At 43.8% G+C, this 72089-nt stretch overlaps 1 protein-coding gene across 1 annotated transcript; it reads left to right on the top strand.

The window, feature by feature from the left end:
* The first annotated feature begins 25623 nt into the window (after positions 1 to 25623).
* LOC146808548 (vomeronasal type-2 receptor 26-like) lies at positions 25624 to 61535 on the top strand. The gene is made up of 3 exons (XM_085623996.1): positions 25624 to 25733; positions 51655 to 51659; positions 60571 to 61535. Exons 2-3 carry the CDS (start codon positions 51656 to 51658, stop codon positions 61533 to 61535), a joined length of 969 nt encoding a protein of 322 aa, XP_085480122.1. The 5' UTR covers positions 25624 to 25733; position 51655.
* Positions 61536 to 72089: the final 10554 nt, after the last annotated feature.

Genomic DNA, 72089 nt, shown 5'->3' with positions numbered 1-72089 from the left:
AAACAGCACACTCATCTAAACACACACCTAAATACAAAACAGCACCCACCAAACACAAACATACACACTAACCCAAGCAACATACACCTGCCAAGAAACACACACCTAAATGTACAGAAGATACACCAGGTCCACATGCAACTGCAAAACCAACAGACATGCGCACATCACCCACTTCAGCTCCTTCTACCTCCTAAACCCAGTCCTCTTCCACCCATCCTGTCTTTTCTCCTTGTTTTGATTATTTCTTTGCTGTGGCCTTGACCCCTTCTAAACCCAAACTCACCCCTCCCAAACATAAACCCACCTCTCCCAATAAAGATAATTGAGATGCCCGCTCAGTGCCACAAGATCCCCCTTTCTGAGAGGTCACCCTTGGCAGTTAGATAGGAGGCAAGCTATCAACAACAGTGCAATCTGCTTATTGAACTGATCATTGAACTTGAGCAATGAGAGAAGTAGCTCATAAGTTAAATAAATCAATATTTTAAATTTCACCAAGGTTGTCCTGACATTAATATATATTTGCAATTCTTAGATTCCTAGAAATGTTTATGACTAAAATGTAAAGTATATATTTTTTTTACCATCATGGCAGGAAATACAACAGATTTTTTAACATCTACTTTGATAAGTGCATACACACGTTAAAATATGTGATGATAATTTGAAATTAGGGGCATGCATTCATCATGAAAATGGCCACTTGCACCAACAAATAAATGCTTTAATGATTTTGTTTTAAAGTTGTAATACTTGTGTGTTTATTTCAACTTGACAAGAATAAACACATATTCATTACCCCTTAAAAATTCAGTGACAATTGAAGTTTTGTAAAATTCAGTAATTCCACTAGATAAGGGGATAACTATGTTACTGATTAAAGATTGGGACTGACATTGATTTCACAGGTATTTAAAAAGTCAACGGTACACCGTGTCTATTGTAATTTCTACATTATATTACATTTCACTTATCCAAATGATGTGTAACACATAATTATTTTTCTGACATTGTTTGCAATGTATTCAAAACACACCAGTATGGTCACTTTGATTTTTTGATTGATGTCTTTTTGTGTATGTGTCCATTTTTTGTGGAATATTTGGAAATATATTTTAATCATACAGGTGTGTTTCTTTAAATCCCTGTGGGTGGACAGTTCCTCTGTTATGGCATTTGTGTGGAAGGTGTCATTGTATGCCAGAAATGTTTGTCGCTGGGAGATCTGATTTTCAGATCATAATGCCCTCACACACCTGTTTAGGGTGTCATGCTTCATCATAGGGTGCTCCTCGTCGGACCGGCGCTCCAATGTCCAACTGGCCTGGTGGCTGCTTTGGCGGAGTTCTTTTGATCTGCAATCGCCGTATGTGAAGGGTGTTTTTGGGCAGTCAGTGCTATGTGTATAATAACGTGAGTGGGTGATTTTAAAATAGGCTCCAGGTCTAGGATTATGGAACACCGTAGTAATATACGATGTGGCAGATCAACAACCAAAATGAGCGCTCACTTCTTGTCCCACCCCCATGGGGCGAACGAGATGTCATGGACAGCAATTGAAAGCAATGTTAACTGGTCAACGCACAAACTGTTTGAGACAAAGATGGATTTTCTGCCTATCCACACAGAAGAAGGGTCTGAACGATGCCATTCCTTGGTCCGAAATTCAGACTGAACATTGAACCCACGAGGGTCAATCTGTCTGGCTCCGCTAACGCAAGAAACCATGTACATTATGGCATTATGATCTGAAAATCAGATCTCCCAGAGACAAACATTTCTGGCATACAGTGACACCTTCCACACAAATGCCATAACAGAGGAACTGTCCACCCACAGTGTCCTGCATATGTACATTGAGGAGCACGGGTACAGGACCTCTATAAATATTAGCTATTTAGTCCCCCCTATTGATTATGTTTTCTTTAAATCCCTTCAATGGCAACATTAGAAGCATGTGCATTGCACATTGGTATGCTATTACTTGTGAGAGAGATTTGAAAGTGCATGAATCCAGAGCAAATGTAAACAGACAGTCAACAGACAGTCAAAAGGTAACAGGTAAAAAGAGGAACTTACCTTCAATTTTGGCCAAGATGGGGTTAATTTTCTTCATCGTCAAGCAGCAGCAGCAGTAGAGGCAGTATTTAGAAGATTGGGTCAATGGTGGGAAAGAAAGTGTGAAAGTGAGAAAAGATGAGTTTATCCCTTCCAATCCACCAACTCAGGTGTGGAGGTTTTGCCGGCATAGTTGCGTGGACAGGAAGGCACAAAAAGTGCTTAATTTGGGCCGGTGATTAGCACCAGCACTTTTTTCTCAGAGTCTGGACTATGTCTCCAGGACACTGGTTGTGATTGCCAATGCTTGTTGGCCGCCACGTTAGACTGTTTTATGGTCCATTTTCTGTTCCTAACATCGCACTATATCGTCTCTGCCTCGGAAGCGGAAGTCGAGTTAACTTGCAGTTGAACTGAGGGGTGAAGAGAAGTGTTCCTGCTCAGACACTGATTGTTAGGGCTGAGCTTACTAGAGACAGAGAGAAGAAACCATTGCTCCACCTCCGTTTCATTGGTATGTGTAGAATGGTGGGAGAGGGGGAAGAGGAACAAAGTGATTGAGGGAGGTTTTTTGCTGCACGCTGAGTTCTCGGCAAACTGCGATATTTGTTTCAAAAGGTGGAATCTGCCACTCTGTTCTGTGACTCTTGAATGTAGTGCGTCATTAATGAATTTAGTAAATTTAAAAAAGCAACGAGGTATCATTTAACAGGCGTTATATGGCTACAGAGCATATTTTGGAGTTTAATGTCTCCTACAATACAGATATCATTTGGTATGCATTAAAGCCCCTGAATTGTTTTCTAGTTATGCATAGGTGTCCACTGTGCCGTCTCTTGGCCACAGCGTAGTTTCAGACCGAAATTCCCTGAAGTTTGTATGTGTGCTGTGCAGAAAGAATTATGAATCAGTCACCAGTGAGTTGAGCTGCACAGTAATGAGGAGTAAGAATTATATTTCTGGGAGGCACAGATTAACTCCGTTGAATCGGACCTAAGGGCGCTGTAGGAGGCTGCTTGCGATAATCGGGAGCCAGAGGTGCAACATCGGCTGCGACTAAAAACTGTGGAGTATAGGGAGCTGGTTACGCAGACTGCCCAAACGGTGGCTCGACACAAGGCGGGCAGGATCTACGATCAAGGCGACAAAGCAGGCAAACTTATAGCCTGGCTCGATAAAAAACAGCGGACCAATAAAGTGGTACCAGAAATACAAACAGCTTCAGGGGCCGTGGTTACGGAGCCCCGGGAGATCACCGCGGAATTTGCAAGGCACTTCCGGCAGGTATATAGTAGGGGGTCGGACCGTCCGGAGGAGGACTCTGTTGCCCTGCTGACAGATATTCGTATGGCATGCCTGTCGTATGTCGACCGGGATGCCCTGGAGGCTCCACTTGCCACAGCCGAACTGGAGCGTGCGATAATAGACCTTCGCCCGGGCAAAGCTCTTGGACCGAACGGTCTCCCAATTGAGCTTCACAAGCTAAAACCGGACGCCCTTAGTTTACACCTTAAACAAATGTTTGAAGAGAGCAAAGCGGCAGGAATTTTGCAGCGAGATCAACGCCTAGCCACTATCGTGGCTATACCAAAAGAAGGGAAACCGAGGGAGTCATGTTCCTCATACAGACCCATCTCCCTGCTTAATGCAGAACCGAAAATATTGGCGAAAACTCTCGCCAATAGGCTTCAATCCGTCCTACCCACTTTGGTCCACCCGGACCAGTCCGACTTCATGCCCCATCGCAACACGGCGCTCAACATTCGCCGCCTGAATGGCGTACTGGGAAGGTGCCACACAATGCAAGAAGATGCGGTGGTGGTTTCGCTTGAAGCCACCATGGCATTTGACACCCTAGAATGGCCCTACATGATAGCGGTGCTCCGTAAACTGGGCTTCGGGCCACACTTTACAGCATGGGTTCGTCTTCTCTACTCGGAGCCCCTGGCCCAGGTGGTAGTTAACAACAAGGTCTCCGAGGTTTTCGCCCTGGAGAGGGGAACCAGACAGGGCTGCCCGCTCTCACCCCTCTTATTTGCGCTCTCCCTTGAGCCACTTGCGGCGTGGATCAGGCAAGACGTCTACCTCACAGGGATACAATGGGCGGATGGATGGGAGGACAAAATCTCCCTATACGCTGATGATATCATCCTTTACTTATCTAAACCACGGAGGTCTATTGTGGCAGCAATGGATATATTCACTAGTTTCGGGAAGAATTTGGGCTTCCGCATCAATTGGAGCAAGTCTCTCCTCTATGTCCTCCATGGCAGCCCCCCCAGGCTTCCCAGCGACTGCCCACTCACCGTTGCGGAGGACGGATTCAAATACCTCGGAGTTTTTGTCTCCATAGACAAGACTATTCTGTATGAAAAGAATCTACTACCTCCCCTGCGACGGCTCCAACGTGACTCTAATACTTGGCAGAGACTTCCACTATCCCTGCTGGGCCGTGCGGCCCTCTTCAAAATGATGGCACTTCCTAGGTTTCTCTACGCCCTCCAAAACTATCCGGTAACTAATTCCTATTTTGTGGCAATAGAAGCGGCGCAGCGGATCCTCCTCTGGTCAGGTACACCTAGAATAGCGCTGCACAAACTCACACTGGGATGGTACGATGGAGGGATAGCCTTCCCGGATATCCGCAAGTACTACTGGGCCGCTCACCTGTCTGAGATCAACCAAGGGACGTATAGTGATGGTAACGACCCAGGTTACGGAATGGACAGATGGTTACTCCCAGGTGGGAATTATGAAGCCGCACTCTATTCTAAACCTGGTAAACATCAGCTCACAGGACCGACGAAACACTCGGTACAAATATGGCATGTGTCGCATCGTAAGCTGGGTTGGTCCAATACTCTGACCATGGCCACTCCACTGTGGGCATCGGAGAGGCTGGGCAACTTGGGTCACACTAAGGGGTTCCATAGCTGGGACCTTATTGGTATCTCACAGGTCAAAGACCTGTGGGGCCCCAAGGGGGTCAGATCCTTTACTTACTTACAGGACACAAACGACTTAGCACACACTGAATATTTCAGATATATGCAGATTAGACACTCCCTCCAATCAACCATACCACCGGGGACCACGCCCCCACAGGCCTCCCCACTTGAGGACAGGTTGCTCGACGGACATATGCCAGAACATGCCATCTCCCTCACATATAAAAAACTGATAAATAATCCTCCTGATCCACTCAGGTGCCTTAAAGAGAAGTGGGTGGCCGATGGACTTGAGATCGATGATGAGGAATGGGTGAGTGCGCTGGCATCCCCTAGGGAGGTGGCGATTTCGGCTAGACTTAGGCTCATACAACTTAAAATACTGCATAGAGTATACATCTCCTGCACTAGACTACAGGCGATGGGAAGAGGGGGGGAGGGGCTCTGCAGGCAGGGCTGCGGTGAGACGGGCTCTTTCTTCCATATACTGTGGGACTGCACGAGTGTGCGGAGATACTGGAGGCGTGTGATGTATTGCATGCAGGAAGTATGGGGGTAGACATACGCCCAGAGACTAAGAGATGCCTCTTGAACATCTGGGAACCCACAGACTTGCCTACAAAAGGGAAATCTGGGTCACACTTGGGCAAATGGTGGCAAAAAGAAACATCGCCCGCCTTTGGGGTGCATCCGCTCCACCGAAATTAGCCGAATGGCAAAAAGACATGGATTGGTGTATGCTGCAGGAGAAGACTGTGTATACGGCGCGAGGGTGCCCTCGGAAGTGGGGGGAGGTATAGTCAAATTGGAAAGAATATAGAGGTGACATCTGTGAGCCTCCACAGTCCCGCCGGTCCAGCTTGGAGACTATAGACTGAACATATTATACTTCGATAGCTAATTCAAATGACACTATGTCCCACACTGACAATGTATGTTACTGGTGTTATAATGACTCTAATGTGAACATTTACTGACCATCTTTGTTCCTTGTTTTTTTGCAAATAAAAAGAATAAAAAAAAAAAAGAATTATATTTCTTTGCTGCGGAGTGATAGTTTTAAAGGAAATATAGCAAGTTTTGTATGGGTGTGCGAGGTTTTGGACAATGAATAGGATTTTGTAATGTCAGTCATTGTGCAGTCGTCCTCACAGCTCCTGTGGAAATATACCCCCGTGAGGGCACACTGGTGCAGGGTCACCCTCTCATCCATGGGTCCGAAGACTAACAAAGAGAGATCGGCACTGGAGTTGAAGTAAAGCAAACCAAGTTTATTAAACACTCATGAGTGGGACAGCGTCCGAACAACACTCTGAAGTGTTGTGGGAGGAAGTACCTTGGATACAAAGACCATCACCCTTATATACAATTTGTTGCAGTGTAATCGCAGGGGAAGGAAAACTGGAGGGAACAGGTTTAAGGGCAGAAATATCTACAGGCAAACAAGAGGAGATGGGTGACCAGGTGGTCAGGAGATGAGGAGGGGGAGTAAGGAATGTTTATGGCGGCAATAAGCAATCAATTGATAACATCTGAGACGAGGTGCACCGACAGCTGCAGCCCCCCAGCACGTACATCAGATTGACCATGTCAGAGAGGTCAGCTAAAGTTGAGGACACAGGCTGGGTGGAGAGGCCAACACCAGAGAGTAAAGTGAGCACGACAGAAACGTCAAAATGGCTGCCGCTTATGCTAACATAGAATTTACACTTTTCCACACTCCAAGCAAAGTAACAAAGTAAGGAAAAGAGTTGGGCTGCAGTTTGAATAATGTTAAACGTGTATATAAATTCAGGGGAAAAGCAATAAAGTTAAATGCACGGTTTCACAGTAGCTCATAAATCTTGCTGCTAGGCTGTATGGAAAACAAGGGTACCTCTTAGACCTGCCCTGCAGGTGTGGGTGTGCACCGCAAACTAATTATGAGAGGCCTGTGGGCTCGAGTCAGGCAATTAATCGAAAATGTGTTTTTCATTTCAGTTTTAACGTCATTCTCGCTGGAGGCTTCCTTTGTGTGTGCGTTTGTTTTCTGGCTTGTTTTTGGCCTCAGTCTCTGTGTGTCGATCATACTCGATGTGCCCTGGTTACTTTCAGGGCAAAGACACCGAGCTAGTGTTAAAGAGTAAGGTGCAGCTGCAAAGAGATAAATTAATAGGTTCTTTCATTTTGTTTTGTGTAGCTTCCACCTTAGGCACTTTCAAGGTAATGAGATTATGCTGGGAAATTTTACCTTCACTGGTCCTCCCCCATCTCGTCTGAGCGAAGGGTTGGAATGGAGACCTGGGCTCTGATATGGGCCAGATTTTAGCATGGCGAGCTAGGCCCAAGACGCCAATCTTAAGACGAGTGCACGCAGCTGTCTCAGTTAAAGTCCGCAGGCAACAACGTCTCTCTTTATTACAATGATTCAATTCAGCTTTAAATCTGTTTTTTTACTTGCCGCAGGTGCCGTTTTACACCCCATTAAACCCCCTCCCATCTCCCTCTTACCCTCTGACCCTCACCAGCACTGGTCTGGTTAAAATCCTGTCTCATTCACAGCACATTCTGCAATTATAAGCAAATCACTTTATTCTCCATGATTGCGATACTACTCCGATTACAGCCTGATTCCTTTCCTACAGGTTCTACTGCCCTACATGCTTTTCTATTTTATACCTTGCGTTTCAAAAGCTAAAACTACAAAAGGTGTTCTCTGTAGAGCGTGTCACTGCTTTTTGAAATTAACCTTTCGTTAGTATCAAGCAAAACAATATAAGCACTAACAAAACCAATGCATTGGACTTTTGAATAGTGGAAGCGCAAGTACATGTAAACACACAATATTGATGGGCATATTAACAGAAATCATATGTTCAAGCAGACAGAGCAATGTCTCTACAGATATTCATGCATATAAAACCAACTAAAAGAAAAAGGGTACACTTTCTGCCCAGTCTGCAAGTGGTGTCCCCATGATGGCAGCAAAGTTCCTCTGAAGCGTAGTACCAGAGCAGGGTATGACCAGAAGGTGCCTATTTGAAGAGCCACGTCTTCAGCTCCTTGCGGAACTCAAGAAGTGAGGAGCTGGCTGTGATGTGTTGAGGCTTGTGGATTCACCCAATAAGAGGGTGGATCAAGTGGATGAAGTGGGTGGAGCCAGGGGAGTGGGTGTGGCCTCCTATAAAAAATGTGAGCACCTGCACTTAATATTTGACAAATTAAGCACTGATGAACCCCAATGTACCCAAATATAGGCCGAGGTAGCTGCATGACCTTTATCTACATTTGTCCTAGCTTGCTCAACATAACAGCTCTGGTGCTGACCTTTTGCCTATGTGCTGAGTAAAGGATTACCATATTCGGCATATTAACTCTGTACAAAAGTCACCGCTAGTGTCATCCTTGAACATACAGGCCCACAGTCTCATAACACTATCTAGGTAGAACCCCTGAGGGTACCTTATGTGTATATAAGCACAACATCTTCGCTGGGCAAACCATGCTGACACAAGATCCTGGAGTCCCTACACGCAGAAACTCCAGCATGCAGTGGTCTGACATCGTTTGTGGGGTGTCCAACTTGAAACCATGACGGGGTCCTTCATTCTTTCCCATCAAGTAATGGGGTTGGCTCTTTCCTAGGGGGATTCTTGGCTTCACACCTACATAGATGCTTAGGCACAATTAGCTTGGGTTTGCATCTTAGGAGTACGCCTGATTATTGCTCTGTATCAATATGCCTGCATATATTCACTGTTTTAGCACCACAGTAGAATTTTACCTTTTATTTACTCTCTCGGGACTTGCAATTGTATATATAAGTTTTTGTCAAATTGTTGTTGCAGTACACGTCTTTTATACTAAAATGACGCTGGTTCAATACATGTTTATTGAAAACGTCCCCATCGTTTATTCTGTATATGTCTCTGAGAAGAAGTGAGCACAAGTGACTGAACAAAAAGTACTGCACTGTTTCAACAATCCCTGAAGGATCCAGGGTTGTCATGTTCGATAGTTGCCGAAAATATTCGCTCCTTGGTACGGTTCGGGGGCTGATAGTGGCACTGTGAGCCGGCTGGTCTACAGGCTAACATGTCCTTTGGGAGTGTCTGGAATCAGTCTGGACACCAATCCTTTAGTTTATGTTGTCTAAATGCCTAATGCCGCTATGTATAATTAGGAACTACACAACCGCATTGTGATTGGCCTGGTTAACAAAGTGACTGCACTCCCTCCGACAGCCGCTTTTCCCTATGGTGCCACAAGTTAGGAATTCTGATGGAAACACTTGCAATCTGGTGCTCTTTCCTCCATGGGCACACCAGCGTCTCAATAGAGTGGGCGGACTGCCTCGTAGGCGGACGGGCAATCTGACTGAAAAGCGATGGCGGGACCATTACCACTAGGATCTAAATCAAGTATTGTCTCAAACTCAATCTCATCATTAGGTCGCACTGTCTACAAATGACTTAAAAAGGGGCCTCCTAAGGAAAATCCACACTGGTCCATCTCTAGTTTGACAGCTCACTATTGTGTGGGATCCTAACTAACCATTCATACAAACATCAAAAGGACCTCTTTCTTCCATTAGTAACTAAAATGTATAGGCACCCAAACAATATTGCAGACTGAACTGTTTTAAGTCATTTTTTCCACAGACTGTAAAATATCAGGGTCATCTCAGATCCTTTCTGTCAGGGGCCTGCCTTTAGCATGCCACAAATGCTTTCATGTTTGCTATAAAATGGAAGTAGTTTCCTCTGCAGCATATGGTCTGCCTTGTCCTTTCTTGCCGGGAGCCTGCAACGCACTTTACTGAGTGTTTTTTTCCTTCTTGTAAATATGTCTCTGCATAATGCCATTCCTGGAGGGTCACCATTTGACTTGCACTGCCTCGTGTTGCTGCATTTTTCCTATTGTTGTGCTTGACAGCAACTCCTTTCATGTGGAACCTTTGGCTTTTGGCTTTGCCTTTTGGCCTAGAATCTCGGCGGCCTTGTCCTCTTAGCTTGCCCTTGCCATTTGCTTTTTTCCCACCTGTCTATCTGCAATGAAAAGTTCCCTTTTCATTTAGAAAGCAGCACAGGTTATTCCAATTAAAAAAGGCTAATTTGTCATCTACGGACCTTTCGAATTATTGACCTATTTCTCTGCTTCCCTTATTGGGCAAGCTCCAGGAAGGACAAGTAAATACACAGCTCATGGAGTATCTTGAAACCAATAAGTTGTTGGATCCATCACAATCGGGCTTGAGACCCATAGAACAGTACCGAATCAACTTTAATTGCAGTTATTGAGTCGATAAGATGCTGTCTAGACATGAACACTCCATCACTGCTTGTGCTGTTGGACCTTTCAGCAGCATTCAATATGGTGCCCCATCCTAGATTGCTGCAAAGATTGGAGGAGATAGGAATCCATGGCACAGCATTAAAACGGTTCAAGGATCTTCTAACTGGTCGCGCCCAGACAGTTCATTTAGACCCTAATAAATCACAAACTTTACAATTAGATAAGATAAGGGGGTGTCAGAAGGCTCTTGTCTGAGCCCCACTCTCTTCAACATTTACATTTCCCTCTTGCCGAAAGTGCCGGAGCTTTTGGCTTTGAACCTTTATCATCTGCTGATGACACGCAGATAATTTTCACACTCAGTAAAGACTTGATGAATCAAATGTGAGCTTTTCTGCTGGTATGACAGCCATTGCCACTTGGATGATAGAAACCTGTCTACAGCTGAACGCCAGTAAGACCAAGAAAATGCTCTTTGGCAAGGCCCAACAGCTCGAGACACCAGGCTGTATCTCCATCAGCGCTGGAGAATTAGAGCTAATGTGATAAGGCAACATACCATAGACGCTAGAGAGCTGTCCTTGGATTAACACAAGACTTAAAATTCAAAGATGAAACTGCAAGTGGTTCATTTTTTGATGCTTACATTAAGGCACTTTCCTTTTCGAATCTAAGGGGGTTGATGCTGCTGAAGGCCATTTTTGGCTGTTTGTTTTAAAAATTAATATACAATTTATTGGATGGCATATAGAAATATCTTTGGAACTAGGAAGTGTTCTATCTTTCATATGGAATTGCATACAATGTATTGCTTTTATTTATGTATTTGTTGAACTGTTTTATATTTGATATTTTAAAACATTTTTATTATATTTTACAGTTTTTTTGGGTACCACGCTTAAAATATTCTCAACCACTTGTGAATGCTCAGGCTGCAATCCAGACTTGTTTTTCAACCACTGTGCCATTCTACATAGAGACCCACCTTATGCAAATCAGTCTTGGTTCTGCTCCAATAGGATTAGTCTACCCTGAACTGCCTGTCGAGGTCTCCTCCAGATGGGAACACAAGCAACCACAGAGCAGTTAGCAGTTACTTGGGTCTCGTCAGTGAGGTATAGCAAAGTCCTATGGCACAGCGAGAATGGACCCACGTCTGGGTATACCGATCCCAATTAAGACATATACTACAGAAAAAGGTGATGGAAGGAATGCTTGAATTATTCTCAGCCACTGGTGATGGCTCTCGGCTGTTTGCCAAACTATAATTTTCATCCACTGTGTCACTTTAGACTTTTGCAAATCTTTTATAGTTCTAGTCCAATAGGATCAGTCAAGTCTCACGATCAGTAGTTGGGTACACTATCCTTGTAATTGACAGGTACACACATGGATAGAAAGTAAAATGATGAAGTATGCTTTATGTTAAGGATGATCAAACAACAATTGAAAAATGTACTTAGGTGCAAGAAAACATTTAGATTGTGAGGGTAAATTAGAGAAGTGTTTGTTTTCATACAATCTGAGGATAACAAAGCTTTGGAAGTTGCTTGGACATTGGTGATTCAATATGACCTGTTGACTGGCAGGAAAATGCTATGCAAATGTTCAATATTCAAAACAGTGATGGATGGAATGCTTGAATTAATCTCAGCTACTCCTAATCACTCATGCCCCATCCCAATCCATCATTATTCTGTACACATTGTTAACTCAGTTTGGACCCAGCTATATGCAAATCAGTCTTGACCCTGATCTAATGGGAACAGTCCAGCCCGAACTGCGAAGCCAAGTCCTCCCTGAAACCAAACACAATGAACCCAGGACTGTTTTTTCCCTAGCTATGGGCTCATCTGCTGGGTACAGCTAGGTTCCAGTAAAACAGTGTGCATGAGACCCATGTCTGGGCATACCTGTCCTACTTAGGGTAGCACAATAAGTATAAAAAACAGCAATCCGCCATGTCCGAAATGCAGGAATGTGCTGTATTTACAAAAAATACGGCGCACTCCTGTATTTTCCCTAGCACTGGCGCTATATATTGCTGCCTAGCACCAATGCAGACATCCATGCACCATGTGTTGTAGAGATTACTGTGTATGTGCCATGAAGGTGTCCCATCCTGCACATAAACAATCAATAATGGTGATTTGCTACTTCCATGTGTGCTGCATTCTGCAACACACACAGAAGTAACAAATCCCTTCCTGCACAGAAACAATCATTAATCACATTTTGCTCTTGCTATGTGTGCTGCAGAATGCATCACGAATAGAAAAAGCAAAAACTAAGAGAAATAAAAGTGTTTGTCCTTGTTGTGCCAATCTAACGCCTGCAATTGCATGGGTATTGTGGTGGAATGCCAACAGCAACACCCATTGCGCGCTCCTTTCACACAGATACCTGCATGAAAGAGTATCACATAGAATGCCACTCTGTTAATATGGTGCAGGGCAATGCAAGGGCATTGCGCTACCAGAACGTTAAAGAAAGTGCCCTGGCACCAACTGGGGAGAGTCCATGAGCTTAAATAGGGTTCTGTGGTTGCCACCTTATGATAATGACTCTAAATTGATTCAGCTAAAATGTAGGACAGAAACAGCTGACATTATGCCATAGTGGAGTGGTGTGGCTCACTGGTTAGAGGCGGCAGACCCGGAAGCAGAGGTCGGCCCGGGACCAGGGTTCGATTCCCAACGTGACAGGGTCTTGGGCCAAGGTCAGCGGACTCGATTATTCTTGCCTCGGTGCCTACTCTAACCATGGATCCCACCCAGCAACTCTGGGCAACAGCTTGCTTAATCTCCACTTACGGCCCCATCAGCGCCGGGGATGCTTGTCTTCACCTTGGAGATGCCCAGTAGGGACCATCTCACAGGGAAAGCCAGGATGGGTTCCCCAGCAGTACACAGCACCGTGACACTCTGCTTGAGTAGCTGTGCGCTCAATAAAACACCAGATAACATAACATAACATTGACCCTATCTTAGTTGTACAAAACCTGTCTACTGTAACATGTTTCAAGAATGCATGTGCCAGGGGAATATGTAATCACTACTAGCATGGTGTAAAGCCACTTCTTGGCAAGGTAAAGGTGTCTTGTAGTGCTGTCCAGGATTGACTCATTGTTGCTATGCAGGTACAGCCTGGCAGTACTCTCTGCCCAGAAGAAAGAGGGTTTGTCTGTGCTGGAGTCATGCACTTGGCCACGGGTACCACAAGCTTTCAGAGGTCTTTGGGCCTCAGTCAATCTGAGACGTTTAGAGCAACTGATGTCTCTCAACTTCCGATGCTCAGATCTTTAGATTTCAACACAGGAAGTCAACAGGAGAGACAGCAACATGGGTAGTGACCATTATCTGACTTTTTCTAGGAATGTATGACTATGAAATAGCATTCCCACACAGTTCGCATCTCTGTGCTACCCTCCTGTTTCTCTATTGGTATTTCATTGCATTCCATTACTTCTTTAGCTACATCCTTCACAGCCTAACATCATGTATGAAGTCCAAATCCTCTACACAAAGTCAATAAACAATTCTTAACTCATATCGGCCCACCAACATCTCCAACTATGGGTCGAGATTTCTTACTTTCATGTCTACTGAGACAATATCTGAGGGGAGAAGGTCTGACAAACTGTCTCTTTTCATACTTTTGACCTTGCGTTCGTCTAACCTCCGGCTCTCCCCTGATCCCAAAGCTCCACATGCTCAGCCTGGTTAACGAGTGTTCTGTTTTGTCACCCAGATGCTCTGGAATGTCTTCCCCCTTCCCACCAGAGCCGTCCCTTCCCAACAAGCCTTCAAAAATTCTCCCCAATGCTGAGGTATTGTAAGTTGATCAACTCTGATTATCTGTCTTTATGCAAACACACCAAAGTAACGGATGGAGCGTTGAAACTTTTAAACAACTCACCTCCAGTCAAGAGATCTGGGTTTAATCCATCATTCTTTTGCTCACTACGCCACCCCAGTTGGGAACCAGCCATATACAAATCAGTCTTGACCCTGCTCCTCATGGAAACAGTTCAGCCCGAACTGCCAGGCCAGGTCCTCTCTGGACTGGAAACAGAATCCTGGGACCGGTTTTGGAGTAGCTTGAATCCAATGGCACAGCGAGCAAGGGGCCCACGTCCGGGCATTCCCTTGGCCACTGAGCGTAAACATAGAAAACACAACAAAGTGATGGACGGACTGCTGAAACTTTTCAGTCTCTTACCTCCAGTCAGAGATCTTGGTTTAATCCATCATTCTTTTTCTCACTATTCCACCACAGTTTGGACACATCCATTTGCAAATCATTCTGGACTCTGCTCTTGCAATAATGGTGCTTTGCTAGTTTTATGTGTGCTGTATGCTGCAGCAAACATAGAAGTAGCAAATCACCATTAATTAATAATTGTTTTTGGGCAACAAGGGACACCTTCCTGCACAATAACAATAATTGATGGCATTTTGTGCTACACAATGCAACACACATGGAAAGAGCTAACTACATGGAGAAATAAAAGTATTTCTCCTTGTTGTCCCACTCTAACGCCTGCTTTTCACTGGAGATGGTTATTGGCAGTGGCTCAGATTTACAGACTCTTGTAAATCTAGGGCAGCATCAAAATACAATGGTTGTTGCATGGAAATGCCAAAAGCAACACCCATTACACACCCGTTTCATGCAAAGTGATGCACAAAAAGGGTCTGAATTTACAAGGCGGTGTTAAGCCGCTCAAAGTGGCTTAACGCTGCTTTGTAAATATGGAGCAATGCATAGCTCCACCCTAGGGTCGGTAAAAGTGATGCTCCAGTGGCACCATGCCCTTGTAAATATGCCCCCAAATGTCCTGGTGCAACCACATTGCCATTCTAGTTGCTATGTACAGCATCTCTTGTTGGAACGCTTTTCTCCTCAATAAATCAGTAAGTCAATATATGCAACTATTATATTTTTTCTGATTCATTGACTGATTCTATGCTGCATATTCCTGGCAACACTTCATGCAAAAAGTAAAGTGTATCTGTGCTTTCATCTCATAGGTGCTTCACTATGTGAAAAGTATGAATTTATCATTGAAAATCGGAGCTCAAATATATTTTGATGAAAATGGTGATGCGCCAAGTGCATATGACATTGTGAATGTACAGATATTTAACTATGAGGACATTCGACTGGTCAACGTGGGAAGCTTTGACTCCCAACAAGAAGCACATATCTATATCAACACCAGTGCCATATTATGGGCTGAAAACACCCAGGTGAGTATGAGATATGACACAGAAATGTTCTGCTTTAGCAGCATGTGTGGAGATATAGATTGCCAACTGTGATGATGGACTGCTTGCAAGGGTTCAACAGGTAGAGCATGAGCCATCATAGTTCCCACACTCAGGCCTTTGCCACAGTCAACAAAATATGTTTCTATCCACATGCTCACATCTATTAAACCAATTTCATACCTGGATCAGTTTGAGTGATTGCTTATTAAAAGTAAAGAGCCTGGCACAGAGTAAATTTAAGTTATGTTTTATTACACATTTTTTAAGTAGAGTAACCTCCACCATTTAGAATAGCCCCTCAACTTTTTTTAGTTAAGGAGCCTGGTAATGTATTGGCTCACACACAGAATTCTCCTATGAGAGACTATGTGACTTCACCCTCAAAGTTTCCCCTTGTATGCATGTCCAAAGCTCTCTAAACCTTAGAGCGTTTCGCCGTAAAGGTCTAGTGAGTGTTTCTTGTTCTCTTTGTTTAAGACTTCATAGGAAGAGTGACTTCTGAACAGATGGGGCAAAAGGTGAGGACCTTAGAAAATATTGGTGCTCAAGGGTGATGCAACACTAAAGCCAGAATTACCTGCATGGCTTTATAAATCTGGAGTAATGCAAGGCAGGTGGAGTGTTCCATTGGTGGAGCGTGGGTGTCCACACTCATGCACCCGTGACTATTAGTGCATTCCCAGAATTACCATTCAATCAATAAATCAATCAATCAAGAGTTTATAAAGCGCAGCTACTCACCCGAAAGGGTCTCAAGGCGCTGAAGGGGAGCACAGCTTCTCTGAGTTCACAGTGATTCATCAAAGAGCCAGTGCTTGAGGTCCTTCAGGAACTTGGAGAGTGACGGTGTCTGTTGGAGGTGAGGAGGGAGGGTGATCAAAGCCTTTGCCGCAAAGAAGGAGGAAGAGAGTCCTCCGGTTCTTGTCTTCTTTATGCGTGGTACCGTTGCAAGTGAGAGCTGGGCTGAGTGGAGTGATCATTGGAGAGGGTGGAACAAGAGGCGGGGGTTCACGTAGACGGGTCTGGTATTGTGGAGGGCTTTGTGAGTGTGGGTGGGAAGCTTGAAGGTGATTTTCTTCTAGACGAGGAGTCAGTTTAGAGTCTGTAAGTGTTGGCTGATGTGGCAGTAGGTTGAAGACTAGTCTGGCGGCAGTGTTCTGGACGTTCTGGAGTTTGCAGGTGAGGTTCTTGCTGATCCCGGCATAGAGTGCATTGCTGCAGTCTAGTCTGCTGCTGATGAGGGCATGGGTGATGGTTTTCCAGTGTTCAAGGGGAATCCAGTCGAAGGTCTTACAGAGGAGGTAGAGGGTGTGGTAGCAGGAAGAGGTGACAGCGTTGATCTGCCGGTCCATTTTGAGTTCGGAGTCCAAGATGATTCCAAGGTTGCATGCGTGGTCAGTGGGGAGGGTGGGTTCCAGAGGGAGGGGGGCCACCAGGGGGCATATGTATCAACATCACCATTTGCGAATCTCAAATAGCGATTTTTAAGGAATCGCTATTTGAGATTTGCAAATCGGGATGTATTTAAAAAATTGCAAACTTTTTGCGATTTCTTAAAATTCCTTAATTGCGATTAGCAAATTGCGAAATCGCAATTAAGGAATACCTGCCCATTCATTTCTATGGGCCAGGAGACCCATAGGAATGAATGGGAAGTAATTCTCAAATAGCGAATCGCAATTTGCTAATCGCAATTTGAGAATAATTTCAAAGGTGCAAGGGTGTCATGATGACACCCTGATGCACCCCTGAAATGAGCATGTGTGTGCATATGGCGCACATACATGCCCTAAGGGCATGTATGAGCGCCACGTGGCACTTTGTAAAATTCAAAAAAGTGCATTTTGAAAGGAATTCGCAAATTACCACCAACTGGAAGTTGGTGGTAATTCGCAATTTCTTAAGGATAATTCGCACAACTTGGGTGCTTTTTACATATCATTTAAGAAATCCCAATTTGCGATTTCGTAAATGCTTACGCAAACTTAAGAAATCGCTAAATTAGCGTTTCCCTAAATTTGCGTTGGGAATTTGCCTAATACATCCCGTTTTGCGAATTTTTAATCGCAAACGCTGTATTTTGCGAATCGCAGCGTTTGCGAGTAAAAATTTGCTTGATACATATGCCCCCAGGTGTTTTTCCAGGCATTGCGGTGTGGGCCTATGATGAGTACTTCGGATTTGTACGGGTTGAGTTGAAGGCAGCTGTTCTTCATCCACTTGGTGCTGCTTCCACTCCTTCCTGAAAGCTGGATGCCGTCTGCGTATGATATGATGTTGAGTTTGTGTGATCTGACGTTGGATGTGAGCACGCCATGTAGATGTTGAACAGGGTGGGGCTGATGGCGGATCCTTGGGGGACTCTGCAGGTGGTCGGTGTGGGTGTAGTAGACCTTGGAATGTATCAAAATTCAATGTCTCCCAGCGGAGTCAAAAACATAGAGATATATATTTATATCTCCTTGCTTTGTTTTCTTCCTATGTTTGCTGCAGATTGCAGAACACATGGAAAAAGACAAATGCCACTCAGGATTGTTTTTGTGCAGGAAGGTGTCCCTTCCTGCACCAAAAGGGGCATATTTATGTAGCTTTTGCATCGCCCCAAAGGGGCACAAGGGCAACAGCGAACCTAAGTCAGATTTATCAAGCCATGCAAGGCCACTTGGCATGGCATTGTTTGGCATGATAAATTCAGGGTAACACAAAGCATCACAAATTGTTGTCCTACGTTACTCTCCCCCAGGGTGGCTTTTCATGTGTGGAACGTAGGTGTTCCTATGCATCCACTCATGGATTTTGGCGCGTTCTCAGATTTACCAACAATGGTAAACCTGGAAATGCCTCAACATTCAAAGCCTCCCAAGGAGAGGCATAATGATGAGAAATATCTATATTTCTCCTTTATTCTTTCCACTTTTTAGGCCAGATGTACGAAAACACGTGTTTGCAATTTACTAGTAGTGAATTTTAGCAATTTGCGATTATGAAATTGCAAACTGCGCTGTACAAGTGTGTTTGACGCTGATAGCGATTCACAGTGGGTCGCCAATGGACCTGCCTCATCAATATTCATTAGGAAGGTCGCAATTTGTGACTCAATGTGAATGGCTACAATCACTTGGCTGGTGGCCTGCTGGGGTCAGCAGATCACCATGCCTGTGATTGCTTTTTAAATAAAGTAATATTTTTTTTTTGCAATGCAGCCCATTCTCCTTAAAGGAGACTACTGCCTGCTCTTTAAAAATGTTGCCGGGCACATTCACTTCCCGTTTGTGAATGAAGTACCAGAAACTTGAATTTGGTGGTAACTTCAAATGTTTGCGACCACATTCCCAGTCACAAAACATTCCTAGATACTAGTGCGACTCGCTCATATTAGGGGATGCCGTTAACTCCCCGCCTTCCTAATAGTGACTCGCAAACCCTATTTTGCGAGTCAGTAATGGGTTACCGATTTGCAAAATAGGGTCGGCACATGCCAAAAAGCATTTTACCGGTTGCAAATGGCCTGATGAACTCTTTGTACTTGTAAAATTCTTCAGTACAGATAGAAAGTGGAAAATACTTCAGGGGATTGTTTTTTATGCAGCGAGGCATCCCTCCCTGCACAAAAGCAATCCTGCTAATAACGCAGGCACTTTTGCACCATAGTGTTAAGGTGCTTGCATTGGCACTAGGCGTCACATTGTGCACCAGTGCTAAGAAATGTTAGGTTTGTCTCTGCAATACTGGAGTCATAGTTTTCTTTCTCTGTGCATGAATTATGTTTCTCTTGGTTGTCTAGTTTTGTCTTTTCATCTCCACAATCTCTGGAATCAAGAGGCATATTTATCAGTGAAACATAGCAAGCCACTTTGCTGAGCTGCGTGAAAAGGAAAGAGTACGAATAAGCCATATTTAACATCATAGAGCGCATTCTTGTCTTTTCTTTGCATTGGTGAATGTTTGGCTGCCTGGCGCCAATGCAGACACCCTTGCACCATTATGTGAGGGTGCTTGTGTTGTAAACTCAGTTGCTTATGAATATTTAGCAAAAAAATCACAAATCACAGCAAAGACACCTTCCTGCGCTGCATGATAGGGAAAGGGCAGGGATGCGCCACACCTAACAATATATCGCACATTCCTGTCATTTCTGATCGAAGTGCAAAGGGAGTATTGTTTACCCTGTAAGAAGAAGCACCCATGGAAGCAGCCAATAAGTCTCCCTAGATGCGTCACATTGTAAATAATGCACAACACGGGGCATGGTTTATGCCGCTGCTGCGTCACAGAAGTGACGCAACGGTGGCGTAAATGTGGATCATGGGGCTTGTAAATCTGCACCCCTGTCTAACAGCTCAGGCACTTTGTAACTGGAATTTACAGGGTGGAGTGGCACAGTTTCATTTTTTAGTAAGTAATACTCAATCCCTCTCCTCAGAAGAGGTTCTTCCTCAGGACTCATGCTTATGATACAGAATCTGTGCTAAGAAGTATCCTTCAGAAGAAAAGCATACATTCCTTTGGAAACAACAGTTCTGGTGGATACTATAACTTTCCACAAACCCTTTGTCACCTTTCTGCTGCCCCTCAACTGAAAATACACAGCAGTTCATGTATTGGCGATTGTGACCCCACCTGCCTGGGTCCCGAGGGGTCGCAGTTGAAAGCTTCCTGTAACCACTGGTACTGCCTTTGGCACCGCTGCCCTAAGAGGTGTAATAATCAGTGCCAAGAACATAATACAAACAGGGTCCTCATTTCTAGACCTTCCGCTGTGATGCAGGACATTCGATTTTCAGTTCCACAAAATACTTAAATATAGTAGTGCAAAGCACACTCTTTTTGTTAATTGAATGAAGTGAAAATGAATTTATTTAACGGAGTTCTATATAGCGTGAACTTGACCCAAAGGTATGAGTATCACAGCGCCTTACATAGCAGCAGTTGTGTTACATGAGGACACATTCATTTTTGTTAGGTACGGAGAGATTACGTGATTTGCCTCACAGGATGTTCAGCGTCATTGCCATTGCCATCGTCCACAAGAACAGCATGAGGGTCTCGACTAGCACCAACGACACTCTCAGCACCGCCGAACACATGCATTTCCAGATCCACACAGACCCCAACTCCACCCTCAGAGGCACCCTCGTCTACAGACCACCCGGACCCCGACTCCAGCTCAGTGACTCTATCGCCGACTTCATCAGCACGCACGCCCTGACCTCCACCGACTACATCCTCCTTGGAGACCTGAACTTTCACCTTGAGAACAACAACGACAGCAACTCCACCACCCTGATCGCTAACCTCGCCAACCTCGGACTGAAGCAACTCGTCACAACGCCTACCCACTCCGCCGGCCACACGCTCGGCCCTGTCTTCTCCTCAAGCTCCTACTTCTCCTTCAGTCACACAACGGAACTCCCCTTGACCGACCACCACTGCATCCACTTCACCTTCCAGAAACCTACCACACACCACCGCACCCAACAGATCCCCCGCCGTTGCTGGAACAAAATCACCGAAAACCAACTACACGCAAACCTCGCTCTCAACCCAACCACCGATGACGCTGCCCACAACCTCAGACGCTGGATTGACAACTGCGCCAACACCCTCGCCCCGCTGAAGAAACCCTCCTACAGAGACACCAGCAACAGGGACAGCTGGTTCACCCCAGAACTCCTAGCCTCCAAGTGTGCCTGCTGGAAACTAAAGAAGAAATGGCACAGTGAGTAGACTCCGGACAGTCACACAGCCCACAAGGACGCCACCCGCAACCACCATCAACTCATCAGGACTGCCAAGAGGGCCTCCTTCAAAGACCGCCTCGACAACAACACACACAATAGCAAGGAGCTCTTCAACATTGTGAAGGAACTTTCCAACCCCAGCACCAACACCAACGACATCCTACCGTCACATGCCCTGTGTGGCTCCCTCGCCGCTTTTTTCCACCGCAAGATAGCAGACATCCACGACAGCTTCAACACCCAGACAGCCCCAACAGACATCAACACAACAGACTCTCCGCACACCATCAACCACGACCCCATGCTAGCCTGGGCCAACGTGAGCCTCGATGACACCATCAAGGCCATGAGCACAATCCACTCCGGCACCCCGTCAGACCCTTTCACGCAACACATCTTGAACAAAGCCAGCAGCTCCATAGCACCCCATCTGCGCAACGTCATCAATCTCTCCCTCGAGACCGCAACCTTCCCAGAGAGCTGGAAACACGCCGAGATCAACACCCTACTAAAAAAAAACAAGGCGGACCCAAGAGACCTCAGCAACTTCCGACCCATCTCCCTGCTTCCGTTCCCTGCCAAGGTCATCGGGAAGATCGTCAACAGATAGCTAACCCGATACCTTGAAGAAAACAGAATCCTGGACCCTTCCCAGTCAGGGATCCGCAGCAACCACAGCAGTGAGACTGCCCTCATTGCCGCCACCGACGACATCAGGACCCTGCTGGACAACGGCGAGACTGCAGCCCTCATCCTCCTGGACCTCTCTGCCACCTTTGACACCGTCTGCCACCACACGCCTCCATGCCAAGGCTCTGGAATGGACCACCTCCTTCCTCTCCGGCAGAACCCACAGCGTCCGCCTCCCCCCTTTCCGATCTGAAGCCTCTGAGATCATCTGCGGTGTACCCCAGGGCTCTTCCTTCAGCCCAACACTGTTCAACATCTACATGCCCCGCTCGCACACGTCGCCCGACAGCACGTCCTCAACATAATCTCTTATGCCGATGACACCCAACTGATCCTCTCCCTCACCAAGGACCCCATCACCGCCAAATCCAACCTTCACGAAGGAATAAAGGCCGTCGCCGACTGGATGAAGATCAGCCGACTGAAGCTGAACACGGACAAGACGGAGGTCCTCATCCTCGGCTCCAACTCTTAAGCCTGGGACGACTCCTGGTGACCGACGGCACTGGGGGCAGCCCCGACACCCACAGACCACGCACGCAACCTGGGAATCATCCTCGACTCAATGCTCTCCATGACCAAGCAAATCAACGCCGTCTCCTCCTCCTGCTTCAACACCCTCTGCATGCTCGGCAAGATCTACAGGTGGATCCCGACATACACTAGAAGAACAGTCATCCAGGCCCTCGTCAGCAGCAGACTCAATTATGGAAACACCCTCTATGCGGGAGCCCAGATCAAGCTCATCAAACGTCTGCAACGCATCCAAAACGCCTCTGCACGACTGATCCTCGACATACCACACCACAGCCACATCACTTCCCACCTGAGAAACCTGCACTGGCTCCCCGTCAACAAGAGAATATCCTTTAAGCTCCTCATCCACGCACACAAGGCACTGCACAAGACCGGTCCAGCCTACCTCAACAGACGACTTTCCTTCTACACCCCCAACCGCCAGCTCCGCTCCGCCGATCTCGCACTCGCCACCGCCCCTCGCATCTAGAGAACAACCACCGGTGGAAGATCCTTCTCCCACCTCGCCGCCGAGACCTGGAACACCCTCCCACTGAGCCTACGACAGACCCAAGACCTGCTGACCTTCAGGAGGCTACTCAAGACCTGGCTGTTTGACCCCCCGCCCCCACCTCCCAGCGCCTTGAGACCCTTGCGGGTATGTAGTGCGCTCTACAAATGATTGATTGATTGATTGATTGATTGATTGATTGATTGATTGATTGATTGATTGATTGATTTCCGAGACTTGAACACAGTTCCCCAGTGTTGAGGTCGACAGCCCCAGCTGTTAGGCCAACTCCTCTCACCAAATAGTTTGAATACCCAAAAAATTATATGTTTGAACACAATCCCCCCTCCGCTTTAAATCTTCACCTGAGAGTAGTTTTATAACTTTCACAAATGCTGATTGAAGTTTGCATGGAAAGCTGAGCCTGAAGTAGGTTCACTGAAAAATCACGTGTTATACAAGTTTGGAATACCTTTACATGGTAATGATTTCTCCACAGTGGGGAACTCCACATAGGTGCATGGATGGACTTAGAAATATTATAACTCTTTCCAGTCCAGAAACGGGAATGATAGATGTCTGTTAATACCCAAAACCTACTATTGTGGGGGCATTGCGAACTTCCAAAGCAATGAATGCCTTGGAACACCCAGCAAAGGCCTGAACCCCACTCCCTAAGTTGGGCTTGCAAATTCTGTAAACTCTAAACTTGTGGTGGGGATCTCTGCTCGGGTAAAACTGCTGACCCCTAGGAATACATTGGTAAATCCTGGCAGACACAACTGAGATACATTTAATTAGAAACATATGTTTGTATAGAACTACAATGTTTAAGTCTCTTTTTTGTCTCGCTTTATGATTTATCATTGCATTTTTCACTGCGGTATGCATAAGGAGAACTATTAAATCATGACATTTTGTGGTGTAAATATTTTAGAATCACAGCTGTGTTCTGCAGCACTGTATCCCTTTCTAAACAGTGAAAAACTTTGCAGTGAAAATATTTCAGGGCAAAGTTCAGGACAGCTATCGCCCAGCGGCAGCATAATGTTGTTTTGCACAGCGATGGCGCAACCAGTGCTCCACACTGTCCTATATTTACAAACTGACCCATTAGGCCCAAAGTGTCAGTTTGTAGAGGCCTGCACCACATTATACCAGTGGCAGGTATATTTTATGCAGGGTAGGTGTTCTGATGTTAAAAGCCACGTAGAACTGATGCAGTGAAATCTACAACTTTTCACTGCGTCACTCATTGACTTCACTGAGTCAAAATCCCTGCGCCTTCTCAAACCAGGCATACAGATTGACACAGAGTTTTTAACACTGTACTCTCCTCCGTGTTCTGACACAGTTATAGAGTTGCCTCAGTCTTAAGACCCATTCTAGCAATGAGTCACTTTAGCACCAATAGGTGTGTCAGGATTTCTGACGCATCCATGAATCCTTGCACCATTGAGATCTGTATTGTGCATCCATGGCATTGTTAGGGCATTTGTGGCTGGCACAAGGAATCTGAGGCATCAATGCGGATGCATCAGTTCTTCTAAATATGCCCCTAAGTGACATCTAAAATTGACATTTATATGTGATGTGTTTTAATATTAATCATGCAGTTTTAAGAGAATGTAAGCCGTGTTTTCAGAGTTAGGTCAGTGACATCACTGTCTGGAAAGGTTAAGGCTCAAAGATCCATATTTTCAAAGCCAATACAAAATACTTCGCCATTATAAATATTATTTACAAGGCACCCACTTCAGTACCTTTGACATTCTAATAACCCACGGAGACGTACTTGTTAAAAAGAACTAAATAATCTTTAGAAAGTGTAGCCCAGTCCAAAACAAGTGTGAGGAAACAGTAGACCATCTCAAAGGTCACTGAGATGACAATGTAAGTGCCATGGTTGCTCTGACCTGCCATCAGGAGATCATATTGAACAGCAAGATAATGGACTCAATTACCCAGTGTGAAGGGGATCAAACGTGGATGCATTGTGAGTCTTTTCTATTGCTTAAATAGAGATGTGACCAGCTGAATGAAAAGAGATCTATTTACAATCTGTCTGATGTCAAACCCTAAGGGGCTGTCTAGCTTTTACTTTGCAGGTTTCATCAAAGTCAGTCATGAGTTCTAGTTTCAGGGGTCTTTAAGTCCCTCTGAGCTCTTCTAGTTTAGGAAATGCAATGCTCTCAGCTGCTCACCAGTTAAGCCAGATGTCAGTAAATGTTTTCCAAATTTTTTCAAACCAATGCTTTTCAAGGAGATATTTTGTTCTGCTAATATTAAGATGGCCATTATAAAGAAATGAATTGACACATGTATTCTCCCTGTGCACCTCACACATCAGTGACCTACCTAGCTTCATGTGATTGGCCATTTACTAACAGGAAGGTGCTAAATAGGTGCACAAATGTTGAAAAGCTGTCAAAGTTGATTGTAAGGGTATTAAAAAAACGTGTTTGTAACATCCCTTCAGTCATATTTTTAGTATCCATGCCATCTTCCCTCCTTTCTTCTACCAGTCTCTTTGTCCCTATCTCACAAGCTCCCTGGTGCATTCCACTAACACTGTCACCTTGTCCTCCCTGCAGCTCCCACGCTCTGTCTGTAGTGAAGAATGCCCAGATGGCTACAGAGAGGCAGTCACAGAAGAAAAGCCAATTTGCTGCTTTGAATGCATTCCCTGTCCTCAAGGAGAGATCACAGACCAGAGTAAGTTTTACCACAGGTTATGTTCCTGAAAGCTCTTCAGATGTACCTGGTCAACAGTACATCTGGATCTATTTGGCTCACAATGCTTTTGGGATGTGAAAGAAATCAACATGGCTTTATGCAGCGGTGGAGTGGACTAGGTCTACAGAATGCGAGCTCCACCCTCCTGGGTTCCCTCCCTAAAATACATTGTCTAAGTTTAGGCTGGATTTTGACGGTTTTAAACTTTTAACCAATTTCTTCTAAAGTACCATGGCTAATACATTGCTTGGGGCATAATGATTTATTTATTTTATGTTCAGCTTCCAAATGTAATTGAAAGGTCACCTGAAGGTTGGTCAGCTTTTTGAAGGACAACAGTCTCAATTTCATTTGAGCCCAAATGGGAGTCTTTTGATCCGGAATTATGCTTCGCTGATCAGTACAGACGACGGCTTTGTCCTGTTCATTATATCTTTAAATAGCAAACAAGAGTGTTCCAATGCAGCTGTGCCTTGATGCTGCAGTACATTGAGCGGCTGGTATCTACTGCGGGGTTACTTTGTGTTCCTCAGAACCTGGGCTCTGAATACTGTATAAAAAAATGGTTCAGTTGGATTAACTTTGAGCTCATGAATAAAACTAATTCTGTTTATTTCATAACAGCAGTACATATGTAACATCAATGATGGCTTTGCAAGTCAACCTGATCAAAGCACATAGTTCAATAAAGGCTCTACAATGGGATGTATCCACTTGATTTCCAATATATGTTTTGGCCCAACGTATTCTTTTTTTTAAAATACAGGCGTAAATAAGTATTCTGTCGACGTTTCAAATCAGAAAATGTGTCAGTAGTACATTAAAGAGAGGTCTTCTTCAGGACAATAAAAAGGAACATCCAAGTCATCAGGAGCTCTACTAGTTTATCATTGCTGTGTTCATGATCAAATCAGAGAGAAATCAGAGTTTTCATTTTTGGAGAGACCACTAAGTGCAAATAAATTGATAATCAACTCAGTTCTAAAACATCCGGGGAAATCCTGGAAGAGGCGCAAAATAGCACAGAAGAAATTCATTAGGAGTCGCATCCAGATAAAGTGCTAGAATGCACCAACAGCTTCTCTGTTCTCTCTTACAGAATTTTGGGGACACCAAGACACTGTAAGAGACAGAGAAGCTGTTGCTGCGTTCTAGTACTTTATCTGGAGGCAACTCCTAATAGAATTCTTCTGAGCAAGTGTGCACAACCATTATTTTACTTTGCTTGCATATTCCTTTTATTTCTGTCTTTTTTGTGAGTTCATTTTGTCAGCTATCAAGCTGATACAGAAACACAATTGTTCCAGTACAATATTAACCTGACTACACAGGTAGATACAAAGAAACCCTCAAAGTTACAGCACGTTTGTTTGTTTAACGCTCAACTTGGGTACCATGTAGCATCAGAAGTGGTACGCTAGAATATGAGGAATGAGAATGTTTTCCCTTAGGGATAGGAATGAACAGGCGCGGAGGGGGGAAATTGTGATGGAAGGGGAAATGATCCTTTCATGTAGTGGGCCCTGCATGTGCAGAGGGAAGGGAGTTGTGGCCAGCCCGATGCTGGCCCCTTGAGCAGTGGTTGTGCCATAGCACGGGTGTAGGAGTCCAGAGCAGCCGGCTATTTACCTGACGACCATTACCGATCATCTTGCAGGAAGGGCGACCAAATGTGGAGAAATGTATTAGCCTTGCCTTGAACATTTATTTTATTTTATAACACTTGTAAGGCGCACAGCTACCCACAAAGGGTTTCCCGGCGCCGGACAGCGAAACACACAGAACAACTGGATAGAAAACAATAAAGCGCATTATTTGTCGAACAACCAGGTTTTTACACTCTTTCTAAAAATCATGAAGTTTTCCTCCTTGCGTATATGGATGGGTAAGGTGTTCCACAGAGTTGGGCCCAAATAGGAAAATGATCTTCCGCCTATTCTAGCCCGTTTGAACCTTGGTACCACAAAATTCGCAGCCGTACCAGAAGGGAGGCTGCGATTGGGGAGGTAAAGTTTAACAAGGTCCTGTAGATATTTAGGGGCAATACCAGCTTTGATTTTAAATAGGTAGGTCAGGGCTTTAAAACGGATCCTGAGCCAATGCAGGTCCCTGAGATGTTTGGTGATCCTAACGGATCTAGGGATTCTGCAAAGCAGTCTGGCAGCGGCGTTTTGCACCAATTGCAGACGTCTTATTACCGCTTTGTTTGAGCCCAGATATAAGATGTTTCCGTAGTCAAGCCGAGATGTCACTAAGGCATTGACTACGGTCTTCTGGGTAGTAGGAGGTAACATCCAGACAATTTTGCGAAGCCATTTAAGAATGGCAAAACATATGCCTGCCACTTTGTTTGCTTGCTGAGTCATAGATAAACTATCATCTATGATAACCCCAAGGTTTCTAACCTGAGAGGCTGGAGATGGAAGTTTACCAAATGATGATGGCCAATGGGGATCACTCCAGAGATCTTTACTACTTCCTAAAAGGAGGACCTCTGTTTTCTCCCCATTTAATTTAAGTTGGTTAGCTGACATCCAGTTAAATATTTCCTGAAGGCCTATTTTCAATGCAGATGGAGCAGATGAATCAGATTTAGAGAGTGAAAACAGGATTTGAGAGTCATCTGCATAAGTCATTAAAACAAGACCAAAATTTTCTGCAAGATTGGCTAATGGACGTAGGTACAAATTAAAAAACAACGGGCTCAGGATCGATCCCTGTGGCACACCATGAGGAGAGTGGAGTATCTCAGAGCATGCCACCGAGGAGGAGATCTGGAAAGTGCGGAGGGATAAGTATGATCTAATCCACTCAAGTGCCTTGCCCTCGACACCATTCTCCCCCAACCTGTCAAGCAGTATGGGGTGAGAAATGGTGTCGAAGGCCGCACTCAAGTCCAACAGGACCAATGCTACCGTTTGGCCGTCATCCATGAGCTCCCTGATTTTTTCCGTGACCCCAAGTAGGGCCGTCTCGGTGGAATAACCACTCCTAAATCCAGATTGGGACGAGTGAAGAAGCTGGATATTTTCCACATAGAATGAGAGTGCTTTGTGGATGTGCCTCTCAAGAATTTTTGAGAAGGCAGGCAGTAATGAAATTGGGCGGTAGTTGGCCAATATCAAAGGGTCTGCGGCCGGCTTTTTAAGTAGAGGACTGACCATAGCATGTTTCCATAGAGCAGGAACTGTGGCCTGCTCAATGGAGGCGTTCAGTATCCCAGCTATGGAGATCATAGCAGAGTCCTCTAATTTACTCAAAATACTGATAGGAATGGCATCACGTGGGGAACCCGATTTGATCGATTTTAATAGTTCCTTCAGTGTATCCAGATTAATAGGAGGCCAGGCCCCAAGAAGACAATTCCCTCTGAGAGCTTGAGGGATGTTATATTGTTTATGCGTGGTCATGCTGTCCCTTTTGATGTTGGAGACATTATAGATGAGTCACTCATATAAGACCAATTTGTACATTTCTATGAGTCATTGGTTCTGGGTTGTGGGGAGCTCCAGTGTATGAGAACACAGATGTTTACTGTTGCAGTATGAAGCAGCCTGAGTTCATGGTGGGATAAAGAAGGGGAGTCTTCTGTGTCTTGGAGCTGGATCAGGAAACAAAACCTTGGAACAGGGAAACTGATCCCAGACACTCGCAAAGGACATGTTAGCCTTTAGACCAGTTAGCACACAGTGTCACCATATACTCTCTAACCTTACCAAGGAGTAAATAGTTTCTGGCAACTTTTGAACAAGACAACTCTTGATCCTTCAGGGATCATTGAAACAGTAGAGTACTTTTTGCTCAGTCACTCATGCTTAAATAATGGGGATGTTTTTAATAATCATTTATTGAACCATCTTCATTCTGGTATAAAACATGTTTTCGGCGACAATCATTAGAAAGAAACAGATATAGAAGATTATAAGCACCATCAGAGCAAATAAAAGGTGGAATTCTATCATGGTGCTAAAACAGTAAATATACGCAGACATATTGATACATGGCAGTAATCGAGCATACTCCTAAGATGCAAACCCTACCTAAGTGTACCTAGCATGTATGTGGGTGTAAAGCCAAGAATCCCCTAGTAAAGAGCCAACCCCATTACCTGATGGAAGACAACAAAGAACCACATCTTGGTCTCGAGTTGGACACCCCGCAAGGGATGTCAGACCACTGCTTGCTGGAGCTTCTGCAGGCCGGGACCTCACTGTCTAATGTCAGCGTGAAGCTTCTACTCTGCCTATCTAGTCTTGGTATGGTTCTCTCATACCATGAAAATAGCCTTGGGGTTCCTTACATAATCGATGTGTTGTGAATATGATTATGCAAATGAGCCTTGAACAATACCTGTGATTATGCAAAGTAGTTAGTTTGCCCTAGGATGAAGATGACCATGACATTTTACACAGAATATGTTCATTCTGTTACGTATGTCATATGAAGGGACTTTTCTAAGAATCCAAATGCATAATAAATGAGGCTAGCTTCTAAGAAACTGATCAACATTTATTCAGCACATAACTGGGTAAAAGGTCAGTGCTAGAACGGTTATGCAGAGCAAGTTAGGAAAATGTCGGTAAAAGGCATGTAGCTACCTAGGCCTTGTTTGGGGTACATTGGGGTACTTAACACAACTTCCCAGGGGGCCTAATGGTATGAAAGATGTGAGATAGCCTGTGCAATCTCCTCCTTGGTGATTTCCCCCTGGAGCAGTTCCCTACCCATCTTATTGAGGCAGGGTTAGTGACTTCTGTCAAAGGAGGTGGTTAGCCAAGCAGGATTCGTGGCCACTTCAAGGGTGTAGAGTACCCAATAGAAATGTGTGAACGCATTCGCAATTTCCAGCAGTCGGCTGAGAATGCTGTCAGTGTGAGTTTTTATGGCCAAGGTGGCCATCCTTGCTTCCCTGTGTTGCAATTGCTCTGCTTGTACCCTATCCACCTTCTATCCTTGCTCATAGTGATGGTCCTTTGATTTTTGTAGTAAATATTCAGCCTTGGAGGTGAAAAGCATGTTGAGATCCATGTGCATGTAACAGCAGATAGGAATGGAGGGACGGGCCATGTAGAGGCACGTTAGGACCGCTATGATATCCTCTAATGCCCTCTGCTGTTCTGCCCTCTGATCATTATAGAAGGTGGCATCTTTCATCAGCTGTCCCCCAATGGTCTCTTTGAGTGCTGCCCACAGCATTTGGACAGAGGTTACTGACCCCCTGTTATGCTCTAAGTCAGTGGTAAGAAAAGATCTGAGTCTATCCTTGCTCCGAGGCAGCTTGTAACATGAGAAGTTAAGGTGACAAAGTGTGTGAACCGGGTTTGCAAATTCCACAACATCCCAGAAGTGGATTGGGCAGTGATCAAAAAGCCCTTCTCCAGGAATGAGAGTATCAGTCACCAGGGCAACAATTGTTTGAGAGGAAGGAAGTAATCCAGCCTTGAACAGACGAGATGTAGGTGAATTCTCTATCGGCGGGGTGCAGGACAATAAGGCCATGGTCTGCTACAATGTCAACCAGGAGGGCCTGATCCGTTGTTACTCACATTGACTGGCCTGGTGAAATTTAAGATCGCATCCCAAATTAGATTCCAGTCACCCCTGAGCAATAAGTGAGTGCCATTTATCTCTATTAACAGGTGGTTGAGCAGTAAGAGAAAGTGGTGTTTTAGTCTGGTTGGTGCACAATGTGTCCACACATTGTGTCCTGTCACTGATTCTCATCTTGACAAATGCGTACCATCCTCCCGGATCAGTCCATGTCCTAAGCACCATTAATGGGAGTGATTTGCATAGTAGAAAAGCTACACCACATTTGCGAGGTGTCACAGTTCCATTAGCCACTGACAGTGGACGCCTGCAGTGAATGACCATGCCCACTCAGTCTTGCCGTACAATTTCCACCTCAGCAATCATGAATTGGGTTTCCAAAAGCAGTGCTATGTTGGCGCATTTGGAGTTAAGATATTTGTGCACCGTTTTGAGTTTTATGGAGTTTGTGAGGCCATACACAATCCACAATTTGATCTTCAGCGTCCCTGGTGATGGCATTGCAATATGGTGTGGCAGGGAGTAGTGATTGTGGGGAAGAAAAGGGGTGTGGAAAAGTATGTGTTGGGAGGGCAATGGGAAGAGGCGCAATGGTCGTGGAGGTCCTCCAGCAAAGGATAGGTGCAGGGGTGGTGCATGCCTTTGGCAATGGCAGACAAAGCATGCAAGGACAGTGAAGGCATGCCCCGCAGTGGCCTCTACTAAGATGAGTGAGGAATAGATAGGGTGGGGGGCAATAACAGAGGCTGGGAGTTATAGTGTGTGGAAACACAGGCATCAATGAGGGTGAATGATCAGCGGCCACAGCATTGGTGCACCGCATGGCACTGGGATAAAGGGGTAAACCAAGGGGGCATGCCACAGGAATGGGGAGGGAGAAATCACAACACTGGCGGCAAGCATTGCTGATATGTTCCTAGGATGGGAAGGCCCTTCAAATCAGGGGGATATTGGTACAGGGTCCCAGGTACAGGGCCCCAGATAATTTATCCCTAGCAGCTTCACAATACTTGCCTGCCCACTGGAAATGCATTGCTAATTGTGTCTTTCAGCACCTGGTCAGGAGGGTAACCCATACGCACAAAAGAAGGGAGAAGTGCTGAGGAGCTTGGGAGCATATGAATACAAGGGCGTGGAAACACTCAGTGGGGCATTGAGCTGTGCCTCAGGCAAACCACATTATGAACAATGAACATTAAGTTCCAGTCTTCAACAGGGCATTTGTCAGTGGCATTTGTTACAGCCTCTTTCCTGTGTGAGCTTCACCACTGCTGATCGGCTTCTTTACAGCTCAGTGACCCAGTCTGTCTGTCCTAATGCCTGTCTCCTCAGGGGTATAGGCCCTCAGCCCTGGAGGTGGGCATGACCACAGGTTGCACAGCTGCATTTGGGGTAGTGTGTCTGTGTTTATACTCTGGTCCTGGAGGCCTTCTAAGAAAAACTGCAAGCTCTTCTGGATCATAAAATTTTTTAGATCTGCCATCCATCATCATCCACATATATGCGCTGGCTCGAAAAAAGCCAAATGCAATGTCCCATTTGCGCAGTTGAGGTCTCAGCGACAATAAGGCCTTCTGCTTTTTGTTCATCTCTCTGGAAAAGTCTGTTGCTAGTATTTGTCATGCCAGAGGAAGCATGCTATTATGTGTCATGCCCTATTTGGCACCATTGGTCTTTGTGGCAGGATTCTGTGAGCCCTCTGAATCTCCGGGGGAGGAAAGGGGACAGAATGCCCATGAGGTTATGGAGGAGATCTTTGAGGGAGCGACATACATCAGACATCTCCGTCTTCTCTGGGAAGCCAAATAAGTAGACATTGTCCCTTCAGCTCCTGTCTTCCAGATCAACTATCTTGTTGTGTAGGTGCCATATTTCGGAGTCTCTGCCTGAGATTTGGTTAAGTCTTGTTTTTGCCACCATCAGGTGTTGATCCAACCCCTCCAGCCTGTAGTGGAAGGCAGCGATTTTAACCCAGATGGACTCCACTGACATCATTTTCTTAAGGATCATGTCATTTGTATTATCTGGTTGCCTTGATGGTTTTTTGGAGGTCATCATTTTTCCTGTGTGGGCTTGTTAGAAATTAGAGTCTGTAGTTGGCAAAGGTATGCACCTTGTAAAATCTGGACCCTTGCTTTTAGTCAGGATAAGGAAGTTGTACACTTTAGATAACCCCTGCTCACCTCCATGGTAGCTTGGCATGAGCAGACATCCTAAAGACAATGTGTAAAGTAGTTGCACCCACACACACTGTAACACAGAGAAAACACTACAAATGGAAACTACGCCAGTTTAGAAAAATAAAGTATCTTTATCTAAGCCAAACAAGACTAAAAGAGCAAAAATCCAGCATACATAGTTCCAAATATGACTTTTCAAGCAATTCCGTCCAAAATTATGGATTCATGACTTTTTCAAAAAGTACCTCAAATTCATTAAAATTCACAAGGCCAAACAGACGCAAAGAAGGGAAGCATAAAAAAAGACAGTGATGGGATTGTTGAGCCCTAGGGGAGGCAATGCAACAATTATGTTGCACGCAGGAGAAGTGATGCGTGAAATCTGGACTGTAGAGGGAACTGATGCATCGATTCGAAGACGGTTCTGGTCTACGGGTGATGCGTTGGAAGACTTGCCACACAGGTGCAATGCGTGGAAATCTTGGACACGCTAAAGGTCAATGCGGTGACAGCAAACAGGCTCTGCATTGATTTTGGTTTCTCTTTTCAGCTATTTTTTCAACCGCACAATGGGGCCTGTGTTGGAGTCGGTGGCTGATCTCAGACTTTGGAGACTTGTGACCAGGACGCGGAATGCTGAGGATTTTTCAGCCGCTGGCAGGTGCTGCATCAATTCTTCTGTCACACTGTGACAGAGTGTGGAAATTTCTCTCACTCGATGGTGCTGCATTGGGAAAACAGGCGCTGCAAGGGTGGTGACTCGATTTTCATAGTTTCTTCAACCTCTTTCGGCTCCCAGCAAACAAAAAGAACCTCCAGAGGCCCAGAGTTGGAATAGGCATCTCCTGCCAGGTCAGACCCGCAGCAGTGGAGTTCGAATAAGCTGATGGTGAAGTCTTTTGTGTATAAAACAAAGGAGGGAGAGAGATGCAGTCGAAAAAGATTCAATAGAAAAGAAGGGGGAGAGATAGAGAAAGGAATAATTCAGGGCAAAATAATTTCCTATTTGAAAAAAGACCCATCACTCACCAACCTGGTTGATGACATGCTTCATCATCTGGGTCCCACCCTGACTGCCGAATGCCGTCAGGGTGTGCTCCGACGCCTGGAATTCCAGCGGAGCGGGTTTTCGTGTGTGTAGGTGAGTGAAAACGTGAATGATGAAAAATACAAGTGATATATTGGCACGATTGAAACCTGTGAATAGATATCGTAACTGGTATTAATGGCCAGCGATATCAGTGTTGGTATGTGTGTGTGGTCAACATGTTTCAACCTTTCTAGTAATTCTTAGGTTTTCGTCAGGACCAGGAATTTGAGGAACGGGGGGTCTGCACTCGCTAAGGTGCACCCACACCCTGAACCTCTGTGTACTACACCTTTTGTGTCCCTGAGACTTCAGGAGGCAAGCACACACAAGCCCTTAAAAATTCTTCACAAGCAGGTTCACAACAAAGTTGTCAGTTTTATTGTGAGAGCCAAGGGTACTTCCATGGTGGGGCTAAGGATGTTCTAGACTGAGGTCCAGTATCCAGACATGTCTGGACAATCATAAATGGTATGAGGTGTATCCTAGTCTGATTAGGGATTCCTCTGACCATCAAAGGAATGCACAAAACCCTGCTGTGATTATATTCCTTTGAGAGTAGTACCAATCCTGGAGTAATTTAAAAGGCTGAACTCCATACGGGATGCTCTGACCGATTTGTCTAGGATCATCACACAGAGATAGATATGCAATCTTGTCAAAGAGCAAATTTATTAGTCTCCAAACGCTCCAGCCACCACTTCTAACTGTCATCCCCAGAATCCCTTGACCAGCTGCATCAGCACATTCTAAATGCCATATTACTGGTCAAGAGAATTAGAAAAGGTCCACAAGACATCATACATCTTCCCTCAAACACATCAAAGATTTTAAGAAAACTGTTTGCATTATGGTATTTATAATAAATCAATAAAGAATATAACAGAGAGATTAAGCAAAAGAAACAAAATCCAAAAAATAAGAATTCCAAATGAAATATACAAAGCCCATAAGATTGTTGGGTGACCTTTAGTTCCTGCAAGATCATCTAAAAGCCACCTCCAACTATTTATTTTTAAGAACGAGAGTGTCATATTTTCACTACAATTGTCCTCAATAGGGAAACTCATTCTTTCTAGGTAACAAAGCAACTTGATTCAAATTCCAGATGTTACAATCTTCTGTTTTGACAGCATTTGTTAGCAGTTTAATAACACTCAAAGGAGGTGTATGGATGTTAAATTAATCACTAACTTCCAACTTAGCTTCACACACCCTCTTTAGTTTATCAACATTATTTCCTCACTTCTCCTTTTCCATGTAATACCACCTTCCAAGACTCATCATGCAATCACTCCATCCCTTCCTCCAACTCATCAAAGAGCTGACCAATTCACTTCTGGAGATTCCTTCTTGGAACACCTCAAAATTTTACTCCCATGTAGATTGATGTAGAGTCAACTAATAAGGAACTGGCCCATTATGTAATGCTTTCTTCCAACATAAACATGCTGTTTCTGTAACCTTTTGAGCCTCTCTACAACCATTAGACTCTTGGTGATAAAGTATGCTCATTTTGTATTTGAGTCCCAACATTTTAAGAAACTTCTCCATTTGATGTGAATGCAACTGTACGCAGTTATCAGTCAGCAGTATCTCCGGCAAGCCTTCACTTTCAAACACAGAGTTTAAATACTTAATGACTCCATTAGTCATGATTTCACTGACTGACTGCACCACTTGGAATATAGGTCCAATACATCCCTCATAGGTCCCACCTGATATAGGGCAATATTCAGACAGGGTAAAAGGAACTTTAGCACAGGCAGTTCACTCAGAACAAACTCAGCCACACCAAACATCTGATCTAATCCTTTCTTTTTTTTTTTGCAATGTCCTGATGTTCCGTTGATGTTCTTTAAGACAATGTGATGTATACTGTTTTAAAGACTTCCAACTGCTCACTAAACACCCCTGAATACCTCTCAACAAAATATAACCACACTTTCCACCTGTTTGATTTGTACTTGTGTAATAGCATTTGGACTGAGAAAAACACCCAATTCTGTTTGATGTAGCCAACTTAAAAATTGGCCACCTTCACCAACACATACATCTTTCCCTCAATAGCTTTAGTTTGAGGCACACATGACTCTCAAATCAATTTTGTTAGACTTTCCTTTAAATTATGGTAAGTTTAGAACAAGAATCAAATATCATTAGGACTTTCTTAACCCCAAAGTTGACCCAAACCTTTTGGATTTCCTCCACCCTATCCTGTGACCCACAGTACAATTTCATCACAATACACATCCTGTATCTCCTTTACCTTTTTCTTTGCAACACTTTCATACCTACATTTTGCAAAATGTCCTTTCCTGTAACATTTATTACAGCTGGCACTGACTGCAGGACAGCTTTCATTATTGGCCATATGTCCAAACTGAGCACGCCTAAAACACTGACTCTTGAATACTCTCTATCTTTCATTATCCTTTTCTTTCTTATTTTTTGTAATTACCATGACTGCTTCCCTTTCCATCTCTTTCGTATTGCTTTTTTTCTCTTCTCTTACTTCCTGAAGATAAGATTCCATGTCCTACCAGCACTGTGGGAATGTCTACCATTGTGTGCATAGCTTTTACCTTCTTTTAATAGAAGCTGTATGATCTTCAGGTTTTGATCATTTGGGCTGCCCAAGAATTGAGCTAGATTTTCCAGCTCTTTATATTCTTTTGATTTCCCATCCACTATCACCCATATCGTTGCTAGTTTAATGATCCACTTACAAAGTTTGTGCCTTAATGAGAGCAAGCCCTTCCGCTTCGCTTTGGTTTTTACTGTGAAGTCTGTTGCAGTCGGCAGCTTGGGACATTCCCGTTCGTACAGACCATGCTTTCCAGCTGCTGTCAGGACCTGTCAGGCCTGTTTGTGCTAGAGGAAGCAGGCTAACATTGTTCAGTGTCTGTCCACATTTTTATAGAAGGATTTTAGGTCCAGGTCCTGTAGGCTCTCTGTCATTCCAATGATGTAATAAAGTCTATGATCATGATCTGAGGCAGGAGCTGTATCAGAAAGCCAAAAATGTTGTATTTCTCCACGCCTTACTCTCTCTGTCTTCCGGAGCAACCTATTTCAGTTTCAAGTGCTAGGCCCCTCGGAGTGAGAATTATCCAGTCGGTCTTCAAGTGAGGTCATCTGTCTCCCCACACCCTCTACTTTGTTGCAAAATAATCTCATATCAACCGATCTTGTCTTATTTTCCACTGCCAGATCTCACATTTTGACATCTATGGAGCCCAACCGGACTCCAACTGCTGAGCGTTCTTTTAGTATGGGTTCCATGGATGTTTCTTGGGTTGGTGGACCATTATGTGACTTAGATCCCCCACCACTTCAGTAAAGAGCAGTAAAAAACACAATACTAGTCAGGGTTGAACCACAAAAAGTCACTAATTTAACCTATGCTTAACCCACTGGTAGCATGGCACAATAGCAGTCAGGCTTAACTTAGAGGCAATGTATAAAGTATTCAGCACACACACCATAATAAAGCAAAAATATTACAGAAGAAAAATCTTAAACCAATTTAGAAAAACAAAGACAAATAAATGAATTATTTGAAGCCAGAATGAGAAAAATCCAATCAGTAGAACAGGAGATGTGCAAGTTTAAAGCTTGAATAATAAAAACTGTGTTTAAAAGCACAAAGCTCATACGTGGTTCAGAGACGTGATATGGGATCCTATGCCTAGTGGCATTGCGTTGGTTCCTATGTGGAGCTGTGAAGGCTATAATAAAAAGTCTGTGTCGGACTGCGTCATGCTGCATCGGTTCGATCGGGATCTTTGATGGCTTTGATACGAGAGGTATCATACTGCATTGGTTCGATGAAGAGCTGCGAGAGCTGTGTCAGGTTGCATTGTGGTGCATCCGTTCTGATGGGGACTACAGCTGGCCTGGTAGAGGACATTTATCACAGCTTCCAATGGTCCAAGGAATTGAGAGGCATCGCTTGGGGGTTTGGGACTCACATCAGGTAGAGTTCAGGTGAAGCTTTAAGGTGTTTGGATCCTATTCTGTCCCTGAGGCTCTGTAGCATTATGGTATGCTATGCTATGTCATGTTATGTTATGGTATGTTATGTTATGTTTGTGAATAGGAAAGGGCTTACTTACTTTTGTGAGGGAGTGCACCCTCTTTCTCCTCACTTAATCCCCCAAATTGTATCTGCCTTTTTTCCTTTTTTCTTTTTCTACAGCTATTCACCTCTGTCCCTCACACAAGTACTATTAAAATGTTTACTGATGTGTTAGTTGCGGCAGAAATCAGTGGAGGGAAAAGGATAGGAGAGGTGAAGATGGAGATGGAACCCCAACACATAGAGTTTTTAACAGCATTTTGTAGTATTTTAGAAGTGCCATTGTAGTTCTACTATAAGCAGTTTGTGAAGAGTCCTCATAGACTATAACTTCACATATCACGTTTCTCTCCCTTTTCCCCTATCTGCGTGTACTTGCCACAATGTAACATCTGCGTAGGCTGGTACAGGCAGAAAGGGGCATTGGGGATCCTCAGCGCCCCCGCAGTGACACTGCTTGGAACAAAGGTTTGTGGTCTGAGTCCTGCTGCTAAGATAGTCGCCCTCAATGCAGATGATTTGAGGCCACTTACCAGTTACGCTCTTCTGCTTTTCTTCAGTAAATAATGTGATAACATCTGCAATAAAGAGACTATTGACAGATGTAGATGTTTGTCTTTATCTTACACTTCTAATAATTACCATATTAATAGAAACAATTAAAATTATTTCTAAATGTCAATTATGCTGTCCTCAGACCCATTGAGTTCTTCTGTTTGAGCACTCTTCAGACAGCCAGCTCATCAAAAGGTAAGCACTCTATTACATGTCCCGAGTAACATACCCATCCAGTCCAAACACAGCATAGTCCTTTTTCTGTTTGATTCATAACTTTCTGCAGGTTACAGAAGTGACTCACATTCTACATCATAATTAATTCTTGATCTATTGAAAGCATGTAATTTCCCAGTCTTTAAATTAAAAGGTTGTTTTTTTGCATTCCTGAAAACTATAAGTTTTGTTGATGACCAATATTAATCAAACTGTCTCCAGGGCAATTTCTTGCAACAAAAAGAGTTGAATAGAGCAGCCATATGCACAACTGCACTCTACCAATCAGCAATGTTAAAGTCCCCAAAACTGTCCAAATCGTTTCAGTCTAAAAACTTTAGAAGACACAAAAAAGTTAAAAATAAGTTTATATTGTTGGGGTCTGAATGGAGCTGCAAGATGGCAGACACATCTTTGCTAAGCACCTGGCCAGCAGTGTACATCATTTTCAATCCTATCTGATGCTTTCTGGACTACAAATTGACCCAAGGTGCTACGGGTAGCAGCTCTGACTACATAGCTGGGGTGGGGTGAGCTCTGCTCAGCCCATGCGACCAGTAGGCAGTAGGGCTTGGTTGACAAGAGGTGGCCTCTGCAGTAGTGGATGACCTGGGCAGAGCAAGCCTGGCAAGAGAGAGGAGGCTCTCCCTAAAATTGCTTAACGCTATGTGAAGATGTTGGCCGGGGGAGCAGTGATCTGAGCAGCTGGAAGAGGTGGAGCTGACTCCCAGGCAGGCCTTGGTAGTAGGGGCATGGAGGCCATCCTACACGACCGGCCAGCATTGGGCGCTGACTTCCCCCTGCCTCGGCCTAATGCAGACCAAGCAGTGGCAGATCCCTAATTCACAAGGGAAGCAACAGCGAGGATAGGTAGCTCCCTGGGGACAGCTTGGCGTCCTATGGGGATGCAGACCACAAGAGGTAGTCCCAAGGACAGTTAAAGAGAGTGAAATTGATTCCTGGGCAGACCGCAGAGATTGGGTCTGTGTGAGGCCTCTTTGTGCAACTCATTGGTACTGACTAGTGCATTTCCTTGCTCTAACCTAAAGCAGCCAGAGGTGTAACGAACCCCGGTATTCCAAAAACCACAGCCTGCCCCCCAACACCCTGTAAAACACTGAACCCGGCCTTTATAGCATGGGCCCTGTGGGTGGAATGAATGGGGCAGGATTGAAGAGGCTCTTCATGTTTTTTTTTTGGCCTCCTTGGGCTTGCTGTCAATACTTGAACCCCTGGACTTTGACTGCATGGGATGTAACTCCCTTCTAGTCAGTGTGGAGAGGGGAACAGCAGAGTTGACGATTGCTTAGCCCCCTTCTCTACTGGCCGGGGCCCAACATAGGATCCTGGAGCTGCCACGATCAAAACCATAGTGCGGGAAGCTGGTGCTGCGAGACAGGTGGACACTTTGCCTGGACTAGACCACTATATTGATGGAGGTTCCTCATCCTCAGTGACAGGGTTATGGAGCCACTCAGTCCACCTCTTACAGAGGGTCTGGGGGGGACGGGCTGACACCTCACGCATTGTGGTGAAAGACAAACCCGGCCATAAACTGAGCAAACTGGGCAAATATGCCAAATCACTGCAGACAGCTCAGAGCACTTGGACACAGGTAAACGGTCATCACCTCCATGGAGACTGCGACCTCAGGACATACGGTGAATAATGCAGCCATCCTGTTTGCCATACCGAAATCCCGTCTCACACTTGAGACTAAAATTGGTGAGGTCGGAACAGATGTCTTCTTTCTCCGGCAGGATCCACATAATACAACCTAAGGTTTGTGGACTTCCCAGAGGGTGTGAAGGGACCCTGTCCAGAGACATTTATTGAGGCCTGGCTCTGTGGCTTCTTACTGGCTGACAATCTGTCCTACTGTTTCCTCATTGAATAGGCCCATAGAGCTTTAACCCAGCATCCACATGCAGGGGGTTCGCTGAGGGAGATCATCCCAGTTTCCTCAATTACCGCGACAGAGACTTAATTCTAAACATGGCCAGACTCAAAGTGGACACCTCATAAGTGTTCCTAAAAGATTCAGATTTTTCCGGATTACACTAGATGAGTCTACTCCCAACAGAAACCCTTTGTACAGCTTTTAGACCTGGCATCCTTTGTATGGTTTAGCCTTAACTTTCTGCCTTCAGACCTCCTTTTTTTGCTGACTTCATTTTTGCTGGCCTTAGGACACTGTGCACTTTACCACTGCTAACTGAAACTAAAATACTTTCCTAAAACATTTGCTTATACCCAATTGACACATTTAATTTACTTATAAGTCCCTAGTAAAGTGTACTACATGTGTTCATGGCCTGTAATTTAAATGCTACTAGTGGGCCTGTAGCACTGATTGTGCCACCCACTTAAGTAGCCCTTTGAAAACATGGTCAGGCCTGCCGTTGCAGAGACTGTGTGCAGTTTTCACCTGCCATTTTGACCTAGCAAAATAAACCTTTTGATAGGCTCAAGCCTTCATTTTAATACATATAAGTCACCCTCAAGGTAGGACCCTGGACAGCCCGTAGGCCAAAGTGCAGTGTGTTTAAGACATAGGTCATGTACATTTGTGCCCTGGTTGTGAAAAAACCCTTTTTCTCTCTTCCTCCCATAGGATAACATTGGTGTTAGGTTATTACATTTTTAAGGTTAATTTCCAAATAGGAAAAGATGACTGGTTCATGTTTGATGTCTCTGGAATCCTAATTTTAAATCCTAACATATGGTGAAGTCAGATTTTGAATTACAATTCGAAAAATGTCCATTTTAGAAAGTTAGCATTTTCTTGCCTTTGCTATTTGGTGACTGCCGCCTGTCTCTGGTCACATGACTGGCTGTAGTTGGCGGTTGAGCTTTGTGTATTCCTTTTATGCAGCGACAGACAATTGGAGCTTAGGTTTGACTGGAGGGTAATTCACTGACAGACGGGAGGAAGGAGCTGGGGCCCAGCCTCACTTACACCTGAATAGGCTGTGTCCTGTCTCCACACAAAGGACTCCATACCCCCTGTAGATAGTTTGGAACCAGGGAAGGTGGGTATATGGGCACTGTATTGGCAGACCTGTGGATACTCTTCCAGATGAAGGACTGCTGTGCTGCTTCAAGGGTTGTCTCTCTGCTGGATTACTGTTCTAAAGAAACTGCAGCCCAGTTGCGATGACCTGTTGGCTGCTGCCCTCTTGCCTGGAGAAGAAGAACTGGACCTCAAACTTCATGTTGAACCCAGGACCCGTGAGTGATTTAAAGGCCTAGTCTGCTGGCCTCCTGATAGGACCCTCAGGGATAAAAAGGGCTCCACAACAGCTCCTGGACACATCTTCAGGAAGTTTTCTGACCCCCATGTGGTACCCTCTCAGGTTCTGGGCCCTAATAAATCTATCAGTAGGCAGTGCAAGTCGCTGCCTTGCATTACTCTGCCCCAGGGAGGCATCCCATGATGGAAACATGGGTGTTCCCATGCATCCATCCATGAAATATGGTGCATTCCCAGATTTAACATTAGTGGTAGACCTGGGAATGAATCAAAAAGCTACCTCTCGCAAGGTGAGGCATAGTAAGGAGAAATATCTTAATTTTTCCTTGTTTCTTCCTCTTTCTATGTGTGCTGTATTCTGCAGCATAAATAAAAAGGAAACTGCCTGTCAATATTGCTTTTGTGCAGGAAGGTGTCCCTTCCTCCACAAAAACAATCCTGCTTACAACGCAGGCACCCATGCACCATGACACAAGTGTGCCTGCATAGGCCCTAGGCAGCCAAAAGTGTGCCAGTGCTAGCAAAGGGCAGGAATGTGTCATATAATGCCCTTTCACGCAGCACATCATAGAAAGTTGGCTTGCTGAATTATACTGTATGAAAAAATGATATATATGGTCCTGGGTTTTGTAAATGTGGCAAATATAAGGTCTGCGATATATGCCAACTCATAAAGGATTCACATGGAAATACTAAATATGAGTTTAGGTCTTCAATTATTTGTCACACTAATTTCATGGTTCCACCTCTAATAAGTCGTCCCTGTAATCTTAAGTCATGGAAGTACTTTCAGAATGGTAAAAATTGGAATATTGGAGCATTTACATGCAATTCAGAATATCAATGGGAATTATCCTGTTGAACTGTACGTTTCAGATAAGCATGCCAGCAACATATTAATGCTATATAGGAAAATGTAATGGGAACACAGAGGCAACAGGAAATTAAGGTTACACTGTATGCAAATCTGGATAATTTTGAAACTATATACTAAGTCACCAGGAGGAGTTACTTCAGAAGAGGAACTACATGTAGTTATGTAAATGTAAATTGTAAATGTGAATTTAGCAGATTAATAGGGACCATGACATTTGGCAGAAGGCCATGAGGCCAGGATCAGTTCACACTATTCGGTTAAGCAAACCCCACATACTGGGTGTTTCCATTCCACAGGTGCATAAACTCAACTATAAATTACAGGCTGGGCATTGTTGTTTCTGGAATATTGAATGATGGGCTTTTGATGGATTTTGGCAATATTGACAATGTATGTAAAGGTGTGAACTGTTTATCTGTGATTTTGCTATCTTCTTCATAGATTACCTTTAATAAAGTTATTTGAAGGCTATAGGTCCTTATTTAAATATAAGTATTGTGTTATAATATAATTTAGGTATGTCACTATAACATTAAATATCAGTGATCATTGGACTATTGAAACCCCTCCTCTAAACTTGCAAAATTTGCCATCCCCCTGATAAAGGCCAGGGAAATGTCCAGAACGGGCCAGGGGGCACTGTTTCACCTCTTACACTTCATACCATGCACCTTGAAGGTCAATCATTGGATTTACATTTTCTCTCCCCAAGATGGAGTGCTTTTTTCTCAGCACTGTGCCCTTCGGATGCTGCACCACAAAGCAGGCCTCTGATTATTGAAGTGTTCTGCTTCTATTGCAGTGTAATATTTTCAGTGAGAATTGGTAATAACAGAGCAGTAACCTGGAAGGCACACTAGGACTTATAAACCCATACACTGAATAGGAAAAGTGAAACTTCAAGACCAGAACACTTGGTTCCGTTGATGGAATATCCAAGGGTTGCTGGTAGCTGTATATCTACTGTTGTAGGGATTCTGTTTGGAAACAGGACTGTGCCTGGGATCAGAGGACTTCAGAATGTTGGGACTGAGTCACCATATCACATCAGTGCCCAAACCCAACTAGCTCACAGTGCCCCACCTGCCCTCCTAACCTTCCCAGAGTAACAGATGAATTGGCAACCCACAATACAACACTCCACTCCCCAAGGGAACAGTGGAAACAGATAATCTCCTTTTGCTTCTCACTCATGCATGTCCGTAATAAAGAAAAGAAAGACACAAGGAAAGTTATAATATTAATTGAAACTATCATTCTCTATTATGAAGCAACTGTGCTGCAATTAGAAAACATATACAACTGACCAAATTAATCAATATTACAAGCTAACTGTATACAATGGAAAGCCCTCTTATGGTGAATGATATACCTGTCTATACCTACCCTATGTGAGCACAGGAATATATTAATGATATCTGGAATTAGAACCAGAACCCATACCTGGTATTTTGCAGTTAGGTGCTCTGCATCATAAGTGTAAACTCAGTTTACACAGAGATGGGGCACTTGTTCCATGACCTGTCCCTCTACAAGAATCATTGTCTCTGTTTTCCAAAAGGCAAGTCTCAGTTTATATGAAAAAAGCGCTGTGTTAGAAAACAGCAGCTGTGCATTTGTGTTGTGTCTAAATATTAGGAGATGCTGCTGAACCACCATAACAAAACAGGGCACTGTGTTGTTCGCCTTTGTACGAAATGTTCAGAATGAATCCCAAGAAGAAGAACTAAATGATAATAACATGTACAGCATATTTCTAGAATATCATGTACAAAAGAAACATCTTATGTGTGACTGTGCCAAGGAAATGTGGCCTAAAACGTGCAGTTAGGCTAATATAAGAGAGAACCAAGTAAGCCCGAAAGGGAACTTACTAAACCCCCTCTTTGGTCAGGAAAGTAAGCAACTAACTATAATAAGTGGCAATAGCACAAACCAAGCAAATTCAATGCTTTGCTAATAAGCATGTTATATTAAAAGATTATAATCATAGTAAACAAACATAACATGATAATTTCGAACATGTGGCAAGATTAAGCTGAGCCGGAGGCACCCAAGATTTCTTCCACAAGTTTATTGCGGAGTAACACCTTTGGTATGCCTATGAACACACTGGAAAGTAGGGAATAAAAAAAAGCTGGTATTACACCAAAGATTTTCTGGTATGAACTGACTAAGCCAGTCCTAATGACTTTAAAAACGTGTGCTATTTCAGCGGTGTTAGACGCATTAAATATTTGATGTACTAACTCACCAAAATGTATCGGGAGATCAGTGTTTAACAAGGATTGTATTTCACTTGCTGACCTTGCAACTTGAAATTCGAAAGTTTCTTGACCAGTTATTAATTTACAACATTTTGAGACAATAGTGCTTTGAGTCTGTTTAGCTTGTTAAAAACTGCCTTCAAAGTTGGAATGGAAGGCACCAATGTGCTATCAAAACCCCCTTGAGTGGGAGGGAAGAGCACATTATGTCAGGTTTGGTGGCTTAGTGACTAATGTATCTAATGCATCCACTGTAGGGGTATATGTTTGACCTCATGGTACAAGTTCAACTCCTTGTGGATCGACTCAGCCTTTCATACTTCTGAGGTCAATAAAATGAGTACCAGAGGGTAACAATAAACATCTGCTATTCAGCACCAAGGTACCCTCCTGGGTGAATGTGTTCTTTACAAATACACATGTTATGTTATGCTGTTACAGCAGATCACTATCTAGGAGACAAATACAATTGTTGGGATCCTCCCCTTCATTCCACAACAGCCATGGTCACTTAATATTAAATAGCCTGCATTTGAAAGGACTGTAAGGAGGGAGAGAATTGAAGGGACTGGTATTTCTTTGAGAAAACAGGTCATATTTGCTACTGGCAGATTACATGCATTGTGAAAGGTAACTTGTTTAAAAAAGAGTAAATGTCCAACAGAATAGTCGCATTCCTTTCAGTAAGGAAAACTCCTTTGTTGTCCCGTTCACAACAACAGGAATATAGGAGTGACCATGACTCATGAAGAAGCTGCCTCCTAGGAGTTCACATCTACCAACAACAAGATGTTTCCTGCAAGCTGTGAACAGAAATGCTGAAATTGGCAAAGATAGTATGTCATATATTTACCAAACAATGGAGGGTTTTTCTGATTTTGTGAATGCAAGCTGTTCTAAATTCTCAGGATGTAGCATGGTGTATGTGGCATCTTTATTGGCCAAGAGTCATTGTTTACATGTTAAGTTGAAAGGCAAGAATAACTGAGTATAATAAAGATAACACCATGAGATTCAACCATTCTTAGGAATTTGAAGTGTCCAGCTAAACTGCATGATAGATCTAAATTAACTTTGCCCACGATACAATGGGAAATGTTACTCTGCATGCTATCAATAATAGATGACACAATGGTATTCAAATTGTAAATGAGAGAAGACAATCTATTATTACTGTTATCAACAACAGCAAGCACTTTATCTAAATGATCTTGATCAATTTGTCTTAAACGTGCGACAGCTTTCATTTGTGATAATTTACAAATTTCATCAGATGTGGCATAAATACATCTTTTAGAATGCAAAGACTTAGGACCCAACATAAAATCAGATAGGCCCATGACTTCCAATAAGAGGGAAATATGTTGTTTTACTGCAAACCATGTGGACTGTTCCAACCATTGTTGGCAAACTTTCCCCACTGAATATGTGGTAACAATACCTGAATGCTGAGAGTGGGAATAGCGTGGGTCAGGTCTGCTTGCCTTAAACCCCAGTGTGGCATTAAAATAACTAGCAAAACAACCATTTTTAGTGTATTGGCCACAATAACCACCCACTAGGACCCGAAACCGTGGAGTTAAATGTACCATTTTGCAACATACTATTGAGTTGTTCTTCAGTTTAATTTGTCAAATGTTGCTGATTGTCAAATTGGACAATAGAGGGAATGCTTGGTGCAATCATGTCTTTAATATTTGCCAGTCCCAGACACAGTGTCTGCTGAACTGTATTATTGAGAAAAATCAGTTGTGTTTGAAGTGAGCAGGCTCAAACTATTATGTCCATCCCCTGAACTTGCAAAGGTTTGGTACCCCAAATGGATTTCATGTCAATGGTATCTTTCCTATAACCATAGCCTTTTTGTAACGCCCTGAACGTCTCAGGATCGTTTAACAGACACGACAATGAGGACGCAACCACTAGTGAAGGGTTAGTTGTTTTAATGAAGGCAAATATAATACAAAGAATAAACAAGTTATAGTCACTGGAATCCTCCAGGCTAAGTACGTTACCAGCCCACAGCACGGATGGTCCTAACCGTCCTCTGCATATACGCCGGTCCCGGCGTATGCCAACAGAGGGCAGAAATGAAATGGCCGACAATGCCAATCGGTAGGCTGTGAGGGGCACGAAGAGTGTTGGGGAGAATCGAGGAGTCAGGGAAACACCCAGCCGGGGTCTCTACCTGAAGGGAGCAGCCGCTCAACCTCTTCCTCAGACTGCACCGGGACGCGGAGTCACCTCCTGGTGATGCGTCACCGATACCCCAATCACAAGCAAGAAGACTGAACCGAGAGCAGCCGCTCGATCGATCCTGTGGACTTCCGAGTCTGTAACGCGGCAAACACCTCCTGGTGTGCGTTACAGCTGGCAGTCCCTGTGTCTCTGGTCGGGCTGGGAGTTACGACTCCAACCAGCAAAAGCGCCACTGCGCTTGGACTCAGCCGAGTCAAAAAGCGAAGCTCAATGGTTGACCGGTAGAGCTTCCGGGTCCTTCACAGGTGACGATGGGGCAAGACACGGCCCAGGGAGTAACGACTCGACCTACCTCCGTTCTTGCCTTACTGGAGCACCACTCCGGAACACTGCTCTTCACGAAGCAGGTACGTCGGTGTGAACACAATATCCGACAGCGTTGTACCTCCCGGTTCCTCCCTTTATAGGGCGTGTTTTCCTTGAGTTATGTAACAGCTCTCCTGTTTACATAAGGGCGTGTTTCCTTGAGTTATGTAACAGCTCTCCTGTTTACATAAGGGCGTGTTTCCCTTGAGTTATGTAACAGCTCTCCTGTTTACATAAGGGCGTGTTTCCCTTGAGTTATGTAACAGCTCTCCTGTTTACATAAGGGCGTGTTTTCCTTGAGTTATGTAACAGCTCTCCTGTTTACATAAGGGCGTGTTTCCCTTGTATGACAGGAATTCTTGACACTTTTCCAGCTAATTTGGTGACAAACTAATCTGTCTATATTAGTTTAGTTTGTGTAAGCAAATATTTATTTGATGGTGTAAGTACTAGTTAAAAATAATATGATTCTAGGTCTGATGCATCATATCCAGAAAAATATGAGAATGTATCTCTATTTGTTTTTGAGCTCCTTTGTAGGGGAGTGGGGCAATGTTCCCATTGTGTGTAATTAAAAAGTGTGAAGTGAACACTAGCTCAATGTAAAAAATGATCTCCATAATGATAGTAACTGACCACTTCACCATAATTAGCAGAATTTAAGTATAGATCCTCTGACTCAAATGTAGTATAATATTCAAGCTCTCAAAGGCATGGAGTTTACAGATTTTAATGATAGAATCATCAGAATGTCACCCAGGTACAATAACATCACCCATAGAAAGCCTAAACACAGAAGGAATGTGCAGAAGTTCCGTAGGACCAAATATATCATAAGGTGCTGTATCCCAAACAATTCCATCACTTACTGCAACTGCTGAAATGTGTATGAATGACAAGTCTCTTATTAGCTAATGCAAAGATGAGTGAGGTGTCAACACCTCACAGACCAGTTCTGTGGCAGGCCATTCTGGGAGCTAATGGCCTTAAATCAGCAAGTAGAAAGCAGCCACAATTCCAATCCAAAGAAATAGAAAAACCAAGGAAAGTGTGATTAAAATATATTTCCAAGGCACGACCAGATAGGTGTGGTTTAGCCATGGAAAAAACACAGACCCTTGTTGGCATAGTGTCTATAACGGAAGAATAGGCAAAAGAGTCAGAAGAAAAATCTAAAAATTAACTAGAAACAGTTATTTGAAAAACTCTAGCTACAGTTACAGTAACAGGACCGCAGAAATTAAAAAAAACATGGATCCATAGAAACAACATCAGCTGCAGTAGACGCAGTAGTATGTACAGTACTCACTTCAGACGTGTGGCTGGAACTTGTAGTGGTATTAGGACGAGTCAGGGAAAAACCAATGACTACTCGTGACCAACTCTTGAGAATTGGCCACTGGATGTAACTTGATGTGATCAATGGAGACAAAACAATTGTTTTTAGAACCAGGAAGTGGTGGGAAGATCACAGTTCTTGTACCTTGAATGCCAACAACTGGCAATGGTGTTTGGTATGATAGGCCAAACTCCTCTTTTACTGCCACCTTTTCTCACAAGAGCTCCACAACTTGCAGATTCTAGCCGGAAGGTCCTGGCTTCTCCTTGATTCTTGCAGAGGCAGAGGTCTTCAATTACTCTTTGGAGTGGTTGTCATTGAAGTTTTGTAGATCCTTTAAGATAGCATTGTTTATGTCAAAGTTCATGGCTGATGCCGCATTGTGTGGGCCATCAAGGTCTGGACCGTACATTTTAATCTATAAAAGTAATGGATCCAACTTCATCCTGTGCCTAATACTCCAGCTATTAAGGACTGCTTTAAGTCATGATTCATCCTCTCCACAACATATTTGCCATCGGGCGATATGGAGAAAAATAATGCACTTCAACACCCAGGGAAGACATAATATCCCGTTACGCTTTTGAAGCGAAAGCTGGGGCCAGGTCCGAGTGGAATGTAGTGCATGCATATATTCTAATAACGACTTGCATGTATTTAATAACAATGCAAGTATCAGCCAAACTTTGTGCCAAAACCCAGAGGTACCTGGATCAAGAAGCAACTGCAACTATGATCAATTTAAAACCAGTATGAGGAATAAGAGGACCACAGTGGCCCAATTCAATGCAGCCGAAAGGTTGATTGGAAATCAACAGGTGTGCCTGCAGTAGACGAGGCACAGTGAAAACTTTATTTATTGATAGAGGTCAAATATGTTTTGCCTGTTAATATAAGTCCTGCCACCAATAATGCTGCTGTAGCAACAAAATCGTGGCTGCCACTCCCACATATGCAGCTATTAGTAAAGTTGTCTGTGTTCTCAGTTGGGAATCTAAGGATCACCAGCGCCTGGAATCATTACAAAAGGAATTATTTGTTCACTTAGGTGGTATGCTTGTTTAGATGTAACGCCCTTAGGTAAAGGGGTGTTGGCTTTGTTAGCATCACAGCAACAGTAGCAGACATAATTGTAGATTTAGCCGCTTCATCAGCTAGAGTATTCATTACAGCTTGAGTTCACACAAGCTTGAGTCAGTGGCAACCGATCTTTAAGGTCCGCCACTTTCACACAAAGCATTTGATGCTTGGTTGTGTTGCCTTTATAATCTTTGAATCCGTTTTGATGCCAGTAATGTGAATTGTCATTAAAGGACTGGACACACTATAAGTGTGGACAATTTTAGTATCCATATGTTCTAATGCAAGAACTAAAGCCTTCATTCAGCAAACTGTACATTGAAGTCTCCTACGGACTGGGTGTGAATTTTTTGTGGTTGGATTTTTTTTGTCCAACATTACAGGAAGAACAGTGGCACGTGCCGACGAATATTAGTGCTTGGTGCTTATAGCAGGCTGGGTTGAACCATCAGTATACATAATATATTTATATTGTTCAAGAGGTAAAACAATGTATCTTTAAAAATGGGTGAAAGACAAAATCTACATCAGCAGCTGCTAAGGATGTTGTCCAATGTATCAATCTACCATGGAGGTCTCTAGCATTAGGATTGCTAGCTTTTGTGACAGCCGTTAAGGCTGGCACAGAAGTAATGTGAGTTCTACCAAAATTACAGAATCCTAAAAAGGATTGGAATTTCATTAAAGTGTTTGGAGTCTGAACTTGAGCACATTTCTCTAAAAAGTGAGGAGCAAGACTCTTCCCCTCATCAGTAAGTTCATATCCCATGAAAAGGACACTTGGGGGCCTATTAGGATGGCGGGCGGACTGGGACCGTCTGCCAGCAGAGTGGCGGTCCAGCACTGCCAATTAGGATGCGTCTGCCACCCTGGCGGTCGCATTCTGCATCTTTAACATTGCGGCGGGTGCTGCTCTAAGCAGCACCCGCCGCAATGCCAAAGAGGCCTGCTGTGCATTCCATGCACAACGTGACAGGCACCGCGCGGTGCCTGCCACCTTGTGCATGGCAATGTAGGAGGGTACCATAGGTACCCCACAAGTGCAGCCCCCCACCCCCCAGCGGGCCCGCAACGGGCCCCCAAAGCAATTCCCGCCAGCCTTCCCATGGCGTCAAAGCCGCCATGGAAAGGCCCTGACAATCCGGCATCATGCCACCATATCATGCCCCAGCTCCGCACGGCCGGCAATCGTGACAATTGCCAACTGGCGGAAAAGCGGCGGACGGACTTTCCGTCCACCTCGGTAACCCCCCGCCATGGTAATATGGCGGGGGGTAAATCATGTTGTGATGGCTGGCGGATCGCCACCGCCGGCCGGGCAGATCGCCAACGCCAGCCGGGCGGTGGCGACCTACCCGCCATCTTAACGACCCCCTCAGATATGTTGTATTAAATTTCTAAAGGTTGATCTTGTAGCAAATTTCAGCAAATCCCAATATTATCCAATCTACTCTGGTTAACTGTTGGTTTAACTCATCATCCATCAGTATCATCTACACAGGACAATGCGTCTGGGTCAATATCATATAGAATTGACACTATATGGGCAGCAAACAGTCGTAGACTGTTCTTACAACCCATGGCTAGCCGTGCAAAGGAATGTTGAAAGCCAAGCACTGAGATGACTACCCAGTCTCTGCTTTCAGGCACTAGATTTTGACAAAAAATATTATTGGAAATATCCACGGTAGTTTTGCATATTTTAATATATTAATGAATGCTGTACAATGTGTATTTTGTATTGCAAAAATGTGTGTATGACTGCGTAAATGTACATAGTCTAAGACTATGCAATATGAATTATCCAGCTTCAAAACTGGAAAAAGAGGATAATTAATTGGGAGACACAGGGTTCAATTACTCCATGGTACTCCAATTAGGAGAGTATTTATCCAACAGGCGCTTTCGCATGTAGTTTGGTAGGGTATTGTGGTAGCATTTGAGGGCTGGATCGTATGGATATTATATGATAAGGAGAGTCCTTATCTGAGACAACAGGATTGCAGTGCAAAGCCAGGGCTTGTGCAAGAGCCCATTCTTTTGCATAGGGTTGTTTGACCTCATCAGGGATTAGCACAGAAAATGATGGAATTGTTACATCCTCACCATGTGGGGATGTTTGGACAAACTGCGGGGGTCAATCGACCTCTGCTAAAAGGATGTCATAGGACTATATTGCATTTTCCGAGAATATTACTTGAATGGTGCTCTGTATGTCTCCCTCGATTTGTATATACAAATCATGTGTCACGAGGAGCTATGTGCCTATCTGGGGTTTCAACTGTAACAAAGTTATCAGTTGATATTACTACTAGAAACTCCTGAAGATTCTGGCACACTATATTGACTTCTGCTGCGCTGTTGAGGAGAGTCACTGTCCAACTCCTGTTAAGGAATAGAGTTCTCAGTGTTTGTGGTATACTTTGTGGTTATAGCTCCAACTTTCTTTTTTCTGAAATTGTGATTTAAACTGAGGAGGTTATTCCTCCTTCTTTATCTTCATGTCATGTTCTCGATCAGGACACCCTCCTCTCTTGTACTGCTTGTCAGTTAAGTGTTGAAAAGAATGAGGCACCTTCGTCTACCGACCACCCGGACCCTGCCCCCAGTTCGGCGACTCCATCGCCAACTTCATCAGCACCCACGCCCTGACCTTCACCGACTACATCCTCCTCAGAGACCTGAACTCTCACCTTGAGAACAACGACAGCAACTCCACAACCCTGATCGATAACCTCGCCAACCTCAGACTGAGACAACTCGTCACAGTGCCCACCCACTCCGCCAGCCATACGCTCGACCCCGTCTTCTCCTCTAGCCTGCACGTCTCCTTTAACCACACCACCGAACTCCTCTGGACTGACCACCACTGCATCCACTACACCTTCCAGAATCCCACCACACACCACCGAACCCAACAGATCCCCCGCCGCTGCTGGAGCAAAATCACCGAAGACCAGCTACATGCAAATCTCGCTCTCAACCCACCCACCATACCCTCCAACACCGACGACGCTGCCCACAGCCTCAGACACTGGATCGAGGACTGCGCCCATACCCTCGCCCCACTGAAGAAACCAGAGGGCCAGCTGGTTCACCCCAGAACTCCTAGCCTCCAAGCAAGCTTGCCAGAAACTAGAGAAGAAATAGCACAGTGAACAGACCCCCGACAGCCACGCAGCACACAAGGACACCATACGCAACCACCACCACCACATCAAGTCTGCCGAGAGGACCTGCTTCAAAGACCGACTCGACAACAACGCACACAATAGCCAGGAGCTTTTCAACATCCTGAAGGAACTCTCTAACCCCAGCTCCAACACAAACGACATGCTGCCGTCGCAAGCCCTGTGCGACTCCCTCGCCACTTTCTTCCACCGCAAGATAGCAGACATCCACGACAGCTTCAACACCCAGACAGGCCCAACAGACAGTAACACAACAGACTCTCCGCACATCATCGACCACGACCCCCTGCTAGCATGGGCCAGCGTGAGCACCGATGACACCATCAAGACCATGAGTACTATCCACTCCGGCTCTCCGTCAAACCCATTCCCGCACCACTTCTTCAACAAAGCAAGCAGCTCCATCGCACTCCACCTGCGCAACATCATCAACCTCTCCCTCGAGACCGCGACCTTCCCAGAGAGCTGGAAACACGCCAAAATCAACACCCTACTAAAAAAAACCAAGGAAGACCCAAGAGACCTCAAGAACTTCTGGCCCATCTCTCTGCTCCCGTTCCCGGCCAAGGTCATCAAGAAGACCGTCAACAGACAGCTAACCCGATACCTCAAAGAAAACAGAATCCTGGACCCTTCCCAGTCATGGTACCGCAGCAACCACAGCACCGAGACCTCCCTCATCGCCGCCACCGACGACATCAGGACCCTGCTGGACAACAGTGAGACCGCAGCACTCATCCTCCTAGACCTCTCCGCCGCCTTCGACACCGTCTGCCACCGCACACTACGAGCACGCCTTCACGCCATAGGGATTCGAGACAAAGCTCTGGAATGGACCACCTCCTTCCTCTCTGGCAGAACCCAGAGCGTCCGCCTCACCCATTCCGATCCACAGCCTCTGAGATTATCTGTGGCGTACCCCAGGGATCCTCCCTCAGCCCGACACTGTTCAACATTTACATGGCCCCGCTCGCTGACGTCGCCCAACAGCACGACCTCAACATAATCTCCTACGCCGACGACACTCAACTGATCCTCTCCCTCACCAAGGACCCCATCACAGCCAAAGCCAACCTCCACAAAGGAATGAAGGCTGTCACTGACTGGATGAAGATAAGCCGCCTGAAGCTGAACTCGGACAAGACGGAGGTCCTCATCCTCGGCTCCAACCGTTCGGCCTGGGATGACTCTTGGTGGCCGACGGCACTGGGGGCAGCCCCGACACCCACCGACCACGCACGCAACCTGGGAATCATCCTCGACTCAACGCTCTCAATGACCAAGCAAGTCAACGCTGTCTCCTCCTCCTGCTTCAACACCCTCCGCATGCTCCACAAGATCTACAGATGGATCCCGACAGATACAAGAAAGACAGTCACCCAGGCTTTCGTCAGCAGCAGACTCGACCAAGGAAACGCCCTCTACGCGGGAGCCCAGACCAAGCTCATCAAAAGACTACAAAGCACCCAAAGCGCCTCTGCACGACTGATCCTCGACATACCATGCCACGGCCACAACACCCCCCACCTGAGAAACCTGCACTGGCTCCCCGTCAACAAGAGGATATCCTTCAAGCTCATCATCCACGCACACAAGGCACTCCACAAGACCGGTCCAGTCTACCTCAACAGACGACTTTCCTTCTACATCCCCAACCGCCAGCTATGCTCCACCGACCTCTCACTCGCCACCGTCCCGCGTGTCCGAAGAGCAACCACCGGTGGGAGATCCTTCTCCCACCTCGCCACCAAGACATGGAACACCTTCCCACTAGGCCTAAATCAGACCCAAGACCTGCTGAACTTCAGGAGGACACTCAAGACCTGGCTGTTCGATCTGTAGTGCCCCCCCCCAGCGCCTTGAGACCCTCGCGGGTATGTAGTGCGCTTAACAAATGACTGATTGATTGATTGATTGAATGAGGAGAATGAGTTTCAGAAATCAGACATCTGTCTGGAGCCTTGATTTGTGTGTGATCACAAAAATATTAGTGCCTCTCAGAGGGCTCCAGTGGAAGATAACTCTTTGTGGTTTACCTTTTTGTTTTTGTTTAGATTTGTCCCATTATTTTTCAACAAACAGAGGTTTCTGCATGCCTTCTTTGATGGAGTAATTTTGCCAAGTGGTGGTTTAGTTGGTCTGATTCCAAATTATTGTGCCCTAACAAAGTATAGACATCTGCAATAAGCTCACATTCTCTGTCTGCTTGTGCGACCGCTGCGAGCTGCTGATGTTCAACCAGAGAAGCTTCTTTGCATTTACAGAATAATAACCGACACCACTTGAAAATGTCCCATTAGTTTCATCCCCAAATCCATGGCAGCAGCTGCCCTGTGTTCATCCTGTATTTGTTTTAACACCTCCAGCAAGACAAATATAGATGGAGTACCATGACTTATGGTATAGACTGCACCAAAGATTGTACCCCACATGTTACAGTCACCTTTTCCAGGTAACATTCCATGGGGTAAGAACATAGTGCAATATTCTGTGCTTTTCTTGGGGTCCCGTAAGTGAAAACACAGCTTCAATTTGATCAATTGTTTGGGTGATCCAAAATGGAATTTCCCCACAATTAGTGGGAATGTTGCCCATTTTTGAATTAACAATTATAGGACTTATGGTGGGCGCTGCAGGCAACTGGGCTTGCCCTGGCAGGTCAGCCCTTGCTGGAACAGCCAACAAGGTGCACAAAACAAACTAAGTCAAGTATCTATAAAGTCTAAATAGACCATTATATAAGTGGTATAGCTCTTTAGCATTGAGATTCTCTAATTTATGATATGGGGTATAACCAGCTAACGCTTGCCAGATGGCCCCTCCATTAATAGGCGGACCTGTGTGTACTGGTGCAAGGACATTGGAAGGGTGCCGAGAAGCCAAGTTTAATGTTCCAGGAGTGATAGTGGTATTTCGAAGTGCACATATGCTCTGTATTGTAGCAATAGTCATTTTGGGCTTCAACCACAAAAATGAAGTCACCACCTACATCAGTAATTCCATGCAAAGTTACATCCGCATGGATGGTTGGACTGTAATTGTCTGCAATATGGACAGGCTGTGCCTGCACCATGATCAGAACAGCAGTGCAAACACAAATATGGGTAATCCTTTTAGAATTTCAAGCTTGAAAAACCAACAGTTAAAATCAAGTGTTCCCTAAAATCCTGTAAATATCCCCAACACCACGGATGTCTCCGATGGTAGGTGTAAGGGTTATTATGGACAAGCAAAAGCACTACTTAGGGGAGTAGCAGTTCATCATTGGTAGCACCTTGTTGCATGGATTCTGTTTCGAAACACAACTGTGCCTGGGATCACAGGACGTCAGAATATAGGAACTGAGTCACTATAACACATCAGGGACCAAAATGGCCTCCTAACCTTTCCAGAGTAACAGGTGAATTGGAAACCTAGACTACAATACCCCAGACCTCAAGAAAACAATAGAAACATATAATCACCTTTTGCTACTCACTCATGCATGTCCTTAATAAACAAAAGAAAGTAATGAGGAAAGTTGACAATATTTATAGAAAGCATCATGCTGTATCATGAATCAACTGTGCTGCGATTAGAAAAAATATACAAGTTAGCAAAGTAATGAACATTAAAAGCAAACCTTATACAAGGAAAAGCCCTATAATGGCACATGATATAGCTGTCTAAGCCTACCCTCACTGAGTGAGCACAGAAATATGTCAATGATCTCTAAGATTAGAACCAGACTCCATACCTGGTATTTTGTAGTTAAGAAGTCCTCATTGTAAGTGTGAACTTAGTTTATACAAGGATGAGGTGCCCGCTCCATGATCTGTCCCTCTACAAGAATTCTGCTCTTTGTTTTCCAGAAGGCAAGTCTCAGTTTTATATGAGAAAAAGTACTGTGTTGTAAAACATCAGTTGGGCCACTGATTTGTGCACAAACTTTAGAGATGTTGCTGACCGATCATAGCAAACAGGGCATCATGTTGTTCGAGCTTGTACGAAATGTTCAGACTGACTTCTATGAAGAATAACAGAATAATAATAACATATACAGCTGATTTCTAAAATAATAATATAGCAAAACATGATGGGTTATGTGTGGCTGCACAAAGCAAAATTGGCCTAAAACGTGGTTAGGCTAAAATAAGGGGGAACAAAGTGGGCCCTAAAGGGAACTTACTACACTACTACAGATCTGCTATGAATGCTGTGGCCATATGATCTATAAGGCATGGAGTGGAATTAATGTTTTATAGTTTTCAGAGTAGCAGAAGGAAGGTAAAGGAGCACCATCTTACATCCTCTCAGCTGTGATGGTTATGGACAGTGAGATTTTAGTCTGATTCCACATTGTGGAGACTGTGAATGCACACCCCAAGGGTGCATGGGTGAATTTTAGACTAAAACAAAAACGTGCTAAAAGATACCATATTGGAATTATGCTTCCTGCTGCATTAGGAAAAAATCTAAGTCTGTGAGAAGTGGAAATGTTCATGACAGCATTCTAATTTATCTATTAAGGTTTCAGATCTCATTCACTTACATACATCTTAATTTATTATAATCTCACTGTATCCTTTTGACTTGCAAAATGTATTATGCATTCTCTTAGGGCATGTTACTGTTTCGTATGTATAAGTGTTTGCTCCTTGATTTTGGGTGGCTGTCCTCTATCCAAAGACAAATGTTTCTATTGCTTCTTTATCCTTTCTCCAATTTAGCAGGACTGCTGACTGAGCCAATGCTTGTTTCTACAAATATTGTTAAAGGTGGACTTTTCCGAATTGTATGTAATCCACAATGGATACTTTTGTTTGTTTGATTATTTCCACTATCTTGTTAATCCTTAAAGGCAAATTTAACTCTTGAACCAAACTTTCCCCAACACTGTATTGCAGCATCTGTAAAACTCCTGATGACTGTGTAGCTAAAATTTCTCTTATGCTGGATAACTTTGACATTTCCTGATGGGGATTAAACACGGCAACATCTAGATTACTCCTCATCTTGCCAAAAAATAACAGCACATTTCTTTACAAATTGCCTTAAAGGATATTACTATTTTGCCGGAAGTACTTAAAATCCTGCACCCTTCCTGTTCTAATCAGATTAGCAGAATCTGGAAGCAACCACCACATACAGAGGAATTGTAGACCAGTACACTTGTGTTTGTCAGTGTGTGGTTCTCCTTCATCCTTACGCAGCTGTGCTCACAGGAGATATACATGGTGGTCGTGGACGTGGTTGCTATGCTGTGCTCTAGGGCAGGGTTGCATATTCTTTCCTGTTACATTATGCTGTTCAAACATGACTGGAATAAAAGACATATTAAAAAGACTACTACTTAACAAAAGATACATTATTATGTAAAGAAGCATTGGATGAATATTTTAGAACTACATGCTTCTAACACTTCCAGGGATCACATATCTTAAAGCTTCAAGCTGGACTCCTTCAATCTCACCAGTCATTGGCCTATGTTTTCCTCCCAGTATAAAAGGGTGATGAAGGATGTGAAAAATACAAATTGCTGCACACTGATATCAAGACTGAACAAAGTTATTCACAATAAGTTTTCATAATGACTGGGACAATTTTCTGATGAAAACAAGCTATTGTCACTGCTAGGTGGAAGGAGTCATATTCTCATCTCACCAGCAAGAAGTAAATTCTAAAAAGAGTAGTGTTTATCATTGCCTACATTTTTATAGAGTGAGATATCCCCAAATCAAAGCTTGTTTGTAAAGCTCAGTATCCTGAACAAACTGGATTTGTTCTTTCTACCAACCCATGTCCATGTGACTAGAACCCACCCTCACCACTTGCTTATCAATATGAATATGAGGGACCCCTGTTACTTGATTCCAACCTGATGAAGTCAGTCACTCTCAAACAGTGTGCTAAGCACGTCTACTTTCAAAATGCTATTACTGTCAGACGTCAAAAGAAACACAATTCACATCCCAGTGGTCTGAATCTGGAAAAGAAATAAACCCAATTATTCCAAAGCATGTGCACATCAACATGTTATTTTCCAATTACATACTTAATATCAAATCTGTGAAAGTAAAAAAGTAAAAGAGCTTCCTATGTTAAAATGATTTCTAAAATAATGCAGAATACAGGTGCACCGCAATCAATATTATCATCTGAACAAAAGTCAATTCAGAATTTTTTCTATTCTTCTCTTCACTTTCTTTCATAAAAGCGTCAAGTGTTACGGGCTGTCTTTGCTGTAACACTTGACGCTTTTATGAAGCAAAATGAAGTGAAGAATTGAAAGTGTTCTGAAATTTGAATGGGACTTTTGTTCATTTGTCAATATTGATTGTGGTGACCTATATTCTACGTTGCTGCATGTCCTTGATTGAAAGGTTGCACCTTGCCAGCAGGTGCCTGCAGTGAGTGCTGACTGACATTTACTTCTATTGGAACATGGGATTGGGGAAGCGACCTGTAGTCCGCTTCCTTGCTTCTTCGGGGTATTATTTCTAAAATAACTAAGCATTGACAAATCAATAACAATGATAAAGGTTTACTTAACTTTTGAAAGGAATCATATAACCTGTAAACCTTTTTTTCCAGATACAGATGAATGTATGAAATGTCCAGATGACCAATGGCCCAATGGTAAACATGACCAGTGCATCCCAAAAGTGATAGAATTCCTTTCTTTTCATGAGCCCCTTGGTCTTACACTCTCCTTCGCTGCTGCCTTCTTGGCTCTCACAGCTGCTTGCGTACTAGGAATCTTTCTTAAATATGGTTCCACTCCAATCGTCAAAGCCAACAACCGAAGACTCAGTTACCTGCTCCTCCTCTTCTTAAAGCTCTGTTTCCTCTGTTCCTTTATCTTCATTGGTCGACCCACAAAACTATCCTGCATGCTGCGTCAAACTATCTTTGGTATTGTTTTTTCCATCAGTGTCTCCATGGTCCTCGCAAAGACTATACTTACTGTTATTGCCTTCAAAGCCAAACTCCCCAACAGCCCGGCGAGGAAGTTGTTGGGAGGAAAGACTCCAAGTTGCATAGTCTCTCTTTGCTCTCTGATACAAGTTGTTATTTGTGCTCTTTGGTTGGTAAAATCTCCTCCATTTCCACAGCATGACCGTATGTCATATAATGAAAAGATAATTGTTGAATGTAATGAAGGAGACCCCATCTTCTTCTATCTCATGCTGGGATACATGGGCCTACTGGCCACAGTCAGCTTTATAGTGGCCTTTCTCTCAAGGAATCTACCTGGAAGCTTCAACGAAGCCAAGCTGATCACCTTCAGTATGGTGGTGTTTGTCAGTGTGTGGATCTCCTTCATCCCAGCATACCTGAGCACACAGGGGAAGTACATGGTGGCCGTAGAGGTGTTCGCTATCCTGTTCTCCAGTGCTGGACTGCTCGGATGTATATTCTTTCCTAAGTGTTATATTATTTTGCTCAGGCCTGATATGAACAACAGACATAATGTTATTGGAAGAACACATTTTGGTGCTACCAGAAACCAAAAGGATCCCAAACAGAGAAGTAGTCAACTGTTGAAGGCATGTACAGAATAAAACGAAGCTATATGCTAATAAAGGTGCTGCATGATGGATTGTGACTGCAGATAAAATAGTAGTCAGTAAACTAGAATCCAGCAGTGCAACCATTTGTGGAACTATCACAAGCTAATAGAAGACAGGAGGACAATCTCATCACAAGTACACCTAATAGCATGTCACACAATTGCATACCGTAGCATGTTTCCTTTTTGTGACTGTTTTCAATATAAATGGAGCCTCCAGGAATTCTTTCAACATTTGGAAGATCTAAATAGTGGTTGTGCAATGGTGTGATGACAACTAGTGGATTCACAAATGTGTGAGCTTTTCACTTTGCAAAGATTGTGAATTTAAAAAAGATTATTAAACAAATAAGAAGAGGGTGAAGGCTGTATTACTGCACCTGTCAAATAAATAGTGTCGTTAACGTGTGCTTATATAGTGCAAAGAACCAAGGAACACTTCCCTCTGAGCTCCTCAATCAGGAACAAGTCCTATCAAAAACACACATGCAACAGGGTTCAGCACTATTAATAAAGAGTCTGTTGTATTTAAAGGAATGTCCAAGACGTAAAACTGATTTTCAAACGAATTCCTTTCTTTATTTGGTTTTTTCACAGGCATAGAATATCACAGCCTTGATAGCATGAGCAAGCCATAGCCAACACGTTTCGTCTCCTACAGGGAGACTTCTTCAGGGCTATAGAGAAAATACAGAGTATAATTTAATACCTAAAACACCAACATAAATATGTACATACAAAGACAAAACATTCTAAAAAGTTAAATTTATACAAAAATTGTTACAACCTGTATGACATATCTGATAATATAACATCAATAATATGTTCACATTAGAAGAAAAAGAAAAAGAAAAAGAAAGAGGGCCTATATAACAAAAAATATATATAATCACTGTTATGTGGAATTTACGTACCCATTACTCTAAAGTTTCATTACCATGTATATAATGAATACAATATTCACATGAGCTCATAGTATGGACATAGTATCTCATTGCTAATTCATGTCGTATCATAAAACATGGAAGATCTCAAAATCAATGTCAGTTTATGCGAATGTGGTCATGGCCACGTACATCACAATACCAAACCTACAAAAACTATTTACCCAAAACGAAAGCAGAGCCTGTAAAACAACATATTATAAAATATATTTCAATTATTAGTGCATTTATAAACTTTATTAGATTAAACCATTGTTACTAATCCCTGATGTCGTTTTCACAAACCATTTTGGTCATATGATTCACAGATACTTTCAGTGTCATAGAACCCGAACATCAAGCAAATTATGTGACTTATTGCTTCCGGAGTAGGCCTGATATGTAAGAATCCAGCTTATAATAGATTCATATCAATAGCTTAAATATGCATTCAATAAGAATATTATTGGCCATATAAGACAGACCTGTGCTCTTGAGGCGGAAGCCGAGAGCGTTTTACCTTGCTTTTAAAAATTTTCACTTGTTAAATACCTGTCACTTTACTCTGTGTGCACTTGCCTCTTGGCACTTCTGCTGATCCCGCGCAGTAGAGTTAGCGCTGCCGCGGCACGCACCAGCAACAAACTTCCCCGCCGCCATCTCGGCGAGGACGGAGGCCACGCCCCTCTGCGAGGCCACGCCCCCGATGCCACCCTATAAAAATGCTGATTACAAGCGCAACGAACCCAGACAGACCTGTGCTCTTGAGGCGGAAGCCGAGAGCGTTTTACCTTGCTTTTAAAAAATTTCACTTGTTAAATACCTGTGTGCACTTGCCTCTTGGCACTTCTGCTGATCCCGTGCAGTGGAGTTAGCGCTGCCGCGGCACTCACCAGCAACAAACTTCCCTGCCGCCATCTCAGCGAGGACGGAGGCCACGCCCCTCTGCGAGGCCACGCCCCCCGACGCCACCCTATAAAAACGCTGATTACAAGTGCAACGAACCCAGACAGACCTCGCCCCCCGACGCCACCCTTACACGCCTACAAATTATGTGCATCTTCCGGCGAGCCCGTCTACGCCCGTCTGCGCCAGGCCGGGCCCTAGGGCATGCCACGCTGACCATCTTATTTCGTACTCATCTCAATCACTTAGAGATTTACAACATATTGCCACCCCGCCATCCCCAACGGCCATCTGCCGCATACTTATAGCCGGCCTTACGCGCCCTGACCAACACCATCTATGTTGACGCACACCATTAGCTATGCCAATCAGGAATACCACGTCCATTAGGGTGTCATATCTGAACACTCGCTCGTTAGTGAAACACTCTGAGGACATTTTCATCCTGTTATCTAATACCAATCCTGACATGCTCCTGCTCACGGAAACTTGGCTAACATCAGAGTCCCTCCCAGATATCCTGGCTGCCCTTCCCCCTGATTATTACATTGTTCACGCCGATCGCCCCGGTGATCGGCCCTGGGGTGGGGTGGCAGCCATCATATCTAAACACTTGAACTCTATCTCCTCTTATTCTCTCCCCCTCCCTGAGGTGGAGAACTTACTCATCAGTGTGCAAACTGATACCGGCACCCTTACCTTCCTCCTCTTATATCGGCCTCCTTATCCTATGCCATCCTTCTCCACCATCATGAGTGAACAGCTGTCTAACCTGCTAACGCTGCACTCCAGCTTCGCCGTCTTTGGCGACCTAAACTATTGGTTTAATGACACCAATGCCGGCCCCCATGCTACAGAGCTCTTCTAATAGTCTGAATCTTACTCAACAGGTCACCCAACCCACCCACATTAAGGGCCACATCCTGGACCAGATTTGGACCTGCAATCTGGCCATGTCTTCACCAGACATACTCCCCAGTGTCTGGTCCGACCATTACCTAGTTGATACTACCATCACCGTCACCGGTCAGATTTCTACCCCCCTGATGGCTGGTGGCCTTTCACGGAAATGGAGTACATATGACTCTCAGGGTTTCCTCACTGCCCTGGCCGACACCCGCCCAGCCCTTCACCCCTCCAATGACATCGACGGACTAGAACATGACATCGGGTCATGGTTGGAATCGGCCAGTGACCTGTTTGCTCCCCTAGTCAAATTCCCCCGCACTAGGCATCGTAACTCCCATAGGTGGTTCTCTGACGACCTTAAGGTTCAGAAATTAAAAACGCGCCAGTTAGAACGCACCTGGAGACGCGATTATTCCGATTCAGCCTGACAGTCCTATCTGGCCGCGCGTAAAGAATATAAAGCAGCCATCAGTCTAGCTAAAATGGATCACTTCTCCAACAGGATCTCGTCGGCGGTCGACAAATCTAAGGAGGTGTTCAGAGTCCTGAACGAACTTACTACAGATGACAGAACCCTCCCAGCCCAGACCCCCACTCAAGAGGCGTGCGACACCTTCAACTCTTTTTTCTTGGAAAAAAATCACAAAAATTAAAAAGTCTATCCCTCCCCCTCCCCCTCCCCAGTCACATCCACTGGATATTTCCTCTAACAATCCCTCGACTTTCACCATTTTCCCTGCTCTAGACCCCATTTCCCTAGCGGAACTCGACACCCGTGTAAAATCTGGCTCCCCGAACGACTGCTGCCCACCATCTGTCCTACGGAGTATATGCCTCAACCTGCCAGATTGTATCCTACCTCTACTTAACGGGTCACTTAGCAGCGGCATCTTTCCCACTTCTCTCAAGGAGGCCATCCTAGTACCCCTCCTCAAAAAACCCGGCGCCGACCCTGCGGAGCCGTCGAATTATCGCCCCATTTCCCTCCTCCCGTACTTTTCAAAAATAATGGAGGCCCACGTCACCCGGTGCCTGTCAAACTTTATTGAATCTTCCTGTCATCTTGAGCCTAATCAGGCCGGCTTCAGACCTGCCCACTCTACCGAGGCCATCATCCTGGCAGCTCTGGACACACTCAGGAGCAACGCGGACGCTGGGTCCCCCCAAGCCCTCGTTCTCCTGGACTTGTCGGCCGCGTTCGACACGGTGGACCACAACATCCTCCTCCACCATGTCGAGCAGGCAGGCATCCAGGGTACTGCTCTTGAGTGGGTCAAGTCCTTCCTCACTGGAAGAACACAGGCGGTCCGCCTGGGACCCTACACCGCCAAAAAAACTCCCACGTCCTGCGGAGTCCCTCAGGGCTCCTCCCTTTCACCGCTCCTTTTCAATCTATACCTCCGGCCACTGATCCAATCTCTTCAGAAATGAAACATCATCGTCTACAACTACGCCGACGACTTACAGATCATCCTTTCACTCAACTTACCACATGCTATCAATACGTTCCACGCAGTCATGATTCACATCCAACTCTGGATGAACCAGAACCAATTGAAGTTAAACCCCGGGAAAACTGAGCTCCTCCTCCCTGGACTCAGTCACGCTCACTGGGGCCCGCAGTTCTGGCCTCCGGAGCTAGGCTCTGCCCCAGTCCCGGCAAAAGCAGTAAAGAGTCTGGGAGTGATCATTGACGCCGAACTCTCCCTCAGAGCCCAAGTGGGAGCGGTAGTCTCATCCTGCATGTACCAGCTTCGGAGGATCCGTAAAGTTCGCCACTTACTTCCCCCCGCGGCACTCACCCAAGCTGTCATCTCACTTGTGCTCTCCCGTCTGGACTTTTCTAATTCCATCTACTACGGTCTCCCACATTTCCTGTTACACCGCCTCCAAGTCGTCCAGAATCAAGCGGCCTGCTTATTCATAAAATCCCCAGATGGCAATCGGCCAAGCCTCTACTCCACAGCCTTCATTGGCTTCCAATAGACCAAAGGGCAGCCTTCAAGGTGGCATGTCTCACATTCAAAGCCCTCCGCTGTTCCGGCCCCGCGTTTCTGAAATCTCTTATCCGCCCTCACTGCCCAATACGAAACCTCTGATCAGCCCACCGTCATCTGCTAGTCACTCCCAAAAACAAAACCAAGAAATTCGGCGGTCGCCGTTTTTCCTATCTAGCTCCCGGGCTTTGGAACCTCCTTCCTCTTTCAATCAAATCTTCCTCTTCCCTTCTGAATTTCAGAAAATTGTTAAAAACTCACCTCTTCCCTCCCCTTAGCTGGAATTCCGCTACTCACGCTCCCTCCTCATTCACTCTGTCTACCAGCGCCAGGAAGCTTCGGCGTCAGTGCGCTCTGCAAATTGCACCTAAGATAAGATAAGATAAGACTTACCAAACAAATAATTGATAGGGTTTCCTCAGTTCAGGAATAAAAGCCTTTATCTGGATGAAGGCAAATGTAAACCTTCATTCGACAATGTTCAATACCTATCGAAAAATTTATAGAAGCCAATGTTTAAATATCTCAAATGAATATTCAAATATACAAAGCAACAAATGTTCTTCAATGTTGCATAGATATTATTCAACTTATTTATTAGACGAAAGGTGAGAAGCTGCCTCGCAGAAATGAGACAAAAGCATAGGATTCGAAATTCAAAGCTAACAACTTACTCTAGCAGTAAGAATAATCGAAAATATTTCACACAGACCAAGTGATACTCATAGACTCAAGTCCTCAAAAACAATCCTCTTGAAAATATAGGCTCATGGGAAGTGGAACACCAGAGCCTTCTCTATGATAACAAGAAGCAACAGCATGTCAAATTGGAGAAAGAAATAAAAGAAAAAAGAAAAAAGATATATATTATGGCCTAAGTACACTCACCCGAATAAACTCAAATCTCTAGCTTTTTTTTCGGGTCGCAGTCGTGGCTAAGTCAAATACTCAAGAAATAGCTTCTTTGAATCTCCCGCTCCATAATATACAGTATCTAGCAAATGATATGAATAAGAATCAGCGACCTTGAAAATACGGTGGCCATCTTAAGATGACAAAATATTAACTAGTATCAATAGGTGGCCATTATGATAATATGGCTAGACGAAATATATTACTATAATCTGAGCGAGAAAACAGGGTAAGAATATTAATAACGTGCAGGCTTAAGTTAAGAGTTCATAAATCTTAAGATTTAAATAGCGTGTTCCCAAGAACCTGTTCTATATTGAACATCCCCTACACAATGAGCACCTTAATTTGGGCCAAAGCGTTACATCTAAAGATCCTTACCTCAACGGCGTGGTAGCCCGTAACCTCGTCTCTGCGGTCTCGAGTAACTAACAAAACACCAGAATATACGCGTATTTAAACCCTCCCAGTTCCGTAATGAGAAACACCGGACAAATGATGGAAATAAAAGACGGCCGCAAACACCAAAAAACGCTAAGTTACGCGGCGGCCATCTTAAAACAGCAGGAAATGTATTTATATCAGCGTTGCTATATACTATGAAAATACGATACAAATCGATACATTTAAAAACCTGTTATATTTATATAAATGAAAAACAAAGATCTAATTCATAAATGTTTGTCAAATTAAATATAAAAATAGCAGCGAACGCTCTAGTGATGAAATAAACACCAAAGCGTTTACATATATAAAACCCCAGTATTCCGCAATAGGCAGCGCCTAATGGACAATGATAGTAAAGACGCTCAAATACGCGAAAGACAAAAGAAAAAAAAAACACGGCGGCCATCTTAAGACGACGTGCCTATTGATAATTTAAAGAAATAATCTAGTGATTCTCAATGTATATTCAATACAAGGCCAATATGTATGTAAATTTCACAAGGAAATTTGTGGATCCTAGGATAAATATTGCACTAAAGAGCCTATTAATATATTATCTAAGTGAAAAAATAAATAAATAATTCACAATATGGATCAGGAATAGCTAGAATTACTCCTCATTAGTATCTTTAGGTTTCTAAATGTGTAGTATAGTTCACCAAATGACTCATAAGCCTTCGACCGAATATAGTAAAGCACCAACGTCTTATGTGTAGATGTATCAATAACAACTACAATCATAAATTTTGATACGACCAATCATGCTCTAAACCAAAAAGGATGTCTCATAGGAAGTATAACCTCTCATAATAGATGATGTATACGGAAATTATTCCTAAAACACAGATTGTATAAAAAGGAGGGACATAAAATATCAAAATGGATAATATGTCAGGATGGTGATTGTAAAATTGCAAAAAAAAGCTAGAGATTTGAGTTTATTCGGGTGAGTGTACTTAGGCCATAATATATATCTTTTTTCTTTTTTCTTTTATTTCTTTCTCCAATTTGACATGCTGTTGCTTCTTGTTATCATAGAGAAGGCTCTGGTGTTCCACTTCCCATGAGCCTATATTTTCAAGAGGATTGTTTTTTAGTACTTGAGTCTATGAGTATCACTTGGTCTGTGTGAAATATTTTCGATTATTCTTACTGCTAGAGTAAGTTGTTAGCTTTGAATTTCGAATACTATGCTTTTGTCTCATTTCTGCGGGGCAGCTTCTCACCTTTCGTCTATTAAATAAGTTGAATAATATCTATGCAACATTGAAGAACATTTGTTGCTTTGTATATTTGAATATTCATTTGAGATATTTAAACATTGGCTTCTATAAATTTTTCGTTAGGTATTGAACATTGTCGAATGAAGGTTTACATTTGCCTTCATCTAGATAAAGGCTTTTATTCCTGAACTGAGGAAACCCTATCAATTATTTGTTTGGTAAGTCTTATATGGCCAATAATATTCTTATTGAATGCATATTTAAGCTATTGATATGAATCTATTATAATCTGGATTCTCACATATCAGGCCTACTCCGGAAGCAATAAGTCACATAATTTGCTTGATGTTCGGGTTCTATAACGCTGAAAGTATCTGTGAATCATATGAGCAAAATGGTTTGTGAAAACGACCTCAGGGATTAGTTACAATGGTTTAATCTAATAAAGTTTACAAATGCACTAATAATTGAAATATATTTTATAATATGTTGTTTTACAGGCTCTGCTTTCGTTTTGTGTAAATAGTTTTTATATGTTTGGTATTGTGATGTACGTGGCCATGACCACATTCGCATAAACTGACACTGATTTTGGGACATTCCATGTTTTATGATACGACATGAATTAGCAATGAGATACTATGTCCATACTATGAGCTCATGTGAATATTGTATTAATTATATACATGGTAATGAAACTTTAGAGTAATGGGTACGTAAATTCCACATAACAGTGATTATATATATTTTTTGTTATATAGGCCCTCTTTCTTTTTCTTTTTCTTCTAATGTGAACATATTATTGATGTTATATTATCAGATATGTCATACAGGTTGTAACAATTTTTGTATAAATTTAACTTTTTAGAATGTTTTGTCTTTGTATGTACATATTTATGTTGGTGTTTTAGGTATTAAATTATACTCTGTATTTTCTCTATAGCCCTGAAGAAGTCTCCCTGTAGGAGACGAAACGCGTTGGCTATGGCTTTCTCATGCTATCAAGGCTGTGATATTCTATGCCTGTGAAAAAACCAAATAAAGAAAGGAATTCATTTGAAAATCAGTTTTACGCCTTGGACATTCCTTTAAATACAACGGACTCTTTATTAATAGTGCTGAACCCTGTTGCATTTGTGAATTTAAAAAAGACTTGGCAATTCACAGGCCCTTCACAGCAGATGATAATGTCCCCATTGCCAGGAGGATCCACCCAGGCCAAAGGGTGAATCGCCTCTTGCCACACGGTAAAGTCACAGATAAAACTTTACAGTGCTGTCCCATCTTTGCAAGTCTTTCTGGTCTGACACGAGGAGTGGTCCGTCCCGACACGTGAATGCATCCACAATCCAAACCGCCCCCTTCCCACACCACAGCTCAACCAGACAGATTGTCCACTGCACCTCAGGAAACCAGTGGGGAAAAGCATAGAATCAGGCAAGAATATAGAGGAATTCTAACATGACTTCAGGAATGATATGCAAGTCACACTGCACGTAAAATCTCAAAGGAGACAAAGCCACAACTAACCTAGGTGACAATTGACTTTCCTGTGTCTAATTAACCCCAGAAGCAGCACTATCCATAAAAGAATCTGGGAATGTAAAGAAATATTGAGTCTTGAGTGTGAGGATAATAGCCCTTGAGATGTCTTTTTGCCTTTTTTGTTAGTTGAAGTTTGACGGCCAAGATACTCCAGCACAAACATTGTGGTTGTCCTGGTAGCCATATTACAAGTGCATTATGGCCTTTGGCAAATGAAATATGGTGAATAGGTTATTTGTAACATTTTGGTATCTGGTTCATCAACTCTAAATAGGGCCATGTATTATTTATCTGTGGCCAAGTTTGAATACAATATTGTGTTTGTGAAGCTGGAGATTTAAAACACTGCAGCTGAGAGGCACGTTGAAAGCCATCTTGCAATGCTCACTTGACCCTGCATATGGGAGCATTGCCTATTTTTAAAACTTGTTGCAAGGCCTGAAGAACAGTAGAGCCACAGGAAGCTCTGGCTAATGTGAAGCTCAAGCACAGCAGCCGTAAATTGGACCCTTGCTATATGGATATTCTAACTGAAGCTGTGGTCTGGGAACCTTTGAATATATATTATGGTCAGCTGCCCATTAATAGTTCACCTGTTGCTAGAAGTTTTGACAAAGGCACATAGTTGGTTTAAGCTATGTATTTCAGCTTTAACTAGAGGTTTCCATGTATTAAGGAACTGTCCATGTAAACTAAGGAAACAACTTATTAAAGTGCTTTTAACATACATTTCTTAATACTTGTTTGATGTCAGTTTCTAACTATAAGATTATTATGGATATTAAACTTTTTTTGTAGAATGTTTCCACATGTTTTTAAAGAAAAGGGAATGCATATAAATTATCCAGTTTGTGTGGTTTGTTTGTATTATATTTTGAATAAATTTATTTTGAATTGAACAACCAAGAATTAAATGTAATATTTTTTTACACTAGTCAGAGAAACAAAATTACTCTAACACATGCATGTGACAAAGTCTTTCCACACATCCCCTTGCGTAAGTCACAAATGACACCAATACTGCCTAATGCATTTGCAATAATTAGTATATGTCATGTCTTATGGGTCACTGATCCTTTCTCTGAATGCCTTTTACTGTTGACTGCAGTTTTGGGACTTTGCTTCATTATTTTACCATTCTCTGTAAAACACAGACACACCTCCTGGAACAGATTAAAAAAATCTTTCACATAAATAAATGAATGAGTATCTTAAAATGTAACATGATATAAAGGGCCCTACAGTCACTACTCAGTATGTGAGAAAAGTTAGACACTTGGGTCTAGATGTGCTAAGATCTTATGGTGCAGTCCCAGCGCAAAATCATTGTTGAGTTTTACTGAACCAGACAGAGCCACTTGCATAGATTTGCAATCATTGTTGACTTTAAGTAAACCACACAGAGTATAGGTATTCCCATTCATGTATCCATGTATTTTGACACAAAACCAGATTTACAAAGTGGTGAGACTGCCTGATGGAGGTGAAACAAGGAGAAATATCTTTATTTCTCCTTGTTACTTCCTCATTAATTGTGTGCCACATTCTGCATCACACACAGAACGAGCAATATGCCTCTTAGGATAGTTTTTGTACAGTAAGGTCTCTTCCTGCACAAAACCCATCCAGCTTGTAACGCAGATACTCTTGCAGTTTGGTGCAAGGGTGCCTGCGTTGGCACTAG

This window comes from Triturus cristatus, chromosome 8 (assembly GCF_964204655.1).
Source record: "Triturus cristatus chromosome 8, aTriCri1.1, whole genome shotgun sequence".
In the NCBI taxonomy this organism is placed as follows: Eukaryota; Metazoa; Chordata; class Amphibia; order Caudata; family Salamandridae; genus Triturus; species Triturus cristatus.
The sequence above is the reverse complement of the archived record's forward strand: the minus strand, read 5'-3'. Positions and strand labels throughout refer to the sequence as shown.